Here is a 72089-nt window from a genome sequence, read left to right as displayed (position 1 = left end):
CTCAACTCGCTCCAGGACTTTATAACCAGCAGCTCCGTATCATTCTCGATTCGGACACAGAGGTAACATGCCGGACCGGTCTACAGGGAGTCGCAGGCCTTCGGGGAGTTATGCCAAGGCGGCTGCCTCTCCAGCCTCGGACAACGCCCTGTTTCGGTCGGTGAAAGTGGAACGCGGGGTGCAATGTATTTTGCGAACTGGAACTATCCCGGAAAAGTGCGCGGAGGCTATGGAGGACTTGTTGGGGAGCGATGGTGTTTTGGCCACTGTGAAAGAGTTCGGGAAGGCAGTGTTTTACCTGAGGAATGATGAGTTGGTGCATCGGGCCCTCAGTAGAGGGATCACGGTGGAGAACATCTTTTTACAGATGGAGCTAGTGACAGCTCCCACACAACGCATCGTCCTCGGTCACGTAAAGCCTTTCATCCCCAACGAGGACCTGCTTCCCGCACTAGCCCGTTTGGGGCAAGTACGGTCAGAAATAACTGCCATCAGGCACAAATTCAGGAGCCGCACCCTCCGTACCGTAATCTCTTTCCGGCGACAGGTATTCATGAAGCTGGAAAAGGAGGACGAAGTTGAGGGCCGGTTTACTGTCCGGCACGAGGGGGTAGATTATCAAGTGTATTGGAGCTCTGAGCGCCCACGGTGCCATGCGTGCGGGGAGGTGGGGCACTTTCGGAGGGAATGTCCTAGCACCCGAAAACTCAGGGAGTCCACTTTGGGAACTAGTGCCCCAGCTACCTCTGCCCCTGATCCCATTCCTGCTACTACACCTGTGCCAGCCGCTGCTCCTGCCCCGACCCTGTCTCTACCCCTGTCCCTATTCCTACGTCTGTTCCAGTCTCTGCTCCTACTCCTGTGGTTCAGGCGACTGTTCCTGAGGCTACGTGCAGGGAGGTTCAGGCGAGGGACGGGGTGGAGCCTGTGCGGGGAAAGAAAGCGAGGAAGAAATCCAAACACATGAAGAAGTCGGCCCCTGAGACCGCAGAGCTCACGCCCATTTGCCCTAAAGTGGAGCGGGAGGCTCGGGGAAGTGCACAGTCGGACGGGGTGATGGAAGCGGAGAGTAACGCTCCATCGGTGAATCCCACACCTGTGTGCTCCTCCGGCTTGAAGAGGAGAAGGGAATGTTCCCCCAAGAGGGCAGAGAATGTAGATGAGGGGTAATCCCAGAAAGGGGTGGGAATCCGGGTGGAAGTTGTGTCTAACCCTGAATCCCCGGATGTAGCCACCAGTCCTGTGGTGGGTGGTGTGGTTGTGCAGGAAGCTAGTGCTGGGCCTGTTTGCACAACTAAAACAGACCTGGAACCCTCCACCCAGGACTTAGCAGTAAGCGCCTCCCTGGAGGCAAATGTATCAAATAGGACAAGCGGAGAGGAGACCAAGCTCTCTCACTGTCAGCATCAGGCAGCTGGTGAATCCATTGGACCAGAGCTGCTGGGGTCCCCTTCATGCCTGTCTCCTGGGGAGGGTGATATAACCTGCATGCCGATCCCATCAACTAATGGCCTGCAGGGAGTCCCTGGGGACTTTTCCTCCATCGTCGCAACTGCGGATAAGACTGATGCGACGGTGGAGCGGGAAGGTATGAGGGAGGTACCCGCTGTGCAGTGTGGGTTACAGGGGCAGCCACCTTATACACCACATGAGGAGGAAGATGGGGGATCTATCTGCAGTGAGGGGTTGGAGGGAGATTCTATTGATAGTGAGACAATGGACATCCTCACCCCTCCTGAAAAAACCCCATTGATACCTGTGGAGGAGATCAGAGAGTTTATTCACTCCTCCGTGGGTGCAAAGCATCGGCCTAAACTCGCCTCGCTTCGCTGGCCTAGCATGCCGAGGCTGGTGAAGTCCCTGCGAGTCATCCTCGGACGGAAGGGGAAGGGGAAGAGGAATGCTGTGTCAGGGAATGACAGACGGCAGCTGAAATCCTTCCTTGATGACCTGGTGAGGGACATCAGGGTGAAAAGCAGCCTCGCTCCTTCGGGAGATGGTGGGTCACAGGGTAGCGATGGTAGCAGTCGGGCCTGGAAAGCAAAGAATGCTCTTGGTTTTCTTCGGGATAGTGCGGCTGAGGGCGCCACCGCTCTCAGTGGGAAGGGGACTGGTGCTGAGGCCTAGTGTGCTCCCGACATGAAACTTACCATAGCTAGTCTTAATGTAAACGGTAGCAGGGGCTCTCTCCGCAGATATAACAATCTCTCAGTCCTCAGGGATGGGAGATACGCGGTGAGTTTCCTGCAGGAAACCCATACCACCCCGGGGGACGAGTCCGCTTGGCTCCTGGAGTGGCAGGGTGGGGTCTACATGAGTCACCTTAGCTCCAACTCAAGCGGGGTGGCGATCCTATTGGCCCCAACCTTCCGGCCAGAAATCGTAGGAGTCCAAGATGTTGTGCCCGGCCGTCTGCTCCACCTGGCTGTGCGCCTCGATGGAGTACCGCTGCATTTTATCAACGTGTATGCTCCGAGGCGCGGGGTGATGCAGACGCGCCTATTCTGTCAGCTGTCCACCTTGCTGAGTTCCATCGATCCTGGGGACTGCATCATCCTCGGGGGAGACTTCAACTGTACCCTCGAGGTGGAGGACCGCTCGGGCCTCCAACGCGACCCAGCATCGGCGAAAAGGTTAAAGGAGCTAGTCGGCTCCTTTGACTTGGTGGACAGCTGGCGGAATCTTCACCCCGAGTCTAGCGCCTTCTCCAGAAGATCTAGAGAGGGGGGTTCCCGGATAGACCGCCTGTATATCTCTCGGGCTTATGTCTCCCGCGTGTCGGCGTCCTCCATGCGGCCGGTGTCGTGCTCGGATCATCACCTAGTCTGGATGGAATTTACTCCTCTGCACCCTCGGGTGGGATCCGGGTATTGGCACTTTAACAACCGGCTGCTGGAGGACAGCCGATTCCGGGATTCATTCCGAGCGTTCTGGGCCACCTGAAGAGAGAGACGGAGAGAGTTCAGCTCCCTACGGCTGTGGTGGGATGTGGGCAAGGCCCACATCCGGTTTTTATGTCGGGAGTACACTAGGGGGTCGACAAAGAGGCAGGGCTCTGAGATTGAGCGGCTTGAGAGAGCGTTGCTTGACCTAGAGTCCCGTCTTGGTCCGACCGGTGGAGACCATCAAATGTGGCAGGAATACCAGGAGAAGAAGGACGCACTCAGGCATCTGCAGCTTCAGCAGTCCTGAGGTGCATATGTGAGGTCGCGGATCCAAATGCTGCAAGATTTGGACCGCGGCTCACCCTTCTTCTACTCGTTGGAGAAGTGGCGGGGAGTTCAAAAGCAGCTGGTGGAGCTACTGGCTGCTGATGGCTCCTCCATCACGGATCCCGACGGAATTATCAAAGAAGTCCGCACTTTCTATCGGTCCTTATTCTCACCAGAGCCGTCAAATGCGGGGGCGTGCAGTGAGGTCTGGGAGGATTTAGCAAATGTCAGCCCAGAAGACGCAGCGCATCTGGACGCTCCCCTGACTCGGGAGGAGCTGTCTACTGCCCTTCGGCAACTCCGGAGGGGTAAATCCCCTGGCTTAGATGGTCTGAGTGTGGAGTTCTATCAGGCTTTTTGGGATGTCCTGGGGGTCGATTACAGCTTTGTTCTAGGGGAGAGCCTAGCCACCGGGGAAATGCCCCTCTCATGGCGGAGAGCTGTTGTGGTCCTACTGCCCAAGAAGGGAGAGCTAAAGAACTGGCGCCCGGTCTCCCTCTTGTGCGCGGACTACAAGAACTTCGCCAGGGCAATGGCCAACCGTCTTGGTTCAGTACTGAGACAGGTGATTCACCCTGACCAATCTTAAACGGTCCCGGGCCGCTCCATCCAGGACAATGTCCACCTAGTACGGGACCTGATCCACCTGCAACAGGAGACTGGGTCCCAGGCAGCGTTTCTCTCTCTTGACCAAGAAAAGGCGTTTGACCGGGTAGACCACAGTTTCCTGGTGGGCACTCTGCAGGCCTTTGGGCTCGGACCACACTTTGTGGCCCGAGTTCGGCTTCTATACTCTGCCGCAGAGTGCCTTGTTAAGGTCAATGGATCACTGGCAGCGCCCATTTCCTTCAGGAGAGGAGTACATCAGGGGTGCCCCATGTCCGGTCAATTGTACGCGATCTGTGTCGAGCCATTCCTGAGCCTCCTACGGCGAAGGCTGACAGGTCTGGTTCTGCGTGAACCGGACATGGAGGTCGTCCTGTCGGCCTACGCCGATGATGTACTCCTCATGATGACAGATCCCGATGACCTGCGGAGGATGCGCGAGTGCCAAGAAGTTTTCTCGGCAGCATCCTCCGCTAGGATCAACTGGACGAAATGTTCCGGACTCTTAGTGGGTCAGTGGCAGGTGGACTCCCTGCCGGAGGAGATGAGAGCTTTTGAGTGGAGCACTAGACGTCTCCTCTATCTGGGAGTCTACCTGAGTCCTTCTGGGGAGACCTGGCTGGCGAACTGGCAGGACCTGGAGACGAAAGTCATGGCCCAGCTGGGGCGCTGGTCAGGCCTTCTCAGGATGCTTTCCTATCTAGGCAGGGTGGTGGTCATAAACCAGCTGGTGGCCTCCATGTTGTGGTATCGGATGGTCACCTTGGCGCCTCCTGCCCCGTTTGTTGCGAGAATGCAGAGGAAGTTAGTGGACTTCTTCTGGGGCAACAGGAAAAACTGGGTCTCTGCAGCGGTCTTGAGTCTCCCAGTGGGAGAGGGCGGACAGTCGCTGGTGTGCGTTCGAACGCGACTGGCAGCTCTCCGCCTCAGGACTCTGCAGAGATTCCTGTACGCCGAGCACCCTCCCAGGTGGCACGTGTTGGCGACTTTCTTCCTCCAGAGGGGCTGCTGTCTTCACGAAGACAAGCGGCTACCACCGGCGGGCGTCAGCCGTACTGCTTTGCGGAGTCTGCCCGGCTTCTATCAGGACCTACTGAGAGTCTGGAACATGGTCGCCTCAGGCCGGGAATCCCCTCCTCAGGCGGAGGGCGGGGTCCTGGCCGACCCTTGCCCTACCTCAGTGGATGTCAATGCGGCTCAGTTGTGTGGATCGACTCAGGCCGAGCTGCTTGTCGGGCCCAGACCCCGCAATCTTCTCCGGGAGCCGTGTCCACACAACTTGAGCCGTCTCTAATCGATACCCACAGTCCCATTCAGGGATGCAAGTAGGAGGTATTTGTATGGGCTGCTGCTCCACACCCTCCACTTCCTTGCCCTTGTCCACTGTCCCGACACGCCATGGCGGTCGGTCTTTCCACCCGGAGGTGAGGAGGGTCCCCACTGGAAGTCCCTTTACGAGGGGGTTCTTCCCATGCACCTGGGGGATCTTGGCTGGAGGGTGCTGCATAGAGCGGTGCCCTGCAATAAGTTCTTTAGTTTGTACATGGATCTCCCACCCGCATGCCACTTCTGCGGGCTGGAGGAGACCGTGTATCACATGTACATGGAGTGTGCGAGGCTGCAGCCTCTTTTTGCGTATTTGCGTGGGCTGCTTCTCGCCTTCTGGCTGCATTTTAGCCCCACCATATTTATATATGGTCATCCAGTAAGGAAGGGGGCATGGAGGGATGAGGATGTCCTAGTCAACTTGCTCCTGGGGCTGGCGAAATCCGCCATCTGAGGGTCTTGGAAACGGGTGGCGGGAGGATCTCCCCGGGCAGACTGCCTGGCAATGTTTAGAGGGTATGTTCGTGCCCGGGTAAATATTGAAAAAGAGCACGCGCAGTCCACGGCGACCTTAGAGGAGTTTCGAGACCGTTGGGCTCCGCGGGGTGTAAATGCCATTGTGGATAGAGATGGTAACATTTTTGTGTAATGTCTACTGTCTATTTGTAGTGAAGTAATTGTGTTTGCCACTGTTTTGTATATATTGTATAGCACCGATATTTGTAATAAAGGATTTTGAAAAAAAAAGGGTCGGACACAGAGTGAAGCTCCCTCTACACTGTCCCAACTCACACTCCCAGGGTCAGACACAGAGTGAAGCTCCCTCTACACTGTCCCATCACACTCTCCCAGGGTCAGACACAGAGTGAAGCTCCCTCCACACCGTCCCATCACACACTCCCAGGGTCAGACACAGAGTGAAGCTCCCTCCACACCGTCCCATCACACACTCCCAGGGTCAGACACAGAGTGAAGCTCCCTCTACACTGTCCCATCACACACTCCCAGGGTCAGACACAGAGTGAAGCTCCCTCTACACTGTCCCATCACACACTCCCAGGGTCAGACACAGAGTGAAGCTCCCTCTACACTGTCCCATCACACACTCCCAGGGTCAGACACAGAGTGAAGCTCCCTCCACACTGTCCCATCACACACTCCCAGGGTCAGACACAGAGTGAAGCTCCCTCTACACTGTCCCATCACACACTCCCAGGGTCAGACACAGAGTGAAGCTCCCTCTACACTGTCCCATCACACTCTCCCAGGGTCAGACACAGAGTGAAGCTCCCTCTACACCGTCCCATCACACACTCCCAGGGTCAGACACAGAGTGAAGCTCCCTCCACACCGTCCCATCACACACTCCCAGGGTCAGACACAGAGTGAAGCTCCCTCCACACCGTCCCATCACACACTCCCAGGGTCAGACACAGAGTGAATCTCCCTCCACACCGTCCCATCACACACTCCCAGGGTCAGACACAGAGTGAATTCCCTCAACACTGACCCATCACACACTCTCAGGGTCAGACACAGTGTGAAACTCCCTCTACACTGTCCCATCACACACTCCCAGTGTCAGACACAGAGTGAAACTCACTCTACACTGTCCCATCACACACTCCCAGGGTCAGACACAGAGTGAAACTCACTCTACACTGTCCCATCACACACTCCCAGGGTCAGACACAGAGTGAATTCCCTCAACACTGTCCCATCACACACTCCCAGGGTCAGACACAGAGTGAAACTCACTCTACACTGTCCCATCACACACTCCCAGGGTCAGACACAGAGTGAAACTCACTCTACACTGTCCCATCACACACTCTCAGGGTCAGACACAGTGTGAAGCTCCCTCCACACTGTCCCATCACACGTTTCCAGGGTCAGACACAGAGTGAAACTCCTTCTACATTCAACACAGCAGGCTGGGAACACAGAACAACGCAGAAGCTAAAGGAAGTCAGCGGGTCAGTCAGCATCTATGGATGGAAATGGACGGTCGATACTTTTGGGCAGACATACTTCGATTGGACTGGAAAGAAAACAGGCGGGTGCCCAGTTTAAAAAGGTGGGGGGAAATGGGTGGAGCAAGAGCTGACTGGGCCATGTGAAGAGGGTTGAGTTTGATAGGAAGATGATGGAGGGGGAAGGCAAGAAGAGTGTACGAACCTGGGTAGTGATAGGTGGAAGTGCCAGCCGGCATCTCCTTGTAGCCAAGTACTTTAATCTCCCTTCCCAGTCCCACACTGACACACCTGTCCATGGTCTCCTTCATTACCAAGTCAAGGCTAAATATAAGTTAGAAGAACACACCTCACGTTCCAGCTAGGCCTCTCCAACCTGATGGCATTAATATCAAACTCTCTAACTTCTGGTAACCACTCCTCCGTTTCTTTTTTCCCTGGATCTCAATGGCCCCCACCACCATGAATTTACCACCTTCTCTCACCCTCTCCAGCTGCACAGAAGCTACACATTCCCCACACTAGTTGCTCTCCACACTTTCTTCCCTTTATCTATACACTAACTTCCTATCCAGCCAGATTCCTTCTTCTTCAGCCAGTTATATTTAGAGATTCAGCATGGCAACAGGCCCTTTCTGGCCCAATGAGCCTGTGCTGCTCAGTTATGGCTATGTGACCAATTGACCCATGTGGCTCGCTTCGAAGCTCAAAGTAAATACATTATCAAAGTTCAATGATGTTGCCATACCTTAAGATGCATTTTCTTGCAGGCCTTTACAGGGTAAAATAAAGCACAATAACATTTTATGAAAACTGTACATAAACCAGGAGTTCCCAAACTGTTTTATGCCATGGAGCCTTACCATTAACCGAGGCGTCTGTGGACCCCAGGTTGGGAACCGCTCACATAAACAAAGTGTGCAAAAGAAGACAAACTGTGCAAATAAAAAATCATACCGAGAACACTACACCTCCGCACATCACCTCCCAGCTTCTGACACCTTACCCACCTCACTTACCCCTCTCACCTGGATCCGCCAGTCACCTGCTGGACCTTACTCCTCCTGTTCCCTCCAGCTCTTTACACGAGCCACCTCGCCTCTTCCTTTCAGTCCTGATGAACGATCTCGACTCAAGACTGTTGGGAGTCACTGTGTTTTTAAACAGTACTTTTTATAAGATTTGTAGTTTTTAACAAACTCACTCATTTTTCACACTCACAGCCAGAAAGCAGTATAGCAGCTAAACTGATCATGTTTATCATGTTTATAGAAACATAGAAACATAGAAAATAGGTGCAGGAGTAGGCCATTTGGCCCTTCGAGCCTGCACTGCCATTCAGTATGATCATGGCTGATCATCCAACTCAGAACCCTGTACCTGCTTTCTCTCCATACCCCCGATCCCTTTAGCCACAAGGGCCATATCTAACCTCCTCTTAAATATAGCCAATGAACCGGGCTCAACTGTTTCCTGTGGCAGAGAATTCCACAGATTCACCACTCTCTGTGTGAAGAAGTTTTCCCTCATCTCGGTCCTAAAAGGCTTCCCCTTTATCCTTAAACTGTGTCCCCTCGTTCTGGACTTCCCCAATATCGGAAACAATCTTCCTGCATCTAGCCTGGCCAATCCCTTTAGAATTTTATACGTTTCAATAAGATCCCCCCTCAATCTTCTAAATTCCAGTGAGTATAAGACTAGTCGATCCAGTCTTTCTTCATATGAAAGTCCTGCCATCCCAGGAATCAATCTGGTGAACCTTCTTTGTACTCCCTCTATGGCAAGAATGTCTTTCCTCAGATTAGGGGACCAAAACTACACACAATACTCTAGGTGCGGTCTCACCAAGGCCTTGTACAACTGCAGTAGAACCTCCCTGCTCCTGTACTCAAATCCTTTTGCTATGAATGCCAACATACCATTTGCCTTTTTCACCGCCTGCTGTACCTGCATGCCTACCTTCAATGACTGGTGTACAATGACACCCAGGTTTCGTTGCACCTCCCCTTTTCCTAATCGGCCACCGTTTAGATAATAATCTGTTTTCCTGTTCTTGCAACCAAAGTGGATAACCTCACATTTATCCACATTAAATTGCATCTGCCATGAATTTGCCCACTCACCTAACCTATCCAAGTCACCCTGCATCCTCTTAGCATCCTCTTCACTGCTAACACCGCCGCCCAGCTTCGTGTCATCCGCAAACTTGGAAATGCTGCATTTAATTCCCTCGTCTAAATCATTAATATATATTGTGGTCCCAGCTCTGAGCCTTGTGGTACCCCACTAGTCACTGCCTGCCATTCTGAAAAGGTCTCGTTTACTCCCACTCTTTGCTTCCTGTCTGCCAACAAATTCTCTATCCACGTCAATACCATACCCCCAATACCGTGTGCTTTAAGTTTGCACACAAATCTCCTGTGTGGTACCTTGTCAAAAGCCTTTTGAAAATCTAAACATACCACATCCACTGGCTCTCCCAATATCCACTCTACTAGTTACATCTTCAAAAAATTCTATAAGATTCGTCAGAAATTATTTTTCTTTCACAAATCCATGCTGACTTTGTCCGATGATTTCACTTCTTTCCAAATGTGCTGTTATCACATCTTTGATAACCAACTCTAGCATTTTCCCTACCACCGATGTCAGACTAACCGGGCTATAATTCCCCGGTTTTTCTCTCCCTCCTTTTTTAAAAAAGTGGGGTTACATTAGCCACCCTCCAATCCTCAGGAACTAATCCAGAATCTAAGAAGTTTTGAAAAATTGTCACTAATGCATCCCCTATTTCTTGGGCTACTTCCTTAAGCACTCTGGGATGCAGACTATCTGGCCCTGGGGATTTATCTGCCTTTAATCCCTTCAATTTACCTAACACCACTTCCCTACTAACATGTATTTTCCTCAGTTCCTCCATCTCACTAGACCCTCGGTCCCCTACTATTTCCGGAAGATTATTTATGTCCTCCTTAGTGAAGACAGAACCAAAGTAGTTATTCAATTGGTCTGCCATGTCCTTGTTCCCCATGATCAATTCACCTGTTTCTGACTGTGAGGGACCTACATTTGTCTTGACCAATCTTTTTCTTTTCACATATCCATAAAAGCTTTTACAGTCAGTTTTTATGTTCCCTGCCAGCTTTCTCTCATAATCTTTTTTCCCTTTCCTAATTAAGCCCTTTGTCCTCCTCTGCTGGACAATGAATTTCTCCCGGTCCTCAGGTATGCTGTTTTTTCTGGCTAATTTATATGTTTCTTCTTTGGACCTGATACTATCCCTAATTTCCCTTGTCAGCCATGGGTGCACTATCTTCCCTGGTTTATTCTTTTGCCAAACTGGGATGAACAATTGTTGTAGTTCATCCATGCGATCTTTAAATGCTTGCCATTACATATCCACCATCAACCCTTTAAGTATCATTTGCCAGTCTATCTTAGCTAATTCACATCTCATACCTTCAAAGTTACCCTTCTTTAAGTTCAGAACCTTTGTTTCTGAATTAACTATGTCACTCTCCATCTTAATGAAGAATTCCATCATATTATGGTCACTTTTATGCAAGGGGCATCGCACGACAAGATTGCTAACTAACCCTTCCTCATTGCTCAATACCCAATCTAGAATGGCCTGCTCTCTAGTTGGTTCCTCAACATGTTGGTTCAGAAAACCATCCCGCATACATTCCAAGAAATCCTCTTCCTCAGCACCCTTACCAATTTGGTTCACCCAATCTATATATAGATTGAAGTCACCCATTATAACTACTGTTTCTTTATTGCACACATTTCTAATTTCCTGTTTAATGCTATTCCCAACCTCACTACTACTGTTAGGTGGCCTGTACACAACTCCCACCAGCGTTTTCTGCCCCTTAGTGTTATGCAGCTCTACCCGTATCGATTCCACATCCTCCAGGCTAATGTCCTTCCTTTCTATTGCGTTAATCTCCTCTCTAACCAGCAATGCTACCCCACCTCCTTTTCTTTCCTGTCTATCCCTCCTCAATATATTGAATATCCCTGGATGTTGAGCTCCCATCCTTGGTCACCCTGGAGCCATGTCTCTGTGATCCCAACTATATCATATTCATTAATAACTATCTGCACATTCAATTCATCCACGAATGCTCCTCGCATTGACACACAAAGCCTTCAGGCTTGTTTTTACAACACTCTTAGCCCTTATACAATTATGTTGAAAAGTGGCTCTTTTTGCTTTTTGCCCTGGATTTGCCTGCCTGCCACTTTTACTTTTCACCTTACTACTTTTTGCTTCTACCCTCATTTTACACCCCTCTGTCTCTCTGCACTTGTTCCCATCCCCCTGCCACATTAGTTTAAAGCCTCCTGAACAGCAGTAGCAAACGCTCCCCCTGGGACATTGGTTCCAGTCCAGCTCAGGTGCAGACCATTCTGTTTATACCGGTCCCACCTCCCCAGAACTCATTCCAATGCCCCAGAAATTTGAATCCCTCCCACGCACCATTTTTCAAGCCACATATTCATCTGAAATATCCTCCTATTTCTACTCTGACTAGCACGTGGCACTGGCATTAATCCAGAGATTATTACCATTGTGGTCCTACTTTTTAGTTTATCTCCTAACTCCCTAAATTCACCTTGTAGGACCTCATCCCATTTTTTACCTATATCGTTGGTACCTATGTGCACCACGACCACTGGCTGTTCACCCTCCCACTCCAGAATGTCCTGCAGCCGCTCAGAGGCATCCTTGACCCTTGCACCAGGGAGGCAACATACTATCCTGGAGTCTCGTTTGCGGCCGCAGAAACGCCTATCTATTCCCCTTACAATCGAATCCCCTATCACTATAGCTCTCCCACTCCTTTTCCTTCCCTCCTGTGCCACAGAGCCACCCATGGTGCCATGAACTCGACTGCTGCTGCCTTCCCCTGATGAGACATCTCCCCCAACAGTATCCAAAACAGTATATCTGTTTAGGAGGGAGATGTCCTCAGGGGACTCCTGCACTACCTGCCTACTGCTACGCTGTCTAGTGGCCACCCCTTCCCTTTCTGCCTGTGTAACCTTTACCTGCGGTGTGGCCAACTCACTGAACGTGCTATTCACGACTTTCTCAGCATCGCGGATGCTCCAGTATGAATCCAATCGCAGCTCCAGATGCTCAATGCGGTCTGCCAGAAGCTGCAGCTGGACACACTTCCTGCACACATAGTCGTCAGGGACACTGGAAGTATCCCTGATTTCCCACATGCTGCAGGATGAACAAACCACGGGGCCGATCTCAGCTGCCATGACCTACCCAATACTTGCCTCAACTTTTGAAACTTTCTCCTCTTAAAGGAACTTACCCGGCCTTACCTCACTTGGAGTGAAGCTCGTCCTCAGCCTCTGCCCGCCGAAGCCTCTGGAGACAAAGCCTTCCTACTCTGTCTCCCTCTACTCTGTTGCCTGCTACAACGTCGCCCGCTCCGTCTAACTGTTCTATTTAAATACTCCCGCTGCCTCACGGTCCGACTTACATGCACTTGCGCAGTCGTACCCCCGTTAAACTGCCGAAGAAAATGACCTACTTCCACAAACTGTTCTCTTTAAATACTCCCGCTGCCTCACGGTTTCTCATTTTTCATTGGCTAAATATTGGCACGTTACCCACATGATGTAATTGGCTTAATTATATAGCCTATTAACTAATTTATCACTATCTAAGGAATTTCTTTATCTTCAATGGTTCAATGTATTAGACAATACTAAAGAAGGCAAATGCAATGTTGGCATTTATTTCAAGGGAATAGAATATAAAAGCAAGGTGATAATGCTGAAGCTTTATAAGACATTAGTCAGGACACACTTGGTATTGTCAACAGTTTTGGGCACCTTGTCTCAGAAAGGATGTATTGTCATTGGAGAGAGTCCAGAGGAGGTTCACGAGGATGATTCCAGGAATGAAGGGGTTGATATATGTGGAGCGTTTGGCAGCTTTGGGCCTGTACTGACTAGAATTTAGAAGAATGTGGAGGGATCTCGTTGAAACCTACTGAATGTTGAAAGGCAAACACGAGGACATCTGCAGATGCTGGAAATTCAAGCAACACACACAAAATGCTGCTGGAACACAGCAGGCCAGGCAGCATCTATAAGGAGAAGCACTGTCGATGTCTCGGGCCCAGACCCTTCGTCAGGACTAACTGAAAGGAAAGATAGTAAGAGATTTGAAAGTAGGAGGGGGAGGGGAAAATGCAAAATGATAGGAGAAGACCGGAGGGGGTGGAGTGGGGCTGAGAGCCTGAAAGGTGATTGGCAAAAGGATACGGAGCTGGAGAAAGGAAAGGATCATGGGATGGGAGGCCTAGGGAGAAAGAAAGGGGGAGGGGAGTACCAGAGGGAGATGGAGAACAGGCAGAGTGATGGGCAGAGCGAGAGAAAAAAAAGGAGGGGGGAAAATCTAAATATATCAGGGATGGGGTAAGGAGGGGAGGAGGGGCATTAACGGAAGTTAGAGAAGTCAATGTTCATGCCATCAGGTTGGAGGCTACCCAGCCAGTATATAAGGTGTTGTTCCTCCAACCTGAGTGTGGCTTCATCTTGACAGTAGAGGAGGCCATGGATAGACATATCAGAATGGGAATGGGACGTGGAATTAAAATGTGTGGCCACTGTGAGATCCTGCTTTCCCTGGCGGACAGAGCGTAGATTTCCATCGAAACGGTCTTTCTCTGGCGGACAGAGCAAATGTTATGTTGAAAGGACTAGTTAGGGTGGATGTGGAGAGGATGTTTCCTATGGTGCGGGGTATCCAGAACTAGAGAGCACAGCCTCAAACTGAGGCGCAATCCTTTAGAACAGAGGTAAGGAGGAATTTCTTTTTAGCCAGAGAATGGTAAATCTGTGGAATGCTCTGCCACTGACTTCGGTGGAGGCCAAAACCATGTGTATATTTAAGGTGGATGTTGATCATTTCCTGATCAGTGGGAGCATCAAATGATATGGTGAGCAGGTGTATGGAGTTCAGTGGGATCCAGGATCAGCCATGATGGAATGGCAGAGCAGGCTTGATGGGCTGAATGGTCTAATTCTACTCCTATGTCTTATGGTATTATGGTCTAATATATACTATATACAACCTGAAATCCTTACTCTTTGCAGACATGCACGAAACATAGGGGAAAAAACCCAAAAATTAATGACAGGAAAATGTTAGATCCCCAAAGCCCCCAGTCCCCTGCAATGCAAAAACAGCAACAAAAGCATCAACCCTCCCCTCCCCCTCCCCAACTTACTCCAGCAAAGAGCGTCAACACCACCCCCCCCCCCCCACCACCACCACCCACGATGCAAGCAATAGCAAAGGCCCCGGAGACCATGATCTAGAGTCCATGAAAAACTACTGTCCATCCCTACACCTCGATACCTCAGAGAGGCGCTCTCTCTCACTGGCGATGGAGAGAGTGATATTGCTCCTGCCACAGCGAGAGGAGAGACCAACAGCTCGCCGTTTCGATGTTACAATCTGCCACGTATAGAAGAGTTAGATTTTGCAGAAGAGGCATCTTTATTCTTTAATTCCACCTTCTGCATCCTTTCTCAGCTCCTTACACAGTTTGCTTCGTATTTGTATGTTCGTCCGTATTCTAAAATAAACTGAAATCTTGGAATCAAGACTGCTTGTCATTTTTGACTCCAAGGAGAACCCTAATGATCAGAAATTAAACAGGGTTTCCTCTCCGCAGATGCTGCCTGACCCGATCTGTTCCTCTGGCTTTTCGGGTGCCGCTCCAGATTCCAGCGTCTGCAGTGCCTTGTGGCCCACGGAACGCGGAGCCAATTGATATGGAGTCCTCTGCTGCCATCTCTTGGCAGAATCAGAAACAGGTAAATATTAGCTTTATGGGTCGCGCACATCAGAACATCACACAGTGAGATGTATCATTTGCACCAATGACCAACACAGTCTGAGGATGTTCCGGGGGCAGCTCGCAAGTGTCACAATGCTTCCAGCGGCAAGATAGTTTGCCCATAGCCCGTAAGTCTTTGGAATGTGGGAAGAAACCAAAGAAAACCCACGTTGTCACGGGGGGAAGGTACGACCTCCTTACAGACAGCAGCAGGAATTGAACCTGGTTCACTGGCACTGTAAAGTGTTAGGCTAACCGGTGGGCTGCTGTGCCGCTAGTTCTCACAGCAGGTGTCAGTTTACCATGACTGACACGGCAGGAGATCTCCGCAGGTCGGGCAGCATCTATGGAGGTATTTTGGGCTGAGGCCCTTCGTCAGGACTGGAGGGGATCTTGGCCCGAAATGCCAACTGTTTGTCCCCCTCCAAAGGGGCTGCCTGCCCTGCTGAGTTTGCCCGGCATTTTGTGAGTGCCGCTCAGGGTTTCCAGCACCCACAGAATTTCAGGTATTTATGTCCTGAGGTTTGTTGAGTAGTGGCAAATAGATGGAAACATAGATAGACAGACAAATTGAGCATGCAAATGAGGAATAGTGAGGTACTTTGCATCAGTTACAGAGCATTCAGAAGTCTGATGATAGAGTTGAAGAAGCTAATTCTACTGCTGAACCCCATCTCTGTCCTTTCACACTCTCCCTCCTCCTCCTTGTAAGTTATTGCCAGTAACCTGCCACAATGACAACCATCCAGTAGCACTTACATCCATTGTGTTGAGGTGCTTTGAGAGGCTGGTGATGAAACTTATCAGCTCCTGCCTGAGAAACAAATTGAATCCACTCCAGTCTGCCCACCGACACAACAGATCTGTGAGTCCATAAGACATAGGAGCAGAATTAGGCCATTCATCCCATCGAGTCTGCTCTGCCATTCTATCATGGCTGATCCTGGATCCCACTGAACTCCATACACCTGCCTTGTCGTCTTATCCTTTGATGCCCTGAAAGTTGAAACTTTCAACTTCCGCCTTAAATATACCCACGGACTTGGCCTCCACCGCAGTCTGTGGCAGAGCATTCCACAGATTCCCCATTCTCTGGCTACAAAAATTCCTCCTTACCTCTGTTCTAAAAGGTCGCTCCTCAATGTTGAGGCTGTGCCCTCTAGTTCTGGATACCCCACCATAGGAAACATCCTCTCCACATCCAGCTGATTTAGTCCTTTCAACATTCGATAGGTTTCCATGAGATCCCCACACAGTCTTCTAAACTCCAGTCAATACAGGCCCAAAGCTCCCAAATAATCCTTCCTATGTTAACCCTTTCATTCCCAGAATCTTCCTTGTGAATCTCCTCTGGACTCTCTACAATGACAACACAACCTTTCTGAGATATTGGGCCCAAAACTGTTGACAATACTCCAAGTGTGGCCTGACTAGCTCTGCATTATCTCCTTGTTTTTATATTCTATTCCCTTTGAAATAATTACCAACCTTGCATTGTCCTTCTTTACCACAGACTCACCTGTAAATTAAACTTCTGGAAGTCTTGCACAAGGGCTCTTAAGTCCCTCTGCACCTCTGATGTTTGAACCTTCTCCCCATTTAGATAATAGTCTGCACTTTTGTTTCTTTTACCAAAACCCATTCTCATACATTCCCCAACTCTGGAGTCCATCTGCCACTTTTTTGCCCATTCTTCCAATTTGTCTAAGTCCTGCTACAATCATTTTGCTTCCTCAGCACTACCTACCCCTCCACCTATCTTCTTATCATCCGCAAATTTTGCCACAAATCCATCATGCAAATCACTGACAAACAATATGAAAAGCAGCGGTTCCAATACTGGTCCCTGAGAAACACCATTAGTCACTGGCCGAATCAAAGGTGGTGACAAATCAGAATACAGGAAGGAGATTGAAAATCTGTCAGGGTGGTGCTCCAGCAACCACATCTCACTCATACTCAGTGTCAGCAAACCAAGGAGCTGATTATTTACTTCAGGAGGAGGAAACTGAAGGTCCTTGAGCCCGACCCCATCAGGGAATCAAAGATGTAGAAGGTGAACTTTAAGTTCCTTGGTGTTATCATCTCAGTGGACCTGAGCTGGCCTCGGGATATAGGTGCAATTATGAAGAAAGCAGTGTCTCTACTTCCTTAGAAGTTTGTGAAGATTTGGCATGGCATCTAATACTCTGACAAACTTCTAAAGATGTGTGGTGGAGAGAATATATTGACAGGTTGCATCACAGCCTGGTGTGGAAACACCAATGCCCTTGAATAGAAAGTCCTACAAAAAGTAGTGGATATGGCCCAGTCCATCATGGTAAAGCCCTCTTCTCCATTTAGAACATCTACATGGAGCACTGTTGCAGGAAAGCGGCATCCGTTATCATGGACCTCCTCCATCCAGGTTATACTGTCTTCTCACTGTTGCCGTCAGAAGGCACAGTGACGTCAGGACCCACATCACCAGGTTCAGGAACAGTTATTACCCCTCAACCATCAGGCTCCTGACCAGAGGTGATAACTTCACTCAACTTCACTTGACCCATCACTGAACTGTCCCCACAATCTATAGACTCACTTTCAAGGACTCTTCATCTCATGTTCTCAATACTTATTGCTTATTTATTCATTATTACTCTTTCTCTTTGGTATGCACAGTTTGTTGTCTTTTGCACAGCTTGTCTGCCTTGTTGGGCGTGGTTTTTCAATGACTCTATTGTGGTTCTTGGGTTTACTGTGCATGCCAACAAGAAAATGAACCATAGGGTTGTATGTGGTTTCATATATGTACTTTGATAATCAATTTACTTAGAACTCTGAATTTTGAAATTACGTGGATATTCCCCATCCCAGATAATCATTGTCTAAGTCGTTAAGAAAGAGAGAGTGAGATTAGCTTCATTTGTCACATGCACATCAAAACATCGGAACCTGCAGCGAATTGTGTCACTTCCTTTAAATCAGTGAGGATTGTGCTGGGGGGAGCTCGCAAGTGTTGCCAGGCTTCCAGCACCAACAAAGCTTGCGTACAGCTGACTAACCCTAACCCGTATGGTGTTGGATTATGGGAGGACCACCCCAAGGAAGCCCACGCGATCACAAATGTACAAACTCCTTACAGTCAGTGGCAGAACTGAACCCCAATGGGAGATCACTGGCGCTGTGAAGTGTTTCACTAACCACTACACTACCGTGCTGTGTCAATTTGGGGAAAAATTACTCCAAATAGCTCATTGGTATTAAGCCATCCAGTAACAACTGAACCCACAGTGAGTGTGAGTGGGTGGAGAAGGAGGGGGGTTCAGATTCTCAAACTTTCTCTTCCCCCCCCACCTCCGTTGGGGTTCTGCTGATTTGCATACTCACTCAAAGGGCAGAATTTTCTCTTTTCACTCTCCTCCCTCTCCTTTTACCCCAATCTCTCATTTCAAATGATGTATGCATGTGACTATCAGGCTCCCCCCACTGTGCATTCGACACTCACAGACTATCTTGAGCTGGAGTAAAGAAATACTGCAGACGCTGGAAATCCGAAACAAAAACGGGCCATGCTGGAAACACTCTGCAGGTCGGGCAACTTCTGTGGGGAGGGGATCAGGGCTGATGTTTCACGTTGACAACTCCCGATTATAATCAGGAACTGAAGAAGAGAAGTTGGTTTAGGTTTGCAGAGCAGGTTAAATTATAGTGGTCACCAATAGCAGAACAAAAAATAGTTTTGCCAATGTTAATAGAACTTTAATCTAAATTTTTAGATTCTAAATTATTCTTGAAACTTGAAGGTTTAGAGAGGGTGCGGAGGAGATTTCCCAGGATGCTACCTGGATTATACAGCACGTCCTTTGAAGATAGGTTGAATTAATTCAGGGTTTTCCCTTCGAAGAGACTAAGGCTGAGAGGCAACTTCATTGAGGTGTACGAGACGATGAGAGGCAGAGATCAAGCAGACAGCAAGAGACCTTTTTCCCCAGGAAGGAAATGGCTAATACAAGGTGATTGGAGGAAAATGTAGAGGGGATGTCAGAGATATGCTTTTTCACACAGAGAGTCGTGAGTGCATGGAATGCCCTGCCGGAGGTGGTGGTAGATGCAGATAGATTAGGAACAGTTAAGATAATCTTAGATAGGCAGGTCTATGATAGGAAAGATGGACAGCCACGTGGGAGGGCCACGTTGTGGCCCAGCTGGCCTGTCATCATCATTATCATCATCTGCTAGTCTTATGACATGGACAATCATGGTCTCATGACCATGGTTGTTCTTGGCAATTTTTTCTCTATAGAATTGGTTTAAGACCATAAGATATAGGAGCAGATTTAGGCCATTTGGCCCATCAAGTCTTCTCATGACTGATCCAATTTTCCTCTCCTGTCTTCCCCCAACCCCCCGTATCACTTAATGCCCTGACCAATCAAGAATCTATCAACCTCTACCATAAATATACTTAACGACTTGCCCTTGACAATTGCCTGTGTATATGGATTGTGAGGACACTCAGTCCTCGTTTATTGTCAATTAGTAATGCATGTATTAAGCAATGATACAATGTTCCTCCAGTATGATATCACAAAAACACAAGACAGACCAAGACTAACTGACAAAAACCACATAATTATAACATATAGTTACAACAGTGCAAATCAATGCTGTAATTTGATACGGGCAGACCATGGACACGGTAATAAAAAGTCTCAAAGTCCCCGATAGCCCATCATCTCACGTAGACGGTAGAAGGAAGAAGAACTCTTCCTGCCATGAACCTCCAGCGCTGCAAACTTCCCGATGCAGCCTCTGGAAGCATTCGACCACAGCCAACTCTGAGTCCGTCCGAAAAACTTCGAGCCTCCGACCAACTCTCCGACACTGAGCACTATCTCTGCCAAGCGCTTCAACCCCAGCCCCGGCCGCCAAGCGACAGGCAAAGCCGAGGACTCGGGGCCTTCCTCTCCGGAGATTTTTTGATTGCACAGTAGCAGGGGCAGCGAAACAGGCATGTCAGAAGTTCACCAGATGTTCCTCCGTGCTTCTCACGTCCGTCCCCATCAAATCAGGATTGTGCATGGCCCCTACTCACAGATAACAGATATTCATTCCTGGAGTGACCGCGGGCGCTGCCATTTTCTCTTGTCATTTTCTGGCAAAGAATTCCACAGATTCAACATTCTAAAAGGACGCCCCTCTATTCTGAGGCTGTGACCCCTGGTCTTAGACTCTCTCATTGTGGGAAACATTCTCTCCACATCCACATATCTAGGCCTTTTACCATTCGATAGGTTTCAATGAGGTCACCCCTCGTTCTTCTGAATTACAGTGGGTAGATGCCCAGAGCCATCAAATGCTCTTCATATGACAAGCCTTTGAATCTTGGAATCATTTCTGTGATCCTCCTTTAAACCTTTTCCACTGTCAGCACATCCTTTCTTAGATAAGGGGCCTAAAGCTGCTCACAATACTTCAAGTGAGGCCTTACCAGTGCCTTTTAAAACCTCAACATTGCTTTTCTATTCTAGTCCTCTCAAAATGAATGCTAACACTGCATTTGCCTCCCTTACAACAGAATCCACCTGCAACTTAACCTTTAGGGAATCCTTCACAAGGTCTCCCAAGTACTTTAGCACCTCAGATTTCTTAATTTTCTCTACATTTAGATAACAGTCTACGGTTTTATTTCTTCTACCAAAGTGCATGATCCTACACTTCCCAACACTGTATTCCATCCGGCCCCTCTTTCTAATCTGTTTAAGTCCTTCTATAGCCTCTCTACTTCCTCAAAACCATCTTCCACTGTACCTACCGTCCACAAACCTGGCCACCAAAGACATCAATTCCGTCATTCAAATCCTCGACGTATAACATAAGAAGTAGTGGTCCTAACACAGACTCCTGTGGAAAACCACTAGACACCAGCAGCCAACCATTGCCTACTTCTGGGCAGTGTCTTTACAAGATGGGTGACCCCAATCATTATCAATACTCTTCAGAGAGTGCTGATGGCATCAGTGGTCACATAACCAGGACTTGTGATAGGGCCATCCACTACCTGTTCCCATGGCTTCACGTGATCCTGATCGGGGTGGGAGGAGGGTGTTAAGAAGTTGCTACACCTCGCCCAAAGGTGACCTGCAGGCTAGCAGAGGGAAGGAGCGCCTTACACCTCCTCTGGTAGAGACGAATCTCCACCTGCCACCCAGAATGGCCCGTATGGTGCTGTGGCATTCCATGGTCTATGTTCCATAAATCCATATTGAAACCAGAAAGTGCGAAACATATTCAGTAGGTCAGGCAGCTTCTGTGGAGAGAGATGAGGGATCTTTAAGCAGAATCATCAATTAACTATGTCAATAACTTATCCTCTTAGCAGCCCTTTCCTCACGCTCTCACAGGTACGCATACACAGGTACGCATACAGAGACAGAGGTATGGTTATACAGGACAAGCCCAGCTCATCAGTGTCAAACAAATGCCTCTCTAAACTATACACAGGAACTCAGCAGGTCAGGCAGCATTTATGGAAGTGAATAAACAGTCAATATTTTGGGCCCAGACCCTTCTTCAGGACATGAAAGGAAGTGGGAAGACAATTGCCATAATAAAAAGGTGGGGGGAGGGGAAGGAGAATAGCTAGAAGGTGATTGGTGATGGGTGGGAAAGGTCAAGGGCTGGAGAGGAAGGAATCTGATAGGCAAGGGGAGAGGACCAAAGGAGAAAGGGAAGGAGGAGGGGCACCTGAGAGAAGTAAGAGGCTAGAATGGGGAACAGAAGAGGGGGAAGGGGGAGAGAATTTTTTACTGGAAGGAGAAATCGACGTTCGTGACATCGGGTTGGAGGCTACTCGGACGTAATATAAAGTGTTGCACCTGCACCCTGAGAGTGGCCCCATCTTGGGACAAGAGGATACCATGGACTGACATGTCGGGATGAGAATGGGAATTTAAATTTTGGCCTTCGGGAAATTTCGCTTTTGGGAGGTGTTTGAAGCCAAGCTAACCTCCTCTCCCTGCATTGTCCCTGTGTATCACCCACTTCCCACTTTCTAACACTAACTTCTTTTCCCTCTCTCAACAAATGAGGTCAGTAGATGAGGAAAGGAATGGTTGTAGCAGAAATAGCTTAGATAAGAATCTTATTTGATTTATCCTCCCGCGTCTCCCTGGCGCCTGAGGTCTCCGCCCGAAACGTCGACTGCTCTCTTTGCCTGGCCGGCTGAACTCCTTCAGCATTTTGTGTTGTTGGGCGGCAACCTTGCCCTTTCTTCAGCATTTACGAGGCCGAGTAGCTAACTCGACGCTCACCCAACACGGATAGAAAGCGTGCCACATTTTGTGCCACAAAATGGCCACATTCGAACCCGGGGCCATTTGCATCGAATTTTGGGCGCGGACGCCACCACACCACACTGGCCGGCTGAGACGGCATTCTCGGTCAGCATTAACCAAGTGGGCCGAAGAGCCTTGCTGTGCGATTCGGTGACGATCAAACTGCGCCCCCGACCCCAAACAACTTAGCCCTTACAGCAAACCTTTCCTCGGCCTGCCAGCAGAATATTTTTTTTTAATCTTGACTGGAAACTTGTGAAAGAATTGAGCAGAGAGAGTTTCCTTCCTCCTTCTGCCCAGAGATGTTCGGGCGGTTCTGATCTGACGGAATCCCGGCCGGACGATCCAGGGCAGAGCTCGCTCCTAGAGCAGGGAACGTCCGCGCACCCTGATCGTGCTGAACGTCTGGACTTTGAGATTGTGAAAGCACTGATTGCTTTAGTTTTGATTTGATGTGATTTATGGTTCTTATCTCTCCTCTGTCACGGAGGTGTCAAAGGGCGAGGCTCTTGAGCTGGGGTAACTCACTTTGCATCTGGGCTGCTCCTGACACCGGCCGGGCTGAGGACGGCAGGACGGGCGCTCCGTACCCGGGCTGGGAGCGCTCGGGTCTGGAGCTTGGAGCAGAGGGAGACCGCGGGAGGGAGTCTTCACACAGGTCATCCTGGTAACCCTGGGTCGGCGGTGCGGGCGAAGAGAAGGAACCGGCCAGAGGATTCGGTGTCGGGGGAATAGGTGTGCCATCTACTTTACACACTCCTTCCTCACACCTGTTGTGTGCATACACTCTGCCAGCTCACATCTGCTGTATGTTTACACACTGCCTCACACGTATCACGTTCTTACACATTCCTTCTCACACCTGCTCAGCATTTAGATCGTCTCACACCTGCTGTGTGCTTTCATACTTATACCTGCTGTGGGCCTGCACACTACCTCACACTTACTCTGCGCTTGAACACACCTGCTCACATGTACCACATGCTTGTGCTTCTGCATTTAGACACTGCCTCACACCTGTTGTGTGCTTACACGCCTCTTCATGCTTGCTGTGTTTTTGCACACTTCTCACCCCGATGTGCGTAATTACTCTCTCCTCTTTACACTTGTGTGCTTCACGCTCCCCCTCTTGTGGTGCAGGTTTACACACTTCACGCACCTCCTCTGTGTTTACATCTTGTCTCACGTCTGTTGTGCGTTTGCACGCCCCTCCTCCTCACTCCTGTTGTGTTCTGCTTTTCTCCAGGACCCCGGCAGGAGGCGGTGACAAGGATGCGGTACCCCAGCCTGATCGAGAGACTCTGTGTGTTCCAATGGGTCTTGACCTTCCTGGCGATGGGTGAGATGATGCCGGTTTCCGCTGATCCCTGCACCTGCGGCCCCTCATACTTGGTTACAAAGTTCTGCCCAGTCGGTGCTCAGTAATTCTCCCAACAACCCCCATCCCCATCCTCGGGTATCAAATAATGTCCCAGGGTGCGGGGGGGGGGGGGGGGTTGTTCACAGCCTGAAAGTTCCAGCGATAACCTCCTGCCTCATGGGAGCTGTGAGAAGATGATACGGTTCGGATGGTGGGGATCTTTGATGATGGACGTTGTCTTCTTGAGGCAGAGCCTCCTGTAGATACGACCGATGGTGGGGAAGGGTTTGGCTGAGTTCAACACCCTGTGTGCTGGTTTCTCTCTGGGATGGTAACAAGATTTTCTGTCTGCTTCTAGGTATCTTTTTCACCCTTCTGACTGCGTACTTGCTCTTCACACCTCTCTGGCCAGTGTCTGCCCTGTACCTTGCCTGGTTAGCCGTGGATAGAAACACCCCTGAAAGAGGTAAGATTGAAGGTTCCCTGCTGATCCCATATCCACCCCCTGAGGGTGAGTTCTAGTGGGCTGCACAACTGCAGTGACCATCACAGCCAGCTTTGATGCCCACTCACACTGGAGAGTTGGGACACCAGAGCTGCCGAAAAGAAGAGGCCAGGAGGCCCAGATCACTACAGCACAAAAATAGGCCATTTGGCTGGCCCATCTAGCACTTTGTTTGCTTATTAATGTCTTTCCTATAGGTAGGTGACAGGAACTGCACTCAATACTCCAAATTTGGCCTCCACAATGTCTTATGCAACTTCACCATAGCATTCCAACTCCCGTACTCAATACTCTATGTGCCAAAAGCTTTAGAACATAGAACAGTATGGCACAGGACAGGCCATTCAGCCCATAATGTTGTACTAAACCAGCTATAAAGCAAATCAAAAACAGCCAAACAGTAATCCCTCCTACTTACACAATGTCCATATTCCTCCATCTTCCTCACATCCATGTGCCTATCCAAATATCTCTTAAAAGCCTCTAATGTCCAAGTTGCATGCCATCTTGAACAATGTCTCCCATCTACTCCATAATGTACTGGTTAGGCACAGGAGTACATTCAGCCAGAGACTCATTCCACCGAGATGTAACACTGAGCGTCATAGGAAGTCATTCCTGTCTGTGGCCATCAAACTTTAAAACTCCTCCCTCGGAGTGTCAGACACCCTGAGCCAATAGGCTGGTCCTGGACTTTTTTCCACTTGGCATAATTAACATTATTATTTAATTATTTATGGTTCTATATTGCTATATTCTTTTACACTATTCTTGGTTGTTGCGACTGTAATGAAACCCAATTTCCCTCGGGATCAATAAAGTATGTCTGTCTGTCTGTATTTGCCCCTACCAGCATACCAGGAAGCGCATTCCAGGCAAACACCACTCTCTGAGTAATACACTTACCCCTCACATCCTCTTTGAGCCTACCCCCTCTCACTTTCAATGCATGTCCTCTGGTATTAGCCGTTTCAACAATGGGAAACAGATACTCCCTGTCTACTCTACCTATGCCTCTCATAATCTTGTAAAGCTCTATCAGATCTCCACTCAGCCTTTCCAGAGAAAACCAACCAAGTTTATCCAGCCTCTCATGATAGCAACATGCCCTCTAAACCAGGCAGCATCCTGGTAAACCTCTTCTGCACCCTCTCCAAAGCCTCAACGTCCTTCCTACAGTGGGGCCACTAGAACTGTATGCTATACTCCATGTGGCCTAACCAGAATTTTTATAAAGTTGTAACATAAACCTTTATGACCCTATCTACTTGCCACACTACTTTCAAGGAACTCTGGACGTATTCTCAGATCTCTCTGTTCTGCCACACTCCTCAGTGCCCTACCACCATGTAAGACCTACCCTGGCTGGTCCTCCCAAAGTGAAACACCTCACCCTTGTCTGCATTAAATTCCTTTTGCAATTTTTCAGCCCATTTTCCAGATCCCACTACAAACTTTGATAGCCTTCCTTGCTGTCCATAGCATTCCCAGTCTTGGTGTCAGGTGCAAAATTGTTGATCCAGTTAACCACATTATCATCCAGGTCATTAATATATGAGATCAAAGTCAAGTGCATGATCTTATTTACAGATACACCTTTGCACAGATGCAATGAAAAACTGACTCGTAGCAGCAACAAAGTTCAAAGGAAATTTCAAAATAAATTTATTATCTAAGTTTGTATACATCGCCACATACAACCCTGAGATTTATTTTCTTGTGTGCATACTCAGTAAATCTATAGAATAATAACCACTGCAGAATCAATGGAAGACCGCCCAACTAGGGTGTTCAACCAGAGTGCTGAAGATAGCAAACTGTGGAAATATAAAAAGAAATAATTATAATAAATAAAAAAGCAATAAATATCGAGAACATGGGATCAAGAGACCTTGAAAGTGAGTCCATAGGTTGTGGGAAAAGTTTAATGATGGAGCAAGTGAAGTTGAGTGAAGTTATCCCCTTTGATTCAAAAGCCTGATGATTGAGGGGTAATAATTGTTCTTGAACGTAGTGGTAGGAGTTCTGAGGCTCCTGTACTTTCTTCCTGATGGCAGCAGCAAGAAGAGAGCATGTCTAGGGTGGGGGGGGGGGGGGGAGTCCCTGATGATGGTACTACTTCCCTGTGGCAGCATTTCATGTAGATGTTCCCAATTTTCCTGTGATGGACTGGACCGTATCCACTACTACTTGTAGGATTTTTCCATATTATATCCATATAACATCATATAAGCAGCATTCACAAGAACAATATAGCTTGAACAGACAGATTTTGCAGGAAAGAATGCAAATAGAACAAGCAAAAACAATGTGCTCTGTAGTACGAAGTGATCAAAGTGGACATAGTGTTGCTATACTGAGATAGTAATTAGGGTCAAGAACTGAATGGTCAACGGGAAGTAGTTGTGGTGCCGAACTTCAGGCTTCTGTACTTCCGGCCTGATGGTAGCTGCGAGGAACACACAAAATGCTGGAGGAACTCAGCAGGTCAGGCAGCGTCTCATTGGCTGTACCACCATCTGGTATGGGCGGACAGGGGCACTGCACAGAATTGAAATGCAGGAAGTCATGAGCTCAGTCATGGGCACTAGCCTCCCCAGCATCCAGGATATCTTCAAGGAATGATGCCTTAAAAAGGCGGCGTCCATCATTAAAGACCGCCCTTCACTCCACAAATCCTTGTAAGTCATCTCTGAACCATGTCTTCCCTATAACAGGGAAAACTATATACATTAGCCAAGCGCAACCTCACCAACAACTTACGCAACTGCACCATGATGTCACAACTCCTGTACTCTGTGCCCTGACTGTTTACTTGGTAAAGATTAGCTTGTTTGGATTATGATTAAGAAACCTAAAGAGAGATTACTGAAGATTTGACTTATTGATTGGGATAATTAAAGCAAAACTTGGATCAGGTTTTGCCCCTTTTACCATGAGGGTTTATTCTGTCATTATGTTATTATAAAATACTACATTATTCCACAATTCACACTATTTACAGTTTCAAATGATAACACAATTATCTCTGTTGTGTGTTTCAATATCGTTTGAGTAATCTTTTCTATATGTATTGATTGATTAAGCATTGTTTTTTATTTAAATAATTCGTATGTAAAACACAACTGAGTACATCATCACGCTAGGGCATGATACGTGCGTGCCTCGCTTAAAGTAAACACAAAGTTAGACCCAGATTCCCAGACTCCTGTGTCTTCTTTTGAATAATTTTGATGTTTTGAAGTTACAAAACATAACGGTCTTCTCCCAGAATGCACTCGGGCTATTGGTGACACCCTGGAGATCCCCCGTTGCACCTGTGGACACTGTGCTCCTTCTCCCTGGACACTCAGGGACAGAAGTAACCCCAGGAAAGGGGAGGGCAATTGGCTTGGACGGGTCCGTTCACCTGGACCTGTGAATGTCCACCTTGGCTGGGCGGATCAAGTCCACACCTTCCGCATTGATATTACAGTTCCTATCAGAATTTGTTTGTTCATTGTGTACCATGGTGACCATTATTATTCTTGGCAAATCTTTCTACAGAAGTGCTTTGCCATTGGCATCTTCTGGGCAGTGTCTTTACAAGGCGGGTGACCCCAGCCATTATCAATACTCTTCAGAGATTGCCTGGTGTCAGTGGTCACATAACCAGTGTGATATTCACTAGCTGCTCACACGACCATCCACCACCTGCTCCCATAGGTTCACGTGACCCTGATCAGGACGCTAAGCAGATGCACCTTGCACAAGGGTGACCTGCAGGCTAACAGAGATAAGGAGCGCCTTACACCTCCTTTGGTAGAGATGTATCTCTGCCCTGTCATGCTGGGGCTAAATCAGGGTTTGCTAGGTGGCTTGAAGGGTTGTAAAGGCCTGTTCCACACCGTTTCTCTAAAAACAAATAAAAACTGTACACAGTACTCTAAGTGCAGCTTCATCAGCGATTTCTACAACTGCAACATAATGTCCCAGCTCCTGTACTCAGTACCCTGACTGATCAGACGTTAAACAGGAGTGCTGCGTACATAGGGTACTTAGTATTAATAAGGATTTCTGCGCCCCCCCCCCCCCCCCATCCACCCAGCATCCTCTTTGACTTCCTACCATCAGGCAGGAGACTCTGATGCATAAAAACAAGAATGGTCAGGATGGGAAACAGTTTCTTCCCTCAGGCCATTAGGCTTCTCAACTCCCTGTTGCATTGTGTTCAAAGTGTCAGTGATTAATCTGTTCTGTAGTTTACAATATTTAATTTATGCACTTTATTTTGTTTATGTGTAATTCATTTGTAGATTTCATCCTTATTTTCATAAGTTATTGTGTGTTACACGTGTGTGTGCTACAGTGCTTTACACCCTGGTTTGGAGAAACGTCTCATTTGACGGTATACACGTATAGAGTTAAATGACAATAGACTTAACTTGACTTGGCTTGAAAGCTGGGGTGCTAACATAAGACGAATATCCCCACAGAGTGGAGCCTGGTGGTTATTTTGTTTGACATTTTATAACTTTAATTGGTTTGTTTCATTTCCAGGAGGTAGACGATCAAAGTGGGTCAGAAACTGGAGAGTATGGAAAGGAATGAGGGATTATTTTCCTGTGACGGTGAGATCCTTTCAGAATTCTCAAATTTACCTCAGGGAGTCAGACAGCAAGGAAGTAGGCCTTTTGGCCATCCATCCACTGTCCGGTTACACTGATCCCAATTTATTCTCCCAACATTCCCATCAACTCCCACTCCCAGATTCCACCCTTTTGTCCCTCACCAATTATTATCGATGCACCAGCCAGGATCAAGCCAATTTTGCTAACTTTCCCATGATGTTCACTCCTCTCTGTGCTGCTGAGTCTGTGAGATTGTCCCGGCTGCTACATACTTAGTGTCTGTGAGCTTTGTGGCAATTTGCCCCATTAATATGATGAACTGAGTCCAAGGTTTTGGGCCAAGTTGTTTGCTCGGGGGATTCAGATCTAAGGACCCAATTTGCCCGATTAGTCCTTTCTCCTTCCCTACACATTAGGTGTTGCTTTTCCTTTTCTTAATTAAGCTCTTTAGGGTTTCTTGCTTTGGGGCTGCCTGTAAGTAGACAAATCTTAAGGTTGTATAGTTTACACATACTTTGATAATAAATGTATTTTGAATCTTTGGTTCTTTGAAAATAACCTTTTTGAATGCATGATGGCTCAGTACGATAACTACTCTGCACAAGATCGCAAGAAATTGCAGAGAGATCTGGACTCAGCTCAGAACTTCACAGCAACCAGCTACAGACTTTGTCTCTATTTCTCATGTACAACTTCCACGTAGTATTCCAACTCCTGTACTCAGTACTTTGATTTATGAAGGTCAATATGCCAAAAGCTCTCTTTATGGCCCTATAAACCTGTGACATCACTTTTATGGAATTATGGATCTGTATTCCCAAGTTCCTCATCCTGCTGCACTCCTCTGTGCCCTAATGTTTACCAGGTACTGAGACTGTAACATTGAAACAGTAAGCTGCTGGTTTCCCCTCCCACTGTTGCAGGAGTGATACCTCTCTCTTCCTCATTAGCGTGAGAAAGAGCCTGTGGCATGTCAAAGTGCTGGGTTTTGGGCTGTAGTTTTTGATGGACTGTGGATCATGGGATTCTTGGGGGCTTTGCTATTGCCTGCACAGTGGGTGGGGGCTGATGCATCCTGCTGGAACAAGTGGGGGGAGGGTTGATGCTTTGCTGCTGCTTCATAGGCGTTCATTCTTTGGGGTTTTCTTCTGTTTGTGGATGCCTGCGTAGAGTAAGAATTTCAGGTTGTATAGTGTACAAGGGGTGATTGATAAGTTCATGGCCTAAGGTAGAGGGAGTCAATTTTAGAAAACCTAGCACATTTAATTTTCAACATAGTCCCCTCTTACATTTACACACTTAGTCCAACGGTCATGGAGCAGTGATCTTGGACCTCCAGAAAGTGTCCACAGCAGGGGTGATTGATAAATGCGTGTCCTAAGGTAGAAGCAGATGAGTTATTAACTTCAAACTTCCTGCATAATCACTCAAAGAGTTGAACTGCATGTTCATGTAATGAGAGCTGTATAACTCATCTCCTTCTCCCTTAGGCCACAAACTTATCAATCACCCATCTGTGGACACTTTCTGGAGGTCCAAGATCTGTATGCTCCACGACTGCTGGACTAAGTGTGTAAATGTAGGAGGGGACAATTCAGCCACGAACATATCAATCACCCCTCGTATGTATTCTCTGACATTAAATGGAACCAGTAAACCATTGATAAGTCCTAATGTCTAACATGGTTTGTTTTTCCAAAGTACAATACCTTACATTTCTCCGCATTAAATTCTACCTGCCATTTGTTCAGCTCACTTTTCCAGCTAGTTCAGATTGTGCTGCAAGCTCTGATAGCCTTCCTCACTGTCTACTATGTCCTGGTCTTGGTGTCATCTGCAAGTTTGCTGATCCAAGTTGTCTTATCCTCCAACCACATCCCTACCCCCTTCCCACCAGCTTGTGAAGACATCCAAGCTCAGCCCCAAAAAGAACTACATCCTCGGCCACCACCCCCATGGAATAATGTGCTTCGGCGCCTTCTGCAACTTCGCCACGGAGGCCACCCAGTTCTCCAGGGTGTTCCCAGGCATCACCCCGCACCTGGCCACGCTGAATGGCCTCTTCCGTCTGCCTGTCCTCAGAGACTACCTCATGAGTTCAGGTAGGGTTAGTGGTGGCCAATAATTGACATGGATTAGGTTCCTTTGAAGTCGAAGTTAAGTTTATTGTGTTCTGCACAAGTACGGTATATGTATGCGCGTGTATGGAAAACTTCGAGTAGAATCACAAGCACATAGCACTCACAAGAAAAGATTAAATTAAATGTAAACTGTGCACAGTATTTACAAGAAGGAACATAATTAGAACAAAAATTGCAAAGTGAACAAAGTGGTCATAGTATTGCTAAACTATAGTGATCTGTTTGTTCACTGTTTCGTCATATGATGTGGGTGATTACAGTCTTACATAATTGCCCACGATGTCCATAATGGTCTTTAGAAGTGGTTTGTCATTTCCTTCTTCTGGGCAGTGTCTTTACAACAGGGGTGACCTCAGCCAGTCTCCTCAGATATTGTCTACCTAGCATCAGTAGTCACATTACCAACGCTTGTGATGTGCACTAGCTGCTCATATGACCATCCACCACCTGCTCCCATGGCTTCACGTGACCCTGATAGGGGATGGTGGGGCTAAGCAGGTGCTACATCTCGCCCAATGGTGACCTGCTGGGGAAGAAGTGCCCTACACCTCCTTTGGTAGAGACTTATCTCCACCCTACCACTCATTAGTGCTTCAGGTTGTGCAAAGCACACAAAATTCTGGAGGAACTCAGCAAGTCAGGCAGCATCTATGGAGGAAAATAAGCTGTCAACATCCTGGGCCAAGAACTTTTATCAGGACTGGAAGGGAAGGTCTCAGCCCAAAACATTAACTGTTTATTCTCCTCCATAGATGCTGCCTGCATTGCTGAGTTCCTCCGGCATTTTGTGTGTATTGCTCACCATTTATAGCATCTTCAGAAACTCTTGTGCCTGTGAATATTGCTGTGCCAGTTGGTTCAGGAACCAAATGATCGAAGGGAAGTAATTACTCATGAACCTGGTGGTGTGAGACTCCGGGCTTCTGTACCTCCTGCCTAATGGTAGCATGGCCTGGATGTTGGGGATCTTTGATGATGGATGTTGCCTTCTTGAGACGGTACATCTTATAGACACTATGGTGGGGTGGGATGTGTCCTTGATGTATTGGGCTGAGTCCCTACCTTCTGCAGCTTCTTACATTCAGGATGTTTTCAACAGTTCACCTGTTTGCTGAATAACCTTAGCCTCCAAGGAAAGGAAAGATGCTGGTATGTGTTCTTTATGATCATATCTGTGTGTTGGGCCCAGGACAAGTCATTCAACATGTTAACACCCAGGAATTCAAAGCTGCTGACTCTTCCCAAAATGATGTATATATTTGGTTTTATATATATATATATATATATATATATATATATATATATATATATAAAAGAGAGAGATAGAGCTAGGGTGCCTAGGACTTTTGCACAATATTGTTTACATTTTAAGTATTGCACTGTGCAGCTGCCACCATAGAAAAACACATTTTATGACATATATGAGTGATCATAAACCTGATTTGATCTGGGTCTCTATTGTGGACTGAGAGTGGGAAGGGGGTAGGGAGAGGAGAACCAGGTTTGGGGAAATGGGAAGGGAGAGGGAAGGGAGCGGGAAGCACCAGACAGAATCCGAATCAGAATTGGGTTTAGTATCTCTGGCATGTGGTGTGAACTTCGTTGTTATTCAGCAGCAGTACAATGCAATACATAATAATAACAATTGGCTCTTCAGTTTTACTGATGTTGTTGTGGCTCCACTAAACCAGGTGACCTATCTCGTCCTGGTAAGCCGACTTTGAATCTGTGATTCTTTCAAAGGCAATCGTTTAGACTAGTAAATTGTTTTATTATTGTCACACGTACCAAGGTCCATACGGATCATTTCATCGCAATAGTTCATTGAGGTGGTACAAGGGAAATTCAGTAGCAGAATGCAGAATAAAGTGTTACAGAGAAAGTGCAAGGGCCAATAACCAGGTAGGCTGTGAGGGTGAGAGTGCATCTTACAGTACTAGGAGGTCCTTCAGTATTCTTGTATATATCAAGAGCATGTAAGCTGTCCCAGAGCCTGGCTGTATGTTCTTTCAAGCCTTTGTACACATATTAGGTTAAACTATTTTGCTATTTTGGGTGATTTTGATTGGGGTGGTCGGCAGATGATGAATGACACAGAGCTATATTGACCTGAATTGAGTTGACCAGAATATGCCTGGACTTATTTGATTTTATGTTTTATATTCTGTGCTTTTCACTCACTTTTTTCTTTTTCGCTGCTTGCGTGATCTGTTTTTTTTGGCGTGTTGGAGGAGCCAGTTGATATTTTTCTTCGAACAGGTTCCATGGTTTTCTTTGTTTCATATTTGTCTGTAGGAGTGGTAGACTTTGAGCAATCTCGGAGTAGTAGACTGCATACATACTTTGATAACAAATGTGTTTTGAATTTTTGAACTGTACACCCATTCTTTAATGCAAATATCTAATGTGGCAGCAACTCAATGCTTAAAAGCATGCAGAACTGGTCAAGAGGTTCAGTTGTTGTTCAGACCAAACATCTGAATGGGAAAGAAATGTGATCTAAGTGACTTTGAGCGTGGAATGATTGTTGGTACCAGACAGGGCAATTGGGGTATCTCAGGAAGTGCTGATCTCCTGGGATTTTCACGCACAAGAGTCCCTCAAATTTATGATGTAAATAAAATCATCCAGTGAGCAGCAGTTCCATGGGCAAAATCGCTTTGTAAGTGACAGGAGTCAGAGGAGAATGGCCAGACTGGTTCAATCTGACAGAAACGTGACAATAACTCAAATAGCCACAGGTTGCAACAGTGGTGTGCAGAAGAGCATCTCTGAACGCACATCATGTTGAACCTTGAAGTAGATGGGCTACAGTAGCAGGAGATCACAAATCTGCACTCAGTAGAGCAGGTACCTAATAAAGTGGTCACTGATTGCATCTTTTGTTGATTGGGAATGGGGGAGAATAGAAAAAGACAGGGCTGGAAGGGGGCCTTGAAGATGTTGTCTAGTTTCCCAAGGAAGCCGGAAATGTAGACAGAATCTATCGGTGATGTTTGTTTCTGTAATGTGCTGAGTTGTGTTGACATCTCGGCAGTTTTTAGTGAGCAGTTGCCGTACCAAACTGTGATGCATGCAGATAGGATGCTTCCTACAGTGTGTCAATAAACATTCGAGAGGGCCGACAGCAGCATGCCAAATTTTCTTAACTTCCTGAGGGCGTAGAGACACTACTGAGTGTTTTGGCCATGGTGTCTACGTGATTGGACCAGGATATCAGTGAATTTTTAAGTGCCCTTGATCCTATGCTGAGTCACACACTGTGTAGATAGACCATAGTGTCCATTGCTGACGTAATGATCAAGATAGTGAGGTCAGTTCAAATGCCAGATGTGAGGATCAGTGGCAAACTCAAGCGCAGGAGTCACAGAGACTTCGCCAATTCAAACCAGACTAAAGATTTAGTACATAAATTAACTAGAAAAACTAACAGCAGCTCAGTCAAGCTAAACAGAATCCTGAACAGACATCACTGACGATACACAGAAGAACAAGGAATCACAATGACCCAATAAAGAGGGATAATACTCATGTAGGAATTTCGGACACAGACAATAATGTGTTAATTAAATTATCCCAAATTGAAAACAAGTGATTAATACAAAGAGTTTAAAATCCCCACGGTAACAAATGAGACACCTGCAACACAAAGTCCAAAGACAAACAATTAAGACATAACAGATAAACACAGACCCACGAGGTGATATTGAGAAAATACAAACCACTTACTAACTGAAAAAAATTAAAAATGATCCCTATCTGTGATGCCAGATGGTTAAAGGGGAAGTAGCTGTCTCTGAGTCTGGTGGTGTGGGACTTAAGGCTTCAGGAGCTCCTGCGCGATGAGGCCATTGCTCAGATGATGGACACACAGTGTGGCGTTGGATCATCTCCCCTTTCTTCCCTCAGAAGAATGAGAGGGGACCTTATAGAAACATATAAAATCAGGGAAGAGATAGATAAGATTGAGAAGGAAAGTGGTTTCCACTGGTAAATGAGACTACAATTAGGGAATATAGCCTCAAGGTTCAGGGGAGTAGATTTAGGATGGGCATGAGGAGGAGCTGCTTTTCACAAACCTGTGGAATTTTCTGCTCAGGAAAATATATTTGTTGTAAGCAGTTCAATTAAATATGGAACAATATGACAGAAACAGCATAGTATAGGCCTATACTAGTGGGGTGGAGATACGTCTCTATTAAAGGAGGTGTAAGGTGCTCCTTCCCTCCACTAGCCCGCAGGTCACCCTTGGGCAAGATGTAGCACTTGCTTAGCCTCCCCTCTGCAATCAGGGTCATATGAAGCCATGGGAGCAGGTGGTGGATGGTTGTACGAGCAGCTGGTGCAGATCACAAGTCCTGGTTATCGGACCAGTGACGTCAGGCAGATAATCTCTGAAGGGTATTGATAATGGCTGGGGTCACCCGTCTTGTAAAGACACTGCCCGGAAGAAGGCAATGGCAAACCACTTCCATAGAAAAAGATATGCCTATATCAATGATAGTCAGGAGACGATGATCACCCATGTCTTGATGATGATGATGATGATGATATGCCCTTTGGCCCACAATGTTGTGCCGAACTTTTAATCTTCTCTAAGAACAATCTAACCCTTTCCTCGTACATAGCCCTTCATTTATCTATCATCCATGTGCCTATGTACCTATTGAACTATTGTATCTGCTAACCCATCAGGAGCTCTGACACTGGCCTGGTTCACTGCCGAGCACGGGGACATTGGGGGCTCTTCTCTAGTTGGCCAGTCTATATCCTTCCTGTACAAACCTAACTAATTCTGCCCCATCTGAACTTTTGGAACTAAGGAAGCACCAATCAATATTAGACAAGTTGAAGTCCACCATGACAACAACCCTGCTATTTTGCCCCTTTCCAAACTCTGCCTCCTGATATGTTTCTCAGTCTCTTTATTGCTATTTTGGGGTCTATAGAGTTATAGAAAACTACAGCATAGAAACAGGCCCTTTGTCCCATCTAGCCTGCACCAAACCACTGACCTGCACATGGACCATACCCCTATCCATGTACCTATCCGATAGACTCTTATATGTTGAAATTGAAATTGTATCCACCGTTAGTGTTGGCACCTCATTACACCTTCTCACCACCCTCTCAGTGAGGAAGTGTCCCCTCATGTTTCCCTTAAATATTTCACTTGTCATCCTTAACCCATGAGCTCTGGTTGTAGTCCCACCCAACATCAGTGGAAAAAGCCTGCTTGCATTAACCTTGTCTATACACCTCATAATTTTGTATACCTCTTTCAAATCTTCCCCTCAATCTTCTACATTCTGGGGAATAAAGTTCTAACCCATTCAATCTTCCTTTATAACTCAGGTCCTCCAGACCCGGCAGCAGCCTTATAAATTTTCTGTGTACTCCTTCAACCTTGTTTACATCTTTCCTGTAGGTCAGGAACTAAAAATGCAAATACTCCAAATTAGACCTCAGTAATGTCATATAATGTCTCAATGCTTGTACTCAGTACATTGATCTATCAGGGTCAGTGTGCCAAAAGCTTCATTTCTGAACCCATCTACCTGTGACGCCGCTTTCAATGAATTTATGGACCTGTATTCTCAGATCCCTTTGTTCATTTACACTCCTCAGTTGTCTACCGTTCACAGAGTGAATGCTCCTTCCTGTTTCTGACTTCCACCCTCACTGACTCAGGAAGCAATTCCCTCCTTGATGTCCTCGTTTTCTGCAGCCGTGATGCTATCTCTGATTAACAACGCCACCCTTTTTACTTCCTTCCCTGGCCCTTTTGAAACAACAAAGTATTTTAGGCACAATTTGCTAAATATTTGCACAATAGGGCAATCAAAGGCAGGCTGGTAGAGTCCATCCATGATCTTATTAAATGTCAGAGCAGACTTGATGGAGCGGATGGCCTCTTATGTTGTAACGTTCTCTCCCCTCCAACCCCCATTCCCCCAGGAGCATGCCCGGTGAGCAGGTCAAGCCTCAGACACCTCCTGGAAGAAAGGGGGGTGGGCCAAGCGGTGGTGATCGTGGTGGGGGGCGCAGCAGAGTCGATGGCCGGCCGGCCGGGCGAGCACGGGGTCTTGCTGAAGAACAGGCAGGGTTTCATCCGCATGGCTCTGGAGCACGGGTAGGTCGTGGAGTTTCCTGTCCGCACGGAGAACAACCACATTTGGTTAGGCAATGCACCGATCCACGGGCCAGTGGCAGGACCTGAATCTTCTCTTCAGCCGAGGCATTGTGTTCACCCTGTCCCCTCTTCCACACACACTGTATCCCCTTCCCAAAGAGAGATCTACGCTCCCTCTGTGTGACTCCCAGCTTGCTCCCTTCTGCAGCTCACACGATGCCCAGGGTAACTCCACTGCCACTCCTCTTACTGGCTCTTCCCCTCACATGATTGGCATGGATTTCCCCAGTCAAACAGAGGTAACTGTCTTGTACACTGGGTGCAGGTACAAATCTATTTATTTATTCATTGGGATAGTGATGAATAGGCCCTTCCAGCATTTCAAGCCAGCAATCCCCCGATTTAATCCTAGCCTAATTTTACGCTGACCGGCTAACCAGCCAGCCAGTGCAGTCACGGGGAGAATGTACAAACTCCTAACAGACAACAGCAGGAATCGAGCTGTTGTCACTGGTACTGTAGAGCATTGTGCTAACCACTACTCTGCAGTGTCGACCCTGAGAAACTAACTTGCAGCAGCATCATCGGCTAGTAGCTACATACAGACCAAACAAAGAACACGATTTAAAGGATGGTGAATCAGAGGATCTTGTTGCTTTCAGTTCCCTGCAGCCATCGGGAAGGAGATTCAGGAGCCTTGTGTCCCACCCCACCAAGTCAGGGACAGTTATTACCCTACAACCATCTGGCTCCTGAACCTACAAAGATAACTTCACTCACCTCAACACCAAAGTGATTCCACAACCTATTGACTCTCCATGTTCTCAATATTATTTATTATTGTTGTATTTTATTTTTTTCTCAGCTCAAGCTGGCAAAACCTAAGGTACAGGCATAGCCAAGCACACTCATTCCTCAATCGCTGAGAACTTTCAAACTATTCTAGTGGTATTTAGTATTGCGGTTTCTGGAGATTTACATAAATATTGCTGTGTAGCCCTAGTGTTTAATGCTATTTTGTAGTGCCATTGGGATGATAGCCGCTGTAGATATTATTATTGGGACATGTATACAGCATTAATGTTCCATAGTCTTTCAATTTCCTCTTTTTTATTCAGCATATTTCTGGTGTTTTTCACTTGCTGATTTCTGTAAGTTTTGTGTGTTTGGAATGGCGATATCTATTAAGTAAGTTGTTCTTGCTTGTTTATCTTGTATTATTATATCCGGACAGTTATTGTGGATTGTCATATCTGTAATAACGTATGGATTGTAATATAATTTGTAGGACTCTGACACTAAAGCTGGACCAGGCTTGTATTTACAGTAAGGTGTGATTTCTTGTATGAATTGTATTTTAAGGTAAGATGTTGGCGAAAGATGTATGCCACTTGATGGTGCCTGTGTGAGTCATCAGATTGAGTTAAACTGCTATGGGATCCTGTAATGTTTTGAATTGTTTCTGGTTTCTCTTGGCATTTTCTGCAGTAATCATCTTGAATTTGTTGGTCTTTTTTTATTGTTATTATTATTATGATTTTTCTCAGTTCAAGCTGGTAAAACCTGAGGTACAGGTATAGCCAAGCACACTCATTTCTCAAATGCTGAGAACTTTTGGACCATTTTAGTGGTGTTTAGTATTGTGGTTTTCTGAAGATTTACATAGATATTGCTGAGCAGTCCTAATTGTTGAATGCTTTGTTATTATTTTGTCTTGTTTTGCATATGAGTTGTTTATCTGTCTCCGTGTGTAGCTTGTCATTGATTCCATTGTATTTCTTTGTATCTACAGTGAATGCCCGGACGAAAATGAATCTCAGAGTAGTATATAGTGACATATACATACCTTGATAATGAATTTGAACTTGGAACATGGAGCCATGTAGGCCAAGTCTCTGGGTGTATTGATGTTGATGATTGATAAGTTTTTGATTAGTAAGGGGGTTGAAAGTTAGGGAGAAGGCAGAAGAATGTTTTTTTTTCAGCCATGATTGAATGGCAGAGCAGACTCAATGAGCCAAATGGTCTAATTCTGCTCCTATATCTTACGATCTTATACAAAACACAAGGGATAGGAAAGGACATGCCCATGGTAGTGTAAGAGAAAGACGTATTCAAACACAAGACTTAGAGCGAAAAAAGACTCACAATCCACAGTCGTGCACGAAGCGGTTGGTGGTGTTACTTTGCTGAGATAGTAATCAGGGTTTTGTAGATCAGTTCAGGAACTTGATGGTTGTAGGAAAGTAACTGCCCCCGAACCTGCTGGTGTGAGACTTCAGCCTTCTGTACCTTCTACCTAATGGTGAGAAGTGAGCATGGTGGGGATCTTTGATTGCAGATACTGCCTTCTTGTAGATATTATCGATGGTGGGGAGGGCTGTGCCCACTACTCTCCACAGCCTCTTGCCTTCTCTCCACTCCCCAGAAACACGTATAAACCCATGAAGGACATAACTAGGGTAAATGCACACAGTCATTTTCCCAGAGTTGGGAAATCAAGATTTAGAAGGTGCAGATTTAAGTGAAAAGATGTTGGAATACTGTATTCAGTTTTGATCATTATGCTATAATATCTCAAGCTGGAAGGGTGCAGAGGAGATTTATGAGAATGTTATTGAGTCTCAAGGGACTGAGTTATGGTAGATTGGGACTTTTTTCATTGGCATACTGGCAGATGAGGGGAGACTTTAAGGGGGTGTATAAAATTGTCAGGGCTCAGAAAGAGTGAGTGCCCACAGTCTTTTCCCCAGAGCTGGGAAATCAAGAACTAGAAGGAAAATGTTTTAAGAAGTGAGTGAGGCCTCAGTTGGTCAGGGTCGACCATGGATGTTGTGTCCCAGCTGTCTAGATATGCAAGCCTGGGCAGTACAAAATGGAGAACAAGCTGTTGCCCATGTAGCAAGCTCCCCCTCTCCAAGCATCTGACAAACCCAAAGGAACAGCAGAGACCGATGCAGTTTGGCACCAGCAGCCTCACAAAAAATGCCATTCCACATTGAACTCAATATTAGACTGCCTTAGGGACTCCAACTCCGGATTTTTCCCCTCAGGGCTTACTTCCAAAGCCTTCTCCATGAGTGGGTATAGCCGCAAGGCAGCAGGGTTTTGAGATCAGTTTTCCTTCTAGATGAGCTACCAACAATGGCCGACAAGCACCATCGGCCCAGAGCGACTGGTTTTAAGATGCCAGTAACCCACCTTTGCCCCTTCTTCTGTCAATACAAGCAGTTCTGTGAGGCTTATTAGCTGAGCCACATGTGAAGACCAGGAGCTGGACTTGGTTGTCAGAAGCTATTTGAGATGCATGCTATTGGGGATATTTAGTAGGTTGTGGGAGCTTATTTCCCCACTACAGTGAAATGACTCTTTTAAAAGCAAGTGTTCTTGGTAGAATTGACAGTGTCTTGGGAAGACAGAATTGAGGCATTTGAGTGTTAGAAAGCCAAATACCAGGAGCTGGTAGTGCAGTGCCAGAGTCAGGGGTGGGGTTGGGGTGTAGAGGTTTTGCTGGCCACTCGCTCTGCAGAACCTACTCTCTCCTTGCTTTACAAAGGGGGCTACAAAGAAAATAGCCGTCAGGCCCGTCACGGAGAGCGCAGAGTGAACTTCCAGATGGCTGTGGATTGAGAGGTCGAGAGTGTCTGATGTTGAAAGGCCCAGAACACCCGATGACCCCAGGTTACATCACCGAGGATGTGTCCCAGTGCATCTTAGGGAATGTCTCAGCAGCATTAACAACCTAGGGATGTGCTGAGTGCAATCTGCAAGTGTTGCCACACATTCTGGCACCAATATAGCATGCCCACCATTGTTAGCAAAACACAGAGCACAACAAAACTCAATATACAGGGTCAAAAGTAAATCAACAGGAAAACAAGCCCCTTTCCTCCCTCCCACCCACACACACGGAAGTTCTCCAACACCAGGACAGGCCTCAAAGTCTCCAGCAGGGCCACAGAGTATGTTTTTATAGGACCATATGGCATAGGAGCAGAATTATTCCATTTGGCACTTTGAGTCTGCTCCACCAAGGCTGATCTATTATCCATCTTAAGCCCATTCTCCTGCCTTCTCCCATAACCTTTGACACCCTGACTAATCAAAAACCTCTCGACCTCTGCTGTACGTATACCCAATGACTTGGCCTAGTTAATTCCAGATTCACTGCCCTCTAGTTAAAGAACTTCCTGCTCATCTCTGTTTTGAAGGGGCATCCTTGTATTCTGAGGCTGTGCCCTTCAGTCCTGGTTTCTTCCACTATCAGAACCATCCTCTCCGTGTCCACTGCATCTAGGCCTTTCAATATTCAATAGGTTTAGTCCCATCATTGTCCTAAACTCTAGCAAGTGCAGGCCAAGAGCAATCAAACACTCCTGTACTGTGTGGCCTATGATACAATCAGTTCTGGTGACAACATCGTTCCTCCCCTCTCTTCCTTCCACTCAGGGCTGACCTAGTTCCTGTCTACAGTTTCGGAGAGAACGACGTCTACGACCAGGTGGTTCTAGAGCCAGACAGCTGGGGGAATCAACTGCAGCGGCAGTTCCAGAAGCTGGCGGGCTTCGCTCCCTGCCTGTTCAGAGGCTGTGGTCTCGTGTTCAGCCGCTCCTGGGGGCTGCTGCCCTTCGCCAGGCCTGTCACTACTGTAGGTGGGTATCACGGTGGCCATCCCTGCCACTGGCTGGCTGCAGCTCACGTTAACAGAGGGACTGCACAACATTTCACCTAGCGGGAGAGGACAACCACAGGAAGTCAATGTTCTGTTTACTGACCTCAATATTGGGATCGGTTCATTAAAGTCACATGTACTGAGATGGGTGAAACTTTATTAAAGATCATATCACATCAGACTGCAGGCAAAGCCCTCCCCACCACTGAGCACATCTACAAGGAGCACTGGAACAAGAAAGTAGCATCCATCACTGTGGGCCCTCAACATCCACACCATGCTCCTTTCTGACTACTACCATCAGGAAGGAGGTACAGGAGCCTCAGGTCCCACACGACCCCTTCAGAAACAGTTACTACTCTTCAGCCATCAGGCTCCTGAACCAGAGTTGAAACTTCACTCACCTCAACACTTAACTGATTCCACATCCTACAGATTGACTTTCAGAGTCTCCATAGCTCATGTTCTCAATATTATCTATTTATCATGATTTGCACTATTTGTCTTTTTTTGCACATCGGTTGTGTCTCAGTCTTTGTTTACATGTAGTTTTTCATAAATTCTATTGTATTTATTTATTTTCCTTGTAAATGTCTGCAAAAAAATGAATCTCAAGGTGGTAGTAGAGGTAGGCAGCCTTCGATCCCAGGGGGTCCTGGGTTTGCGCCTCTGGTGGACTCCAGGGTGCAAGCCTGGCAGGAAGATTTGAAGAACCGGCTGTTGCCCATTCAGTGGGCTCCCCCTCTCCACGTCACTGATGTAGTCCAAGGGAAGGGCAAGCGCCAATACAGCTTGGCACCATTGTCGTTGCAGAGGTTGCCAGAGTGAAGTTGTAAACATCAAACTGTCTTAGAGACCCTGGCTCCAGATTTCTTCCTTGGGGTTTACTCCCGAAGCCTTTCCCATGGCAACTGGTTTTGAGGTGCCAGTGGTCCGCCTCTCCCCCTTCTTTTGTCAGTAGAAACAGTTCCACCAGGTCTAGTGGCTAAGCCACACGTGAAGGCCAAGAGTTGGACTTGGTTGTCAGAGGCTGTTAGAGACACACACCATTGGGAGCACTTTATAGGGTAATGGGAGCTTATCCCCACTACCACCCTGCCTATGACAACCTTAGCAACCCTCAAGGTAGTATGTAGTGGCATATTCTGTATGTGCTTTGATAAAGTTCAAAGTAAATTTTATTACCAAAATAAATGTAACCACGTACAACCCTGAGATTTGTTTCCTGCAGGCATACTCAACAAATCTATAAAATAGTAACTATAAACAGGATCAATGAAAGATCAACCAGAGTGCAGAAGACAACAAACTGTGCAAATGCAAATATAGATAAATAGCAATAAATAATGAGAACATGAGATAAAGAGCCCTTAAAGTGAGATCATTGGTTGTGGGATCTTCTCAATAGATGGGGCAAGGGATGTAGTTGACCACTTTGGTTCAAGAGCCTAATGGTTGATGGGTAATAACTGTTCTTGAACCTGGTGGTGTGAGTCCTGAGGCTCCTGTACCTCCTACCTGATGGCAGCAGTGAGAATAGAGCATGGCTTGTGTGGTGCGGATCTCTGATGATGGATGCTGCTTTCCTATTTCATGTAGATGTGCTCACTGGTTTACTTTGAAGATACAAAAAGTTAGCTTTTCTCTGAAGGCGCTCCAGCACCTCTACTTTCTCCGGAAGCTAAATTGTTTCAGCACATTCCTGTTGACCCTTACCAACATTTTATTAAATTGCAGCATTGGAAGCATCCTATCTGAATGCATCATGGCTCGTTATGGATACGGCTGTGCTCGAGACTGCAAGAGAATGCAGAGAGTTGTGTACACAGATCAACACATTCCAGAAACCCTGCTCACCTCAGACTCTGTCTAAACTTCTTGCTGCCTTGTCAAGCAGCCAGCAAAATCCAAGAACTCGCCCACCCGCACAGTCTTTCTTCTCTCTCCCATCAGGCAGAAAATAGTAAAGCCTGAAAGCGCATATCACCGGGTCAAGGGTGCTTCTATCCCGCTGTACTCACACTATTGAATGGACTGTTTATATGGTAGGATAGGTTCCTGACCTCTCAATTTACCTCATCATTGTCAGTCAGGGCAGGTTGTCCATTACACAACTGGCATTTAGGACAGCAGTGAAGCTCCTCCATCTCTGGCGGTGGTCAGGGCTTCCTTCATCACATCAGTAGCTTCCCCTCGGTTTTCACTATGGTCAGTCATGCTAGTCCCGGTTGGAAACTCTGGAATACTTTGGGACTCAGATGTAGGAGTACCATTCTAGGTTGTTAGCCCTGAGTTGAAACCCTGAACCTGGAGGAACAGTGGACCACTCTTAGTCTGACCTCTACCCTTTGACCTGTTTGGCATGGGTGACCCTACCAAGAGCCAAAGCGTAAAGCCCTGACTCCAGCCAGCGTAGCTCTCTGGGTCATTGAGGTAGGCAAGCAAGCCTCTGAACCCAACAATGAGGTTGTCCTCTTGGAGAATTCCATCATAGCCTTGCACTTTATTGTCTGTCCACTACTTTCTCTGTAGCTGTAGCACTTTATTCTGCTTTCTGTCATTGACTTTCCCCTGTACTAACTCAGTGTAATGAAATGATCTGAATGGAGGTCGTGCAAATCAAAGTTTCCCACTCCACTTCAGTACCTGTGACAATAATAAAAACCAGTGTCCAATAGAGTAGACAGTGAGAATCATCATCATATATGCCATGTCATATGACGTAGGTGATCATGGTCTTCCCATACTGCCTGTCAGACCGATCCCATTTGCCCCACACCCCACCAGTATTCTCTTCCTCATCATCATCACCATGTACCATGCCACATGATGGCGATCATGGTCTTTCCATGAACGTGACTGTTCTTGACAAATTTTTCTATACAAGTGGTTTGCCATTCCCTTCTACTGGGCAGTAACTTTCTCAAATGGATGACCCTAGCCATTATCAATACTCTTCAGAGATTGTCTGCCTGGCGTCAGTGGTCGCATAACCAGGACTTGTGATGAGCACCGGCTGACCATCCACCACCTGCCTGCCTGATCCCATGGCGGCCCATGACCCTGATCAGGAGGTGCTACACGTTGCTAGCGGAGGGAAGACCATAAGACAAAGGAGCAGAATTAGGCCAGTTTACCTATTGAGTCTGCTCCACTATTCCATCATGACTAATCCCAGATCCCACTCAACCCTATAAACTGGTCTTCTCGCCATATCCTGTGATGCCCTGACCGATCAGGAAATGATCAACTTCCACCTTAAATACACACATGGACCACAGTCAGTGACAGAGCATTCCATAGATAAACTACTCTCTGGCTAAAAAATTCTTCCTTACCTCTTTGCTAAAGGGTAGCCCCTCAATTTTGAGGCTGTAACCTCTAGTTTTGGATACCCCCATCATAGGAAACATTCTCCCCACATCCACTTTATATAGTCCTTTCAACATGTGGTGGGTTTCAATGAGATCTCCCCCACATTCTTCTAAATTCCAGGTAATACAGGCCCAAAGCTGCCAAATGCTCCTCTTAGAATCTTCTTTGTGAACTTCCTCTGGACTCTCTCCAATGACAATACATCCTTTCTGAGATGAGGGGCCCAAAACTGTTGACAATACTGCAAGTGTGGTCTTATAAAGCTTCAGAATTATCTCCTTGTTTTTATATTCTATTCCCTTTGAAATGAATGCTAACATTGCATTTGCCTTCTTTACCACAGACTCAACATATGCATTAACCTTCTGGGAATCTTGCACAAGGACTCCCAAGTCCCTCTGCACCTCTAATGTTTGAACCTTCTCCCCATTTAGATAATAGTCTGCACTATTGTTCCTTTTACCAAAATGCATTATCATACGTTTTCTAGCACTATATTTGATCTGTCACTTTTTTCCTATTCTTCCAATTTGTCTAAGTCCTTCTGCAATCTACCTACCCCTCCACCTATCTTAATATTATTTCCAAACTTTGCCACAAAGCCATCAATTCCATTACCCTAAATCATTGACAAACAATGTGTAAAATAGCAGTCCCAATACTGGCCCCTGAGAAACACCACTAGTCACTGGCAGCCAACAAGGCCCCCTTTATTCCCACTTTCTGCCTCCTGCCTGTCAGCCATTCTGCTATCCATGCCAGTATCTTTCCTGTAATGCCGTGGGATCTTACCTTGTTAAGCACCCCCGTGTGGCACCTTATCAAATGCCTTCTGAAAATCTAAGTAAATTACTTCCACTACCCCTCCTTTATCCACTCTGCTTGTTACTTCCTCGAAGGACTCATAATAGATTTGTCATACAAGATTTCCCTTTATGGAAACCATGCTGACTTTGACTTACTTTATTATTAGTCTCTAAGTACCCCCGAAACCTCATCCTTTATAAGGAAAGGAAGGAGCACCTTACACCTCCTTTGGTAAAGAAGTACCTCCACCCTGCCACCCTACGTCAATGTACTGATGTGGTGAAATGATCTCTCTGACAGCATCCAAAACAAACACTCTACCTCGGTACATGTGACAATAACAAAGACCAATTGCCAATAGCTTCAGGGGAGGGAGGGTACAAAAAGGTATGAGAGAGGGGGGGAGGGAAGGAATGTGGGGGAAAGAGATGGGAAGAAAGAGACAGACGGTTGGGGGGACAGGGAATAGATGGGTCACTGATGTCCCGTCACCACTGGGCAGACCCTCCTAACTCTGACCACCTGAGCCCGAGCAGTGGGCTGTGATGATGGAGTATCAGGGTGAAGGTCGAATGAGGGTAATCGGGGGTTAATGTGGGAGGAGACAATGAGCCACTCCTTAACAGCTGTTCTCTTCTCTCTAACAGTGGGCAAGCCCATCGTTGTCAAGAGGATGCCCAACCCTCCTCAAGAAGAGGTGGATCGCTACCACACTCTGTACCAGGAAGCCCTTGTCAGGCTCTTTGATAAGCACAAGATGCGATATGGACTGCCCAAGGACACCAGGCTGACCATATACTGAGGCCCATCACCCCTCTTCACCCTCTGTCCACATCCCTCCACATGAAGCAAGAGTATCGAACCCCAACCCTCAGCTTCTTCACTCCATATTCTCCCACAGGGTACCAAAAAATACCTGAGGCAACTCACAGTCTCCCACAGCGTCCAGCTCATCTTTACAAAGCAGGGCCTGAGGATTAGATCACCATCACTCTCAGGGCCTAGGTGACGACAAATGCTTCACTGCTCTCAGAAGCTCAGAAACCACTTGCAAATGTGACTGAGGGGAAGATCAACATGTTCCACAGGATCTGAAGTTCATTTGACACCCATTGGGCCTGAGGCCTTGTTCACCATCTTCCACAGGTCTGGTAAGAGTTTAGCCAGGCCTGAGGTTTAGATCACCATCACTCTTGGAGCTTGAGGGAAAGACAATCTCTTTGCTTCCCTCTGGGTCTGAGGGTAGGAAACTACCTCCAATTGGACCTTGAAGCTGACTTGCTGATTGCTATTTTCCACATGGCCTGGAGCTTGCTTCCTTGCCCACAGGGACTGAGGCCTTGTTCACCATCTCCCACAGTTGGGGGTCTCCATTTCATTTTCTCAACTGGGTCCAAGGGCCAGATCACCATCACTTTTGGGGCCTGAGGGAAAGACAATCACTTCATTGCCTCCAGGAACCGAGAGCTAGGAATCCACCTTCAACTATGCAAGATCACCATATCCCTCAGGTCCTGAGGCCCAGTTGACACCCACAGGGCCTGAGATCTACATAATCACACTTCAGGATCAGAGGGCAGAACAATTGTTTAACTGCCAAGGGTCTGAGAACGAGTTCATTATTTCCTAGGTCTCCAGGGCCACAGGCCTAGAAAATCACCTCTGATAAGGCTAGATCACCAATTGCCATGTCCTATAGGGCCTGAGGCCCAATTCATCATCTACAGGGAATGACATTAATTGCTTCACTGCCCATGGGGCTTGAGGCCTTGTTGACCATCTTCCATCGGTCTAGGGTCCAGGTCATCTTCTCAATAGAGCCTGAGGAAAAGAGATTCACTTCACTGTTGTCAGAGCCAGAAGTTGAGGAAACTACTTCCAATAAAACCTGAGAGCTACTTCACAGCCACCCACAGCATCTGTGGTTTAGTTCATCTCCACAGGGCCTGATACTAACACACGTACCACCCTGAGAGGACAAGGCCTGTGTCAACTCCCACCATCCCCCATCTACTGCAGCAAATCCCTCTGCCCCATTTACCAGTGTTTCACAGGGTTCTTTACTCCTGTGTTGCTTTGGATCTAAATTAGAGGGGAATATTATTTTGTATTCTGAGTAGCAGCATTGCATATTCCATGGCAGAATCAACATGAGTGAGTGAAAGTGAGAATATCCCATCACATACTCCCAGGGTCAGACAGAGTGAAGCTCCCTCTACACTGTCCCATCACACACTCCCAGGGTCAGACAGAGTGAAGCTCCCTCTACCCTGTCCCATCATACATTCCCAGGGTCAGACACAGAGTGAAGCTCCCTCTACACTGTCCCATCACACACTCCCAGGGTCAGACAGAGTGAAGCTCCCTCTACCCTGTCCCATCATACATTCCCAGGGTCAGACACAGAGTAAAGCTCCCTCTACACTGTCCCATCACACACTCCCAGGGTCAGACACAGAGTGAAGCTCCCTCTACACTGTCCCACCACACACTCCCAGAGTCAGACACAGAGTGAAGCTCCCTCTACACTATCCCATCACACACTCCCAGGGTCAGACACAGAGTGTAGCTCCCTCTACACTGTCCCATCACACACTCCCAGGGTCAGACACAGAGTGAAATTCCCTCTACACTGTCCCATCACACACTCCCAGGGTCAGATACAGAGTGAAGTTCCCTCTACACTGTCCCATCACACACTCCCAGGGTCAGACACAGAGTGAAGCTCCCTCTACACTGTCCCATCGCAACTCAAGCCAAGGACAACATCCTGCTCCCCTAGCAGGGATGGTCCTGACCCTCTGAGAGGGAGCTGAGCTCCATGATACAGGTGCAGAGTCAACATACATAGCAGGGAAAAGGCAGAGTTTGAGATAATGACAGTGGTCTGATTTATTACAATCAAGGAAGGACTGAGGCTTGGTTCTGGGGTCTACCGGTTGGAGTTGACGTCCCGGGACGGTGTAGCCTCTGCTATATAAACACCAAGTGGCTGTCCTCCGCGATGCCATACTGGGTCTTGTGTTCCTCGAACAGGCAGGTGAGGTGATCCAGGTACAGCTTGTGGAGTCTCTCGATGTCGCTGTGGGAGGGGCTGAGGTTCTGCTCCACTGGAATGGGTTTGCCCACTGGGAAAAGGAAAGGCACAGGAGGGAGGAGGTGGGAGTGATGGACAGAGGGGGAGAGAAACAGAGTGGGAGTGAGAGAGATAGGGAAAGAGGGGAGGGAGAGAGAAGGGAACAGGGAGGGTGACAGAAGAGGGAAAGGTGGAGGGAGAAGGGGGAAAATGGCAGATAAAAGAGATGGGAAGTGGGAAGAGGGAGATGGAGAGTAGGTAAATGGAGGGATATGGAGAAGGAGAGTAGGAGAAGGGGTGGATGAAAGGAAGATGGGAGTGGGATGGGTGGAGAGTAGAAGAGAATAAAGGAAAAGGAATGGAGAGAAAGAAAGGAGGAAGGGGATAATAGGGATATTGAAGGTGAACAAGGATGACAGAGGAGACAGACAAGGGTGACGATAGAGTGTCATGGAGTGAGTGTTCAGAGATGAGTGTCAGAGAGATGAGGGTTGGGTTCAGAGAGCGTTCAGGGGCAGAAGGAGGTTCAGGGATGGCGTACAAAGAGAAGGTCACAGAGTGAAGGACGGGTCAGAGGGTCAAGGTTAGAGAAAGGGGGTCAAGGGTCAGAGTGCAGAAGAGAAAGGTGTCAGAGGGCGTCATATTGAAACATTTGCCCGCTTCCTATTCGAACCTCCTTCACCCAGCAGCCCTCCCTGCCTTCACCCTGTGGCTGCCTACTGTTGGAGAGCAATCATGCCTACTGCCCCATGGTGGCCTCACCCTGTGCTAGAGGGTCCAGATTGGGGACGGGAGACACCAACTGTGGTGGTTAAGAGGGTCTGGACCATACCCTGCCTCCCAATCTCACTCTCCTCCCTCCTCCACCATTCCCCCTCTTCTTGCTCCTCCTCACCCAACCTGCCTCCTCTCCACCTCATCCCAGAGATTCTCCCAAATCACCACAACTCTCCCTCCCTGCCTATCCCTGCCATCTTCCCTCCTCTTCAGCCCAACACCCGCTTCCCTCCCTCCACCTCCATTAGTGCTCGAAGGCCAGCAATGTGGACTGAGGAATGTCGGGTGGTCCCAGGTCAGCGCACGAGGGCTGGTCAGAGTTCGAGCCATGGGGTCCCGTCATCAGCTAAGCCGATGTCAGTACTGAAGACTGAAGCAGGGATGAGAGAGGTCAATTGGATGTCCAGAAGTTATTGACTGATGGCCAAAGCCTGGAGACCCAGAGGCCTATTCTGGTTTTGGAGGGCTGTCTACGTGTGTGGGTGGGAGAGATGGAGGAACAGAACTTGTTTTGCTGTTGTTGTTTGTCAGGCTCTGTTATATCACTGAGCATTGTGGGCAGGCTATGTTGGTCCCAGAATATGCGTTGACACTTGTGGGTTGCCTAGAGCATGGTATCAGGTATGCTAGCTGTTAATGCAAATGACACATTTCACTGTACAGTGTGTTTCAATGTACGTCATTATGTGCCGTGTTGTATGATGTGGGCTTTCCATGACCATGATTGTTACTGGTAATTTTTTCTGCTAAAGTGGTTTGCCATTGCCTTCCTCTGGACAGTGTCTTTGCAAGACAGGTGACCCCAGCCATTATCAATATTCTTCAGAGATTGTCTGCCTGTTGTCAGTGCTTGCGTAACCAGGACTGTGATATGCCCCGGCTGCTCCCATGGCCTCATGTGACCCTGATCAGGGTGCAGGGGGATAAGCAGGTGCCATATCTTGCCCAAAGGTGACTGACAGGCTGGGAGAAGGAAGCAGTGCCTTTGTATATCCACCTGCCAAAAAAGTTGAATCTGCTTGATTCCTACATCCTCCTCATCTATTCTTCCCCTCTCCCGAATCACCACAACCCTCTCTCCTTCCTCCCCTTTCCTACCACTTCTGCCTCCTCCTCCCTCCCTACACCTCTTCCCCTCTAATCCCCTCCTCATTCTCCCATGGGAACTGGATAGGGCTGAGGATGGGGCAGTTGGTATGCGTCGATGCAGCGTGGGGAGAGACTGTGAGGAAAGACAGGCAGATGATGGCAAAATTGCACTCAGTGGGATGAGTTGAAGTGTAACATGGGGGCAAATCGAAAAGGGTGATGAATTCAGGACTGTAGGTGTTATATTTGAATACAAGCAGTATACGGACTAAGGGAGATGATCTTGTGGCAGAGTTAGGGATTTCCAGGTACAGTGTAATAGGTATCACTGAGTTGTGGCTGAAAGATTATAATTAAGAGCATTACATCCAAGGATACACATTGTAGCGAAAGGCCAGGCAGGTAAACAAAGGGGGAGGCATGGCTCTGTTGTTAAAAAAATCGTTTCATAGGATCAGAATATGTAGATCCTAGTGGGTAGAGTTTAAAAAATTGCAAGACTAACAGACCCTGATGGAACTTGTATACAGGCCTGCGAAGAGTAGCCAGGATGTAGGATACAAATTTCAACAGAAAAGATAAAAGGCATGTAATAAAGGCAATGTTATGATAGTCACGGGGGATTTCAATATGCAGGTAGTTTAGTTGGTGCTGGTTCTCAAGAGAAGGAATTTGTAGAATGCTTACGAGATTGCTTTTAAGAGAGCTGAAGATTGAGCCCACTAGAGGAATGACAATTCTGGATTGAATGTTGTGTAATGAACCGGATTTGATTAGGGAGCTTAAGATATAGGAACAATTGGGAGACAGTGATCACAAAATAGACAGAATTCACACTGCAGTTTGAGTGGGGTAAGATAAAGACAGATGCATCAGTATTACAGTGGAGTAAAGGGAATTAGAGGCATGAGAGAGAAGCTGGCCAAAGTTTATTGGAAGAGGATACTAGCAGAGATGACAGCAGTGCAGCAATGGCTGGGATTAATGGGGACTTAGAAGGGGGAAGATAAATACATCCAAAAGATGCAGAGGTATTCTAAAGGGAGGATGAGGCAACCATGGCTGACAAGGGAAATCAAAACAGCGTAAAAGCAAAGGAGAGGTCATACAATATGGCAAAAATAGTGGGAAGTTGGAGGATTGGGAAGCTTTTAAAACCAATAGAAGGTAACTAAATAAGCTACAAGGAGGAAAAAGATTAAATATGAAGGTACAAGAGCCAATAATATAAGAAAGGATATCAAAAGTTGTTTTTCCCCTAAGTACATACAGAGTAAAAGAGGCAAGTGGAAATCAGACAGCTGGAAAATGATACTGGTGAGGTAGTAATGGGGTCAAAAAATGGCAGACTTATATTGAATTTTACCTCAGTTTCCACTTTGGAAGACACTAGCAGAATGCAAGAAATTTGAGAGTGTCAGCGGGCAGAACTGATGTAGTTGTTACTACTAAGGAGAAGGTGCTTGGGAAGCTGAAAGGTTTGAAGGTAGATAAGGAGGAACTTATTTAGCCAGAGGTTAGTCAATCTGTGGAATTCGTTGCCACAGATGGCTGTGGAGGCCATGTCATTGAGTATATTTATAGCAGAGGTTGATAAGTTTTAATTAGACTCAACATCAAAGGTGATGGGGAGAAGGCAGGATGGGATCAAGAGGAATAACCAATCAACCACGATGGAATGGCAGAGAAGACTTGAAGGGCTGAATGGCCTCATTCTGCTCCTATGTCTTATGATCTAAGATGCCATTTAATGCAAGATATTTACCTCAGTGCCGATTCCTGCCTCAAACCCATATCTCCATTTCCTTTAATATCCATTACACAAACCAGCCTCCTCTCCATGGACTCCATCTATACTTCCCACGTCCAGGGAAAAACAACCAATGTAATCATTGACTCCAAACTTTCTCTCTTCTCCCTATGTTCTGCTCTTTAGACAGGTAATACACAAACAATGAACAAAAATGTACAAGAGGTTCAAGGACAACTTCTGTCCTCTGCACCGCAAACAAAATGCTGGAGGAACTCAGCAGGCCAGGCAACATCTGACGTACAGTTGACGTTTCGGGCCTAAACCCTTCAGCAGGACTTCTAGCCGCTGTTATCAAACTCTTGACCTCACCATGGTCTTTGTATTTCTTTGACCTTGTGCATTGTAGTTCATCTGTGACCACAACACGATATAGTCTGTGTTCTCGGTAACTTTTATCTGTCTTGATGTACTACTATATGGAATGATCTGTAAGGATGCCACGTAAATAAAAGCTTTTCATGGCATCTCAGTACCTGTGATAATAAACCAATCTCAGTATCCAAACACCACTGGAAGGATATTCTTGGTGACAGCCTCTGGGAGAGGATTCCAAAGAGAAACCATGCCTGTGTGAAGTAATTTCTACCACCCACCCCTTAGATTCAGAGTCACAGAAATGGGCCCTCCAATCCACCTAGTCCATGCAAAACCATTTAAGCTGCCTACTTCCGTTGATCTGGACCATAGCCCTCCATAACCCTACTATCCATGCACCTATCAAAACTTCTCTTAAATGTTGAAATTGGGCTTGCATGCACCACTTTCACCGGCAGCTCATTCCACAATCTCATGACCCTCTGAGTGGAGAAGTTTCCCCTCATGTTCCCCTTTAACTTTACACCTTAACCCATGACCTCGAGTTGTAGTCCCACAAAACCTCAGTGGAAAAAAGCCTCCTTGCATTTACTCTATCTATAACCCTCATAATTTTATATACCTCTGTCAAATCTCCCCTCAATCATTTACGTTCCAAGAAATAAAGTTCTAACCTATTCAGTCTTTCCTTTTCACTCAGATCCTCCAGTCCTGACAACATTTGTACTCTTTCAGTCTCATTTATATCTTTCCTGTAGGTAGCTGATGAAAATGGCACACAATGGCCTCACCAACATCTTATACAGCCTCAACATAACATCCCATCTCCTGTAATCAATACTTTGATTTATGAAGTCCAATGTGACGTATGACCCTATCAACCCGTGATGACGCCATTTTCAATGAATTATCCCTGTTGGCTTGGTCTTGACTTTCTGCTGCCTCAGTAAAGCAGCCAGCATTATCAAAGACCCTCACCCACCCTGGATATTCATTCTTCTGCCCTCTCTCATCGGGCAGAAGGTACAAACTCTAAAAGCAAGTACCTCCAGGCTCCAAGGACAGCTTCTACCCTGCTGTCATAAGTCAATTGAATGGTTCCCTAGTACAATAAGATAGATTCTTGACCTCACAATCTACCTCGGTACGACTCTTGCACTTTATAGTCCACCTGCACTCTAATCTAAGGGTGGCACGATAGCATAGTGGTTAGCACAACGCTTTACAGTACAGGATCTTGGAGTTCAATTCCCACTGCTCCCTGTAAGGAGTTTGTATGTTCTCCCCGTGAGTTTCCTCCCACAGTCCAAAGTTGTACCAGTTGGTAGGTTAATTGGTCATTGTAAATAGTCCCATAATTTGGCCAGGGTTAAATCGGGGGATTGCTGGATGTCATGGTTTGAAGGGCTGGAGGAGCCTATTCTATGCTGTATCTCAATAAAATAAATAAAGAACTTCTCCATAGCTGTAACACTTCATTCTGCATCCCTTTATTACTTTACCTCGATGTGTTGATGTGGTGAAGTAATCTGTTCAGATCACATGCAAAACAACGTTTTTCACTGTACCTCAGTTAATAAACCAATAACAACATTCGGTCTCTTTCAAGTCGTCAGTTGCTAAGTCCAAAGGGCGAACAAGAGAAGGATTAGTTTTCCTTGTTACACGTACACTACTGTGCAAAATTCTTCAGCACATGTATGTAGCTAGGGTGCCTACGACTTTTGAGCAGTACTGTATTTGTCAACATGGAGAGGAGAGCAAGTTTGTAAATCTGGCAGGAGCAAAGGATGGTGAGGGTGGAGCACTGTGGGAGGGGTGTGGGCTGGTGGCAGAGGAGTGCCAGAGGCGGGGGTGGGGGTGGGGGTGGCTGCAGACACACCCAGCCCTGAGGCAGCAGGCAAGGTCATTTAATACCAAACAATTGGTTTACTGATCATTACAGAATGTCACTCCGGTGCTTCCCACTCCCTCCCCTCTCCCTTTTCCCACCCATGATTCCCCTCTCCCTGCCCCCTTCCCACTCTCAGTCCACAATAGAGACCCAGATCAGAATCAGGTTTATCATCACTCACATCTTTCATGAAATGTGTTTCTTTTTTTGTGGCAGCAGTAGAGTACAATAAATAAGATTACCACAGTAGTGTGCAAAAGTCTTAGGCATCCTTGCTCGATATAGACCTTTGCACAGTACTGAGTGAATTATTATTTGTACATAATAAAAAAAAACTTATTTTCCCAGTGGATAAATCCAGACGGTTCACCCGGAAGCCGGGGTTATGATAGTGAGCTGGTCGCAAGTGCTCAGAGTTGAACAGAATACAACGCGTTAGCGTTTACCTGCGTTAAGTTTGTCTTTATTGAGAACGTATTGCTGTACGTCCAGACTTCGAAACATACTGTGAAATGCGTCGTTTGCGTCAGCCTGGGGATGTGTTGGGGTGCCCTGTAGTGTTGCCACGCTTCGGGTGCCAACATAGCATGCCCACAAATCACAAACTTAACCCGTAAGTCTTTGGACTGTGGGGGGAAATTGGCGCTCCCTGAAGAAACCCACGCGGTCATGGGGAGAACGTGCAAATTCCTTACAGACGGCGGTGGGAATTGAACCCCCGATCTTGCAGCTGGCTCTAATGCATTTCACCGCCTCTACACTGAATATCCGACCACTTATTCTGAGACTGTGACCCCTGGTTCTAGATTCCCCAGCCCAGGGAAACAACACCCTCCTTAGACCCGACTGAGCCCAGAGAGAATGCTAGATGTTACCGTGGTGCTGAGATCTTACCGACAGTGTAGATAGGTTTTCTGAAAGGGATCAGACCGAAGCTGTACTGGAATACGCCGCGGGCATGGAACAGTGGCATTGCCAGCCCCATCATCTTCTGTAGCCTCTCCTGGACTACCCGCAGTGCGGATCCCGGGGGGTTCTCCACTTGGTGAAACAGCTCATTCTCACCAAAGGAAAACACTGGCACCAGCTGAGCCCTGTGGAGTGGAGAGGCGGGGAGGGGTCACACGGAGGACCCAGCGGCTGTGAAACACATTGGTTCTGTCTACCACCACCCACCCCTCCTGCTTCAGAGATCAGGCTGTGCTTGATGACGGCATCAATGGCTGAATAGCCGATACCCACGCTGGTTCTTTCTACACAACACTGTCGCCACGGCAGGAAAGCACCCAAGGGATCAGTGGCATAAGAGCCAATCTTATCCGGAGGGTATTGGAGGGTGCATTCCCGATGCCCGCCCCCCCCCCCCCAGCACATGGGCAGGTCTCAACTCAATCCCACCCTCTCACTCCTTCCTTCCCTCTTCCTCCCTTAAGACTTCATGGGTGGTCAGCACTTCAGGGAGGGGAGCCCCCCCATTCAATGCTCCTACCTTCTCCCTCCATTAGTCCTCTCTTCATTCCACATCCCACCCACAAGCCTTCCTTCCTCTTTCCGTATGGAACTTTCCATACCATGTGGGGTAGGAGCACTCCTGGCCCCAGCCCCAACCCCATAGATAAGCCACACCTCCAATGATCCCACACTCAATTTCAGTCCCACCCTTCTTACACACCGCCATGACCCTTCCAATGCAGAGCCCAGCCCCTTCTTGTCCTTGCCCTCGCGACACAACAAACCATGCCCCTCCTTCAGCCCCGCCCCTCACCCCAAAACCACCCAGTTACTTCTGTACTGCTCCTTGAACAAGCTCTGACCCTTGTCAGAGTCCAGTCAGTATGCCCCCTCATTCCACACTTGCCCTCTTCCCGAGGTGCACCCCTCCTTGCACCAGACACACCTCTTCTTTTCATCCTGCCTCCTTGCCCTACCCATTATATCAGCTCTCACACCAGCCCAGCAGCACTCACTTGCCACCCAGCCCCCTTCTCAGACCCACTCCAGTCCCGCCCCTCCATAGCTCTACCCACCTTCACCAGTCCCACCCTTCTGCCCAGCTCCACCCACCTTCACCAGTCCCACCCCTCTCCCCAGCTCCACCCACCTTCACCAGTCCCGCCCCTCTCCCCCAGCTCCACCTTCACCAGTCCCACCCCTCTCCATAGCTCCACCCACCACCAGTCCCACCCTCTCCATAGCTCCACCCACCTTCACCAGTCCCACCCGTCTCCATAGCTCCACCCACCACCAGTACCACCCTCTCCATAGCTCCACCCACCTTCACCAGTCCCACCCGTCTCCATAGCTCTACCCACCTTCACCAGTCCCGCCCCTCTCCACAGCTCCACCCACCTTCACCAGTCCCGCCCCTCTCCCCAGCTCTACCCACCTTCACCAGTCCCGCCCCTCTCCCCAGCTCCACCCACCTTCACCAGTCCCGCCCCTCTGCCCAGCTCCACCCACCTTCACGTCCCACCCCTCTCCCCAGCTCCACCCACATTCACCAGTCCCGCCCCTCTCCACAGCTCCACCCACCTTCACGTCCCACCCCTCTCCACAGCTCCACCCACCTTCACCAGTCCCGCCCCTCTCCACAGCTCCACCCACCTTCACCAGTCCCGCCCCTCTGCCCAGCTCCACCCACCTTCACCAGTCCCGCCCCTCTCCCCAGCTCCACCCACCTTCACCAGTCCCGCCCCTCTGCCCAGCTCCACCCACCTTCACGTCCCACCCCTCTCCCCAGCTCTACCCACCTTCACCAGTCCCGCCCCTCTCCCCAGCTCCACCCACCTTCACCAGTCCCGCCCCTCTCCCCAGCTCCACCCACCTTCACCAGTCCCACCCCTCTCCCCAGCTCTACCCACCTTCACCAGTCCCACCCCTCTCCCCAGCTCCACCCACCTTCACCAGTCCCACCCCTCTCCCCAGCTCCACCCACCTTCACCAGTCCCGCCCCTCACCCCAGCTCCACCCACTTTCTCGTCCCACCCCTCTGCCCAGCTCCACCCACTTTCTCCAGTCCCACCCCTCTCCCCAACTCCACCCACCTTAACCAGTCCCACCCCTCTCCCCAGCTCTACCCACCACCAGTCCCGCCCCTCTCCCCAGCTCCACCCACCTTCACCAGTCCCACCCCTCTCCCCAGCTCCACCCACCTTCACCAGTCCCACCCCTCTCCATAGCTCTACCCACCTTCATCAGTCCCGCCCCTCTGCCCAGATCCACCCACCTCCAGTCCTGCCCCTCTCCCCAGCTCCACCCACCTTTACCAGTCCCGCCCCTCTGCCCAGCTCCACCCACTTTCTCCAGTCCCACCCCTCTCCCCAACTCCACCCACCTTAACCAGTCCCACCCCTCTCCCCAGCTCTACCCACCACCAGTCCCGCCCCTCTCCCCAGCTCCACCCACCTTCACCAGTCCCACCCCTCTCCCCAGCTCCACCCACCTTCACCAGTCCCACCCCTCTCCATAGCTCTACCCACCTTCACCAGTCCCGCCCCTCTGCCCAGATCCACCCACCTCCAGTCCTGCCCCTCTCCCCAGCTCCACCCACCTTTACCAGTCCCGCCCCTCTGCCCAGCTCCACCCACCTTCACCAGTCCCGCCCCTCTCCACAGCTCCACCCACCTTCACCAGTCCCGCCCCTCTCCCCAGCTCTACCCACCTTCACCAGTCCCGCCCCTCTCCCCAGCTCCACCCACCTTCACCAGTCCCGCCCCTCTGCCCAGCTCCACCCACCTTCACGTCCCACCCCTCTCCCCAGCTCCACCCACATTCACCAGTCCCGCCCCTCTCCACAGCTCCACCCACCTTCACGTCCCACCCCTCTCCACAGCTCCACCCACCTTCACCAGTCCCGCCCCTCTCCACAGCTCCACCCACCTTCACCAGTCCCGCCCCTCTGCCCAGCTCCACCCACCTTCACCAGTCCCGCCCCTCTCCCCAGCTCCACCCACCTTCACCAGTCCCGCCCCTCTGCCCAGCTCCACCCACCTTCACGTCCCACCCCTCTCCCCAGCTCTACCCACCTTCACCAGTCCCGCCCCTCTCCCCAGCTCCACCCACCTTCACCAGTCCCGCCCCTCTCCCCAGCTCCACCCACCTTCACCAGTCCCACCCCTCTCCCCAGCTCTACCCACCTTCACCAGTCCCACCCCTCTCCCCAGCTCCACCCACCTTCACCAGTCCCACCCCTCTCCCCAGCTCCACCCACCTTCACCAGTCCCACCCCTCTCCCCAACTCCACCCACCTTAACCAGTCCCACCCCTCTCCCCAGCTCTACCCACCACCAGTCCCGCCCCTCTCCCCAGCTCCACCCACCTTCACCAGTCCCACCCCTCTCCCCAGCTCCACCCACCTTCACCAGTCCCACCCCTCTCCATAGCTCTACCCACCTTCACCAGTCCCGCCCCTCTGCCCAGATCCACCCACCTCCAGTCCTGCCCCTCTCCCCAGCTCCACCCACCTTTACCAGTCCCGCCCCTCTGCCCAGCTCCACCCACCTTCACCAGTCCCGCCCCTCTCCACAGCTCCACCCACCTTCACCAGTCCCGCCCCTCTCCCCAGCTCTACCCACCTTCACCAGTCCCGCCCCTCTCCCCAGCTCCACCCACCTTCACCAGTCCCGCCCCTCTGCCCAGCTCCACCCACCTTCACGTCCCACCCCTCTCCCCAGCTCTACCCACCTTCACCAGTCCCGCCCCTCTCCCCAGCTCCACCCACCTTCACCAGTCCCGCCCCTCTCCCCAGCTCCACCCACCTTCACCAGTCCCACCCCTCTCCCCAGCTCTACCCACCTTCACCAGTCCCACCCCTCTCCCCAGCTCCACCCACCTTCACCAGTCCCACCCCTCTCCCCAGCTCCACCCACCTTCACCAGTCCCGCCCCTCACCCCAGCTCCACCCACTTTCTCGTCCCACCCCTCTGCCCAGCTCCACCCACTTTCTCCAGTCCCACCCCTCTCCCCAACTCCACCCACCTTAACCAGTCCCACCCCTCTCCCCAGCTCTACCCACCACCAGTCCCGCCCCTCTCCCCAGCTCCACCCACCTTCACCAGTCCCACCCCTCTCCCCAGCTCCACCCACCTTCACCAGTCCCACCCCTCTCCATAGCTCTACCCACCTTCACCAGTCCCGCCCCTCTGCCCAGATCCACCCACCTCCAGTCCTGCCCCTCTCCCCAGCTCCACCCACCTTTACCAGTCCCGCCCCTCTGCCCAGCTCCACCCACTTTCTCCAGTCCCACCCCTCTCCCCAACTCCACCCACCTTAACCAGTCCCACCCCTCTCCCCAGCTCTACCCACCACCAGTCCCGCCCCTCTCCCCAGCTCCACCCACCTTCACCAGTCCCACCCCTCTCCCCAGCTCCACCCACCTTCACCAGTCCCACCCCTCTCCATAGCTCTACCCACCTTCACCAGTCCCGCCCCTCTGCCCAGATCCACCCACCTCCAGTCCTGCCCCTCTCCCCAGCTCCACCCACCTTTACCAGTCCCGCCCCTCTGCCCAGCTCCACCCACCTTCACCAGTCCCGCCCCTCTCCACAGCTCCACCCACCTTCACCAGTCCCGCCCCTCTCCCCAGCTCTACCCACCTTCACCAGTCCCGCCCCTCTCCCCAGCTCCACCCACCTTCACCAGTCCCGCCCCTCTGCCCAGCTCCACCCACCTTCACGTCCCACCCCTCTCCCCAGCTCCACCCACATTCACCAGTCCCGCCCCTCTCCACAGCTCCACCCACCTTCACGTCCCACCCCTCTCCACAGCTCCACCCACCTTCACCAGTCCCGCCCCTCTCCACAGCTCCACCCACCTTCACCAGTCCCGCCCCTCTGCCCAGCTCCACCCACCTTCACCAGTCCCGCCCCTCTCCCCAGCTCCACCCACCTTCACCAGTCCCGCCCCTCTGCCCAGCTCCACCCACCTTCACGTCCCACCCCTCTCCCCAGCTCTACCCACCTTCACCAGTCCCGCCCCTCTCCCCAGCTCCACCCACCTTCACCAGTCCCGCCCCTCTCCCCAGCTCCACCCACCTTCACCAGTCCCACCCCTCTCCCCAGCTCTACCCACCTTCACCAGTCCCACCCCTCTCCCCAGCTCCACCCACCTTCACCAGTCCCACCCCTCTCCCCAGCTCCACCCACCTTCACCAGTCCCACCCCTCTCCCCAACTCCACCCACCTTAACCAGTCCCACCCCTCTCCCCAGCTCTACCCACCACCAGTCCCGCCCCTCTCCCCAGCTCCACCCACCTTCACCAGTCCCACCCCTCTCCCCAGCTCCACCCACCTTCACCAGTCCCACCCCTCTCCATAGCTCTACCCACCTTCACCAGTCCCGCCCCTCTGCCCAGATCCACCCACCTCCAGTCCTGCCCCTCTCCCCAGCTCCACCCACCTTTACCAGTCCCGCCCCTCTGCCCAGCTCCACCCACCTTCACCAGTCCCGCCCCTCTCCACAGCTCCACCCACCTTCACCAGTCCCGCCCCTCTCCCCAGCTCTACCCACCTTCACCAGTCCCGCCCCTCTCCCCAGCTCCACCCACCTTCACCAGTCCCGCCCCTCTGCCCAGCTCCACCCACCTTCACGTCCCACCCCTCTCCCCAGCTCCACCCACATTCACCAGTCCCGCCCCTCTCCACAGCTCCACCCACCTTCACGTCCCACCCCTCTCCACAGCTCCACCCACCTTCACCAGTCCCGCCCCTCTCCACAGCTCCACCCACCTTCACCAGTCCCGCCCCTCTGCCCAGCTCCACCCACCTCCACCAGTCCCGCCCCTCTCCCCAGCTCCACCCACCTTCACCAGTCCCGCCCCTCTGCCCAGCTCCACCCACCTTCACGTCCCACCCCTCTCCCCAGCTCTACCCACCTTCACCAGTCCCGCCCCTCTCCCCAGCTCCACCCACCTTCACCAGTCCCGCCCCTCTCCCCAGCTCCACCCACCTTCACCAGTCCCACCCCTCTCCCCAGCTCTACCCACCTTCACCAGTCCCACCCCTCTCCCCAGCTCCACCCACCTTCACCAGTCCCACCCCTCTCCCCAGCTCCACCCACCTTCACCAGTCCCGCCCCTCACCCCAGCTCCACCCACTTTCTCGTCCCACCCCTCTGCCCAGCTCCACCCACTTTCTCCAGTCCCACCCCTCTCCCCAACTCCACCCACCTTAACCAGTCCCACCCCTCTCCCCAGCTCTACCCACCACCAGTCCCGCCCCTCTCCCCAGCTCCACCCACCTTCACCAGTCCCACCCCTCTCCCCAGCTCCACCCACCTTCACCAGTCCCACCCCTCTCCATAGCTCTACCCACCTTCACCAGTCCCGCCCCTCTGCCCAGATCCACCCACCTCCAGTCCTGCCCCTCTCCCCAGCTCCACCCACCTTTACCAGTCCCGCCCCTCTGCCCAGCTCCACCCACCTTCACCAGTCCCACCCCTCTCCCCAGCTCCACCCACTTTCTCGTCCCACCCCTCTCCCCAGCTCCACCCACCAGTCCCACCCCTCTGCCCAGCTCCACCCACTTTCTCCAGTCCCACCCCTCTCCCCAACTCCACCCACCTTCACCAGTCCCACCCCTCTCCCCAGCTCTACCCACCAGTCCCACCCCTCTCCCCAGCTCTACCCACCAGTCCCACCCCTCTCCCCAGCTCTACCCACCTTCACCAGTCCCACCCCTCTCCCCAGCTCCACCCACCAGTCCCGCCCCTCTGCCCAGCTCCACCAACCTTCACGTCCCGCCCCTCTGCCCAGCTCCACCCACCTTTACCAGTCCCGCCCCTCTCCCCAGCTCCACCCACTTTCTCCAGTCCCACCCCTCTCCCCAGCTCCACCCACCTTCACGTCCCACCCCTCTCCATAGCTCTACCCACCTTCACCAGTCCCGCCCCTCTGCCCAGATCCACCCACCTCCAGTCCTGCCCCTCTCCCCAGCTCCACCCACCTTTACCAGTCCCGCCCCTCTGCTCAGCTCCACCCACCTTCACCAGTCCCGCCCCTCTGCCCAGCTCCACCCACCTTCACGTCCCACCCCTCTCCCTAGCTCCACCCACTTTCTCGTCGCACCCCTCTCCCCAGCTCCACCCACCTTCACCAGTCCCGCCCCTCTCCCCAGCTCCACCCACTTTCTCGTCCCACCCCTCTCCCCAGCTCCACCCACCAGTCCCACCCCTCTCCCCAGCTCCACCCACCAGTCCCACCCCTCTGCCCAGCTCCACCCACTTTCTCCAGTCCCACCCCTCTCCCCAACTCCACCCACCTTCACCAGTCCCACCCCTCTCCCCAGCTCTACCCACCTTCACCAGTCCCACCCCTCTCCCCAGCTCCACCCACCAGTCCCGCCCCTCTGCCCAGCTCCACCCACTTTCTCCAGTCCCACCCCTCTGCCCAGCTCCACCCACCTTCACCAGTCCCGCCCCTCACCCCAGCTCCACCCACTTTCTCATCCCGCCCCTCTCCCCAGCTCCACCCACCTACTCCAGCCCCGCCCACTTTCCCCAGTCCTGTCCCTCTCCCCAGCTCCAAACACTTGCCTCAGTCCCACCCCTCTTCCCAGCCCCGCCCATTTTCTCCAACATAAGCCCACCCCTTGACCCAGCACTACCCACTTCTGCTGGTCTTGCACCTTACCATAACCTCTCCTTGCCTCAGCCATGCCTCTTTCCCAGCCACACCATTTTCAAGCCCCACGCCATCATCCAAGCCCTGCCCTCTGAACTTGCCCTGTCTTCAGTGCCATCTTGATGAAGCCCTTCCTGTTGAGGAGGCTGAGGGTGAGTGCTCCCGGCCGTGCGTCCAGTGCCTCTGGGGGGCCACCCACTGCCAATACTGCCACTTGACCCCCACCCGGCTGGCTCAGGATGTGACTGGCGCTCTGCTTGTCCGAGGAGACCAGACCTGTGGACAGAGGAGAGAGCGGCATTGGTGGATGCAACAGTTCTATCTAACCCCACCCTCCCCAACCACGAACAAACCCCACCCAGTCCCTCCCCGCTCAGAGAAAGCACCCTTCGCTCCCCACCAAGACAAGCCCGAGCATCAAACACCGAGTGCCAGTCGGAATCAAGAAGTCAATTCAGGCACAGCAAGACCCCAGGTGAAGCCCCATACAGGTTTGTTAAGGCCCAACATTTCCACCCATCTCAAACAACTCCCCCTCCACACACTCACTCTAATAGTTCGTTTTGGGCCGAGACTCTTTTTTCAGGACTCAGGAAGATGTTGGTGAGATGTCACGTGGAGTGTTATGTGAAGATATGTTCACTCAGCTATAGGAAGTATACATTAAGCTGGAAAGAGTGCAAAGAGATTCCCTAGCCCAGGGGCGGTGAATCTTTTTGAGAGCATGTGCCTAAATTGGTGATAACATTCTAAAAAGTATTATCTTACACACTATAATTTGATCAAAGCTTATCATAATTAATAAATTATTAACAATGATTACGAACATGTTTAAGGGAAAGGGATGAGTTCCATTGCTTATTTATGTGTACTCACTGTTTTATCATTAATAAAAGTGTAACAGAGACAGATTGAAATAAGTGGTTTGTCACAGACTAGATGGGCCAAAAGGCCTGTTTCTGTACTGTACTCTTTGACGATTCTAAATAAAGCATTTTAGAACTGTTCAAAATTATTAAAATTACTAATTTTAAAAGAAATTTAAAAACATTGTTTCTGAAAAGTGTTATTATAACTATTTATTACATTTTTTTTAATGTCTTAAAATTGGAGATGGGCCAGAAGTGCTTTATGAGAATGATCTCGGGAATGAAGGGCTTAACATATGAGGAGCATTTGATGGCTCTGGGAATTTCATTGAATCCTACTGGATACTGAAAGGCCTAGATAGAGTGGATGTGGAGAGCATGTTTCCAATAGTGGGAAGTCTAAGACCAGAGACGTCAAAGTCAGAATAGAAGGATGTTCCTTTAGAACAGAGAAAAGGAACAATTTCTTTAGCCAGAGGGTGGTGAATCAGTGGAATTCATTGCCTCAGACGGTGTGGAGGCCAGGTCATTGGGTATATGTATTTAAAGCGAATGTTGATAGGTTCTTTATTAGTCAGGGCATAAAAGGTTACAGGGAGAAAGCAGGAGACACAGGCACATACACACACACACAGAGGCAGATACAGACACACTTGGGCAGACTCAGACACCACAGATAGATAGATGCTCACAGGCCAACACAGACAGGTAGACATCGACAGGCAAACATGCCCCATCAGGCACAGATGCCCTCAGGCAAACACCTACAGAGGTATTTGCAAAGGTATGGCAGGCAGACATAGACACACAGACACACACAGGGAGACACAGAGGCAGATATCCAGATGCACACAGGTGGACACAGAGGCAGATATCTGAACACACACAGGCGGACACAGCGGCAGATATCCGGGGACACACAGGCGGACACAGAGACAGATATCCGGGGACACACAGGCAGACACAGAGACAGATATCCGGACACACACAGGCAGACACAGAGGCAAATATCCGGACACGGACACAGAGGCAGAAGTGGACACTGGCAGGCTGCTCACCTCCACACATGATGTACTCCCTGTAGAAAGGCACTCTGAACCAGAAGGGCAGCATCAGCAGGTAGGAGGTGAGCCCCGGGAAAAGTCGGGAGAAACCGGTCGCCTCGGTGCAGAAGTTCCCGAACGCTCCGGCCACCAGGATGCCGTGGGGATGGAAGCCGAACAGGTAGTTGTATTTTGGGTCCAGTTCCGCCGTCTTCACCAGCTTCATCATGGTAGGTGGGGTGGAGGCGGGAAGCAGAAGAAAAGTGGGATCGCATTGTCCAAGGCAAACATCATTACTTCTTTCTTCACCCACCCCTCCGACGTCTCCAACACACAGCATCAAAAGGGGATGCAGAGGGCTGCAGACCTGGCCAATTCCATCACCAACACAACCCTCCACACCATCGAGGACAGCTTCAAAGTGCTGTTCCCCTGTGGTGTGCCCGCGGCCGCTCTCAGACAGTCTGGATTTGGCGGGGGATATCTCCGCGTGGAGAGCAGAGGACCTAGGAGCACTGGGGGGTGGGCAGGGCAGTAAGAGGATAGGGAAGGATCCCAGGGAAGCAGAGAGACTGGAAGGGGAAGGCAAAGCTGTTTATTCCCACTGTCCACTACCTTGTTCCGTCCCACACTGCAAGCCAGCTTCAGAGAGTAGGGGGGCAATCTCTCCAACCTCTCTCAGATGTTATTGCCTAACGAGCCCACCACCCAATTACACCCGCGTGACCAACAGACCTACTAACCTGTTTGTCTTTGGACTGTGGGAGGAAACCAGAGCACCCAGAGGGAAACCACGAAGTCAGGGAGAGAGCGTACAGACTCCTTACAGGCAGCAGCAGGAATTGAACTTGTGTCACTGGTGCTGTAAAGCATTATGGTGACCAATACGCTAACGTGCTGCGCCCCCCCCCCCCCCAACATGCCGTATGCTACCGATGATGGAGGAGGGGATTGATACGATTCCCTGGTGGTGAAAGTGTCGATCAGTTCCAAGATTTAACAAGAAACTTCAGCGGTGAGGAGGTGCGGTCCATAAGAGGATAGGAGTCGGATTAGATCATTCGGTCCCTCAAGAATGTCCTGGTCTGCCTGGTGCCTCCTCTGAGGTAGCTTCCCATAGCCCTCAGTTTCCCAATTCTTTAAACTATTATTTATCGCCTGTTTAAGTACCCCAGTGATCTAAATTGTGATAATATTGTGGTTAGCACAATGCTTTGCAGCGCCATCTGCAACATCGGGCTTCGATCCCCGCGGCTGTCTCCAAGGAGTTTGTACATTCTCTCTGTAACGGCGAAGGTTTCCTACGGGTGCTCTGATTTCTGCCCATATTCCACCGATACACCGTGAGGGCTATGGAGTTGTGGGCATACTATCTCAGCATCAGAAGAGTGGCAACACTTACGCCCCCCACCCCTAGCACAATCCTTGCTGATTCAATTTGACACAAAACGATGCTTTTCACAGTCACTGCATGCATTTACCCACTGAAATTTGGGGAAAGGAGAGGGGTGGCGGTGTTCGGGATTTCGATCGGTCACCTGCACCGCCGATAACTCACCGTAATGGGGAAGTACTCGCTGAAGTATCTCCAGATGGCCCAGCTTCGGACCCACGCTGACCTCCGCCCACCGCTAGACGGCGTCTCTCGGTCCAGGTAGAGCCAGCCAGCGTAGAGCGCGGCGGCGAGCCAGTAGTCGGTGAACAGGAGCAGTACAAAGGCGACAAGGCAGCACTGGGCTAAAGGCAGAAGTTAAAGCTAGTCTTCCACCTCCCTTTTGTGCCTCCCCCTGACTCCCTCATTTCCGATAAGAACAATCCCCAAGTCCCCCAGCTAACCTCAACCCTAGTAAAGGTGGTCAGACAGCCTTGTCTGTATCTGCTGTCTTGACCTATCCTAAAGAAAGGGCACCAGCATACCTACTTTCTTAGAAGATTGGGGAAGAGAAAAAGAAATGTAGGAGGCATGTCTTCGAAAACTGAACTATCATCTACATATGAACAATGAAAAACGTTCTGGCTGGTTGCATCAAAGTTTGGTACAGAAACTCCTCTGTACAGGACCATAAGAGACTACAGAGAGTGGTGGGACTCAGACAGTTCCACGCTGGGTGCAGCTCTCCCCACCATTGAGGAGATCAGCAAAGCAGCGATGTCTCAGGAAGGTGATGTGTCCAAGATCAGGGAATCTCTCCATCCGGGCCAAACCTCTACTCAGTGCTGCCACCAGGCAGGAGGTACAGGAGCCTGAAGGCCCACACCTCAAGATTCAACAACAGCTTCTCCCCACCGCCTTCACGGTCTTGAGCTCACCTAAAAACCCTATTATTACCTTCATCTACATTTCTTTTTCTCTCCTCATCTTGCTCTAGTGACATTACGTTTGTTTTCATCGAACACCTCTGCCCACCCTTCCCTTCCTCCCATGCTCCACTCTCCTATCCTATCAGATTCCTTCTTCTGCCTTTAGCTCTTCCACCTATCACCTCCCAGCTTCTCGCTTCATCCGCCACTTCCCCCACCCGCTGGTCTTTCCCTTCACCAGGTCTCACCGAGTCTGTGCTCCTGCCCCACCTCCATTTCCTTATTCTTTCATGATGAAGGGTCTCGGCTATGCAGGTCATTCCCCTCCGTAGATGCTGACTGACCAGCTGAGTTCCTTCAGCATTTTCCGTGTGTTGCTCTGGATTTCCAGCATCTGTGTTTACGTTTGAGTGGTGGAGTAGAGATGAGTCTCTACCAAAGGAGGTGTGAGGCTCTCCTTCCTTCCATTTGCCTGCAGGTCACCCTTGGGTGAGGTGTAGCACCTGATTAGCCCCCCGCCCCCCCCAGGATCAGGGTCACGTGAATCCATGGGAGCAGGTGGTGGATGGTCGTATGAGCAGCCGGTGCAGATCACAAGTCCTGGTTATGTGACCACTGACACCAGGCAGACAATCTCTGAAGAGTGTTGATAATGTCTGGGGTCACCCGTCTTGTAAAGACACTGCCCAGTAGAAGGCAATGGTAAAGTATTTCTGTAGAAAAATTTACCAAGAACAGTCATGGTCACGGAAAGGCCATGATCACCCATGTCATACGACATGGCACATAATGATGATGATGTATTTATGTTTATTTTGTCACAGGTCTTTTATATATATGTATATATTATACATATTTTTTTTGCATCAGCTTATGTTTGTCCTGTAATGTACTGTGCTGCAAAAAGCTAATTTTCATGGCATTTTTAAGACTATAATACCATAAAGCCATTTGGCCCATCAAGTCTGTTCTGCCATTCCTTCATGGCTGAATTATCCCTCTCAACCCCATTCTCCTGCCTTCTCCCTGTAACTTTTGATGCCCTGAATAATCAGGAACCTATCAAGCACTGCTTTAAATATATCCAAAGACTTGCCCTCCACGGTCATCTGTGACAAAGAATTCCACATGTTCTCTGGCTAAAGAAATTCCTCTTTATCTCTGTTCTAAAGGGATGTACATATAATGTGAGGGTATGCCCTCTGGTTCTAGACTTCCCCTACTCTAGGAACTATTCACCCCATGTCCACCCTTTCTTAGACCATAAGGTATAGGAGCAGAATTAGGCCACTTGGCCCATCGAGTCTGCTCCGCCATTTCGTTATGGCTGATCCATTTGCCCTCTGAACCCCAATCTCCTGCTTCTTCTGGTTCAAGAAATTCCTTCTCAATTCAGTTCTAAAAGGACACCCCTCTATTCTGAGGCTGTGTGTTGTCTTAGACTCCCCCACCATGGGAAACATCCTCTCTACATCCACTCTATCGAGGCCTTTCAACATTCAATAGGCCACCCCTCATCTGAATTCCAGAGAGTACAGGCCCAGAGCCATCAAACACTCCTCATATGACAAGCCTTTTAATCCCAGAATCAATTTAATGAACCTCATTGAACCCCTTCCAATGTCAGCACATCTTTTCTTATGTAAGGAGCCCAAAACTGCTCACAATATTCCATGTGTCTTTCAGTGTTCAATAGGTTTCAATGACTTCAGGAGGGCACGGAGCGATCACTCCCCGCTGAACATCAATGGCTCCTCCATAGAGATCATTAAGAGCACCAAATTTCTTGGCGTTCACCTGGCGGAGAATCTCACCTGGTCCCTCAACACCAGCTCCATAGCAAAGAATGCCAGCAGCGTCTCTACTTTCTGCGAAGGCTGAGGAAAGTCCATCTCCCACCCCCCATCCTCATCACATTCTACAGGGGTTGTATTGAGAGCATCCTGAGCAGCTGCATCGCTGCCTGGTTCAGAAATTGCACCATCTCGGATCGCAAGACCTTGCAGCGGATAGTGAGGTCAGCTGAGAAGATAATCGGGGTCTCATTTCCCGCCATCACGGACATTTACACTACACGCTGCATCCATAAAGCAAACAGCATTATGAAAGACTCCATGCACCCCTCATACAATCTCTTCTCCCTCCTGCCGTCTGGGAAAAGGCACCGAAGCATTCGGGCTCTCACGACCAGACTATGTAACAGTTTCTTCCCCCAAGCTATCAGACTCCTCAATACCTGAAGCCTGGACTGACACCTTGCCCTATTGTCCTGTTTATTATTTATTGTAATGCCTGCACTGTTTTTGTGTACTTTATGCAGTCCTGGGTAGGTCTGTAGTCTAGTGTAGATTTCTCTGTTGTTTTTTACGTAGTTCAGTCTAGTTTTTGTATTGCGTCATGTAACACAACGGTCTTGAAAAAAGTTGTCTCATTTTTACTGTGTACTGTACCAGCAGTTATGGTCGAAATGACAATAAAAGTGAATTGACTTGAGACACTCCTCGTCCTTTTAAATTATGGAAAGTAAAAAAACAAATATATACCCTAGGTACAGTATGTACCTATTCCTATGACAATAAACTTGAACATTGACCCTGAATGTTCAGGGATACAGTCTCCACCTTCCAGAGGTCCAGAAAGCTGTGGGGCATAAGGCAAGAGATTCGGAAATGGATCAGGATATACAATGGTGATCCCTCATACGGTTCTATACTCCCGAGTCCTCCTTCGTCCACTGAAAGGGCAGGGGAACTGACTGATGGCAAGATCTCTCTACCCCCTCCGGGAGGCAGGTCCAATGACCCCATCCATTGCACAAGTCATCGCACTGAACTTTAGATACCGATGTCGACACGAGCGTTGCGCAACCTGGAGCTGTGGAGAGTTCCCTCACTCGGATCACCACGCCGAAAATAATGTTACTTTATGCGTGTCTCGCCGCAGGCGGGACAGAGAGTGTGTGTGTGAGAGAGAGAGAGAGAGAGAGAGAGAGAGAGAGAGAGAGAGAGAGAGAGAGAGAGAGAGAGAGTGAGAGTGACACAGAGATGGTGAAAGAGAGAGACAGAGAGAAAGGTAGAGGGGGGAGAGTGAGAGAGGGGGGGGGGGGGGGGGAGACAGACAGACAGAGCCAAAGAAAGGGAGGGAGATTGAGAGAGTATGGGGAGAGGGCAAAAGAAAGACGGGTGCGGGGGTGGGATGGACTGACGAAACCCCGGAGGACTTACCCAGACCCAGGAACGAGAATATCCATTGGAAGACCCCCAGAGTCTGCAGCCTGCGTTCTAGGGGGATACGGAGAGGAGCAAACTGGATCCTCATCACGGCTGGAATGGAGGGGCTGGATCCCGGGTGGTGGGGGTGCTTATGTAGCCTGAATCAGGACGGAACCGCCCCCTCCCCTCCCCGTGTCCGAAGACAGAAGCACCTCCGATCAGTTCCAGGCACTGTCCTGAAACTGGCTCGCCGCCCGGTTCCGTTTCGACCTCCGACACCTTTCCTTTCCCTCCAATCCCATGTCCAAAGCGAACCTCGGCCCTCACCGCTGGGACAAACCCCGAGCGCGGATTTAATCGCTGGCATTATCCCTTCCCAGTTTCGATCCTGGATTTAATCCCGGTAGCCCTCTATTTTCTCAGAAGTCTGCATATATTCGGCATGTCACCTAAAATTTTGTCAAACTTCCACAGAAGCACAGTTGGGGGCTTCCCAGCCATTTGTTATGCCATGGGCCAATGCCAATAAGCCAGGGGCCCAGCGGACCCCGGGCTTGGGAAAGAATCCTGACTAGTTCCATCACCGCCAGGAGCGTAAAAGTCTACGCAGAGTGGTAGATACAGCCCAGCCCCTCACAGGCAAATCCCTCCCCGCCACTGAGCACATTTACAAGGTGCGCTTCAACACCCAGCACCAAGGACCCCCAGCATCCAGACCATGCTCTCTGCCCGCTGCCGCCACCGGCAGAAGCCCACACTGACAGGTTCAGGAACAGTTATTACCCCGAATCCTGTTTATTGCCACGGGCATGCACACCCGGGGTATAAATACATGAAGATCAGTTCCGTTGAAACAGCTGTACGTTACATCACGCGCGTAAATTGCATAATGAACATAAATTGAAAACAAAGGAACGTCCATCTATAATTTCCTGTCAGAATCACCTTTTGTTCAGATATTCCCGTATACATACGATCAGACTATGGATATAACCTAATCTTACGTATAGACTTACTGCCTGTTACGCCGCTGGTGTTTAAGACAGCAATGAAGGTCGTCAAAATCTGTCTGTCCTTGGCCGCAGACAGATGTAGGAGGATAATTCATTGTTGTTGATGTAACAGCAGCCTCCAACCTCATGGCATAATGTCGATTTCTGAAAC

At 49.3% G+C, this 72089-nt stretch overlaps 2 protein-coding genes across 2 annotated transcripts; one reads left to right on the top strand and one right to left on the bottom strand.

Moving 5' to 3' along the window:
• Positions 1-22763: 22763 nt before the first annotated feature.
• LOC140729297 (diacylglycerol O-acyltransferase 2-like) lies at positions 22764-48798 on the top strand. Its single transcript, XM_073048903.1, has 8 exons — positions 22764-23051; positions 23563-23655; positions 24035-24142; positions 28721-28791; positions 30689-30893; positions 36891-37065; positions 41515-41717; positions 46567-48798. The coding sequence occupies exons 2-8, from the start codon at positions 23589-23591 to the stop codon at positions 46719-46721; spliced, it is 984 nt and encodes a 327-aa protein (XP_072905004.1). The 5' UTR covers positions 22764-23051; positions 23563-23588; the 3' UTR covers positions 46722-48798.
• mogat3a (monoacylglycerol O-acyltransferase 3a) lies at positions 48787-71164 on the bottom strand. The gene is made up of 6 exons (XM_073048902.1): positions 70938-71164; positions 66971-67149; positions 65428-65632; positions 63602-63776; positions 55778-55977; positions 48787-49047 (listed from the first exon to the last, which is right to left on the bottom strand). The coding sequence occupies exons 1-6, from the start codon at positions 71029-71031 to the stop codon at positions 48893-48895; spliced, it is 1008 nt and encodes a 335-aa protein (XP_072905003.1). The 5' UTR covers positions 71032-71164; the 3' UTR covers positions 48787-48892.
• Between the last annotated feature and the right edge of the window lie 925 nt (positions 71165-72089).

The sequence above is a fragment of the Hemitrygon akajei genome, chromosome 6 (assembly GCF_048418815.1).
Source record: "Hemitrygon akajei chromosome 6, sHemAka1.3, whole genome shotgun sequence".
In the NCBI taxonomy this organism is placed as follows: domain Eukaryota; kingdom Metazoa; phylum Chordata; class Chondrichthyes; order Myliobatiformes; family Dasyatidae; genus Hemitrygon; species Hemitrygon akajei.
Note: the sequence above shows the minus strand (reverse complement) of the source record. Positions and strands in the feature narration are given on the sequence as shown.

Bases quoted from the DNA above. Each gene is read 5' to 3' on its own strand.
- mogat3a (XM_073048902.1), bottom strand. From the start codon at position 71,031: ATGAGGATCCAGTTTGCTCCTCTCCGTATCCCCCTAGAACGCAGGCTG. The intron at 67,150-70,937 runs GTAAGTCCTCCG...TTCTGCCTTTAG, and splicing joins ATTCTCGTTCCTGGGTCTGG to CCCAGTGCTGCCTTGTCGCC. The intron at 55,978-63,601 runs GCAAGTTCAGAG...TCCACTCCACAG, and splicing joins AAGATGGCACTGAAGACAGG to GGCTCAGCTGGTGCCAGTGT.
- LOC140729297 (XM_073048903.1), top strand. From the start codon at position 23,589: ATGCGGTACCCCAGCCTGATCGAGAGACTCTGTGTGTTCCAATGGGTC. The intron at 23,656-24,034 runs GTGAGATGATGC...GTCTGCTTCTAG, and splicing joins CTTGACCTTCCTGGCGATGG to GTATCTTTTTCACCCTTCTG. The intron at 28,792-30,688 runs GTGAGATCCTTT...CCTTCCCACCAG, and splicing joins GGGATTATTTTCCTGTGACG to CTTGTGAAGACATCCAAGCT.